The 72,089-nt window shown below is 46.9% G+C and overlaps 2 protein-coding genes and 3 long non-coding RNA genes across 6 annotated transcripts; 4 read left to right on the top strand and 1 right to left on the bottom strand.

Moving 5' to 3' along the window:
* Positions 1-23,784: 23,784 nt before the first annotated feature.
* Positions 23,785-24,647, bottom strand: LOC135395515 (uncharacterized). The gene is made up of 4 exons (XR_010423136.1): positions 24,397-24,647; positions 24,291-24,323; positions 24,195-24,225; positions 23,785-24,114 (listed from the first exon to the last, which is right to left on the bottom strand). It is a non-coding gene; the product is annotated as an uncharacterized LOC135395515 (long non-coding RNA).
* A 7,807-nt stretch (positions 24,648-32,454) lies between these two features.
* Positions 32,455-33,341, top strand: LOC135395514 (uncharacterized). Its single transcript, XR_010423135.1, has 3 exons — positions 32,455-32,643; positions 32,751-32,870; positions 33,197-33,341. It is a non-coding gene; the product is annotated as an uncharacterized LOC135395514 (long non-coding RNA).
* A 3,618-nt stretch (positions 33,342-36,959) lies between these two features.
* LOC135395713 (uncharacterized) lies at positions 36,960-37,436 on the top strand. Its single transcript, XM_064626806.1, has one exon. The coding sequence runs from the start codon at positions 36,960-36,962 to the stop codon at positions 37,434-37,436; it is 477 nt and encodes a 158-aa protein (XP_064482876.1).
* Positions 37,437-39,639: 2,203 nt separating this feature from the next.
* On the top strand, positions 39,640-40,569 carry LOC135395712 (uncharacterized protein K02A2.6-like). The gene has a single exon (XM_064626805.1). It carries the CDS (start codon positions 39,640-39,642, stop codon positions 40,567-40,569), a length of 930 nt encoding a protein of 309 aa, XP_064482875.1.
* A 21,698-nt stretch (positions 40,570-62,267) lies between these two features.
* On the top strand, positions 62,268-67,969 carry LOC135394353 (uncharacterized). Of its 2 annotated transcripts, XR_010422854.1 has the most exons (4): positions 62,268-62,397; positions 62,730-63,011; positions 63,421-63,631; positions 66,772-67,969. It is a non-coding gene; the product is annotated as an uncharacterized LOC135394353 (long non-coding RNA). The 2 variants fall into 2 exon arrangements; XR_010422853.1 differs by having other exon boundaries at positions 62,268-63,011.
* The last annotated feature ends 4,120 nt before the right edge of the window (positions 67,970-72,089 follow it).

Raw genomic sequence — 72,089 nt, 5'->3', positions numbered from 1 at the left:
GCGGAGGGAATCTCTGGGTTCCTGGTCTTCTCAACAGTGGGACATTTAGGGCAATTAGTCCACTGTTGTCACTGCGGTGGGAATCTCTGGGTTCCTGCTCCTCTCAACAGTGGGAAATTTAGGGCAATTAGTCCACTGTTGTCACTGCGGAGGGAATCTCTGGGTTCCTGCTCCTCTCAATAGTGGGAAATTTAGGGCAAATTAGTCCACTGTTGTCACTGCCGAGGGAATGTCTGGGTTCCTGGACTTCTCAACAGTGGGACATTTAGGGCAATTAGTCCACTGTTGTCACTGCGGTGGGAATCTCTGGGTTCCTGCTCCTCTCAACAGTGGGAAATTTAGGGCAATTAGTCCAGTGTTGTCACTGCGGAGGGAATCTCTGGGTTCCTGCTCCTCTCAACAGTGGGAAATCTAGGGCAAATTAGTCCACTGTTGTCACTGCGGAGGGAATCTCTGGGTTCCTGCTCCTCTCAACAGTGGGAATTTAGGGCAAATTAGTCCACTGTTGTTACTGCGGAGGGAATCTCTGGGTTCCTGCTCTTCTCAACAGTGGGATATTTAGGGCAAATTAGTCCACTGTTGTCACTGCGGAGGGAATCTCTGGGTTCCTGCTCCTCTCAACAGTAGGAAATTTAGGGCAAATTAGTCCACTGTTGTCACTGCGGAGGGAATCTCTGGGTTCCTGCTCCTCTCAACAATGGGAAAGCTAATGCAAATTAGTCCTCTGTTGTTACTGCGGAGGGAATCTCTGGGTTCCTGCTCCTCTCAACAGTGGGAAATTCGGGGCAAATTAGTCCACTGTTGTCACTGCGGAGGGAATCTCTGGGTTCCTGCTCCTCTCAACAATGGAAAAACTAGGGCAAATTAGTCCACTGTTGTCACTGCGGAGAGAATCTCTGGGTTCCTGCTCCTCTCAACAGTGGGAAATTTAGGGCAATTAGTCCACTGTTGCCACTGCAGAGATAATCTGAGGGTTCCTGCTCCTCTCAACACTGGGAAATCTAGGGCAAATTAGTCCACTGTTGTCACTGCGGAGGGAATCTCTGGGTTCCTGCTCCTCTCATCAGTGGGAAATTTAGGCAATTAGTCCACTGATGTCACTGCGGAGGGAATCTCTGGGTTCCTGCTCCTCTCAACAGTGGGAAATCTAGGGCAAATTAGTCCACTGTTGTCACTGCGGAGGGAATCTCTGGGTTCCTGGTCTTCTCAACAGTGGGACATTTAGGGCAATTAGTCCACTGTTGTCACTGCGATGGGAATCTCTGGGTTCCTGCTCCTCTCAACAGTGGGAAATTTAGGGCAATTAGTCCACTGTTGTCACTGCGGAGGGAATCTCTGGGTTCCTGCTCCTCTCAATAGTGGGAAATTTAGGGCAAATTAGTCCACTGTTGTCACTGCCGAGGGAATGTCTGGGTTCCTGGACTTCTCAACAGTGGGACATTTAGGGCAATTAGTCCACTGTTGTCACTGCGGAAGGAATCTCTGGGTTCCTGCTCCCCGCAACAGTGGGAAATTTAGGGCAATTAGTCCACTGTTGTCACTGCAGAGGGAATTTCTGGGTTCCTGCTCCTCTCAACAGTGGGAAATTTAGGGCAAAGTCCACTGTTACTGTGGAGGGAATCTCTTGGTTCCTGCTCCTCTCAACAATGGGAAATTTAGGGCAATTAGTCCACTGTTGCCACTGCAGAGGGAATCTCTGGGTTCCTGCTCCTCTCAACAGTGGGAAATTTAGGGCAAATTACTCCACTGTTGTCACTGCGGAGGGAATCTCTGGGTTCGTTCTCCTCTCAACAGTGGGAAATTTAGGGCAATTAGTCCACTGTTGTCACTGCGGAGGGAATCTCTGGGTTCCTGTTCCTCTCAACAGTAGGAAATTTAGGGCAATTAGTCCACGGTTGTCACTGCGGAGGGAATCTCTGGGTTCCTGCTCCTCTCAACAGTGGGAAATTTAGGGCAATTAGTCCACTGTTGTCATTTGTGAGGGAATCTCTCGGTTCCTGCTCCTCTCAACAGTGGGAAATCTAGGGCAAATTAGTCCACTGTTGTTACTGCGGAGGGAATCTCTGGGTTCCTGCTCCTCTCAACAGTGGGAAATTTAGGGCAATTAGTCCACTCTTGTCACTGCGGAGGGAATCTCTGGGTTCCTGCTCCTCTCAACAGTGGGAAATGTACGGCAAAGTCCACTGTTACTGTGGAGGGAATCTCTTGGTTCCTGCTCCTCTCAACAGTGGGAAATTTAGGGCAAGTTAATCCACTGTTGTCACTGCGGAGGGAATCTCTGGGTTCCTGCTCCTCTCAACAGTGGGAAATTTAGGGTAATTATTCAACTGTTGCCACTGCAGAGGGAATCTCTGGGTTACTGCTCCTCTCAACAGTGGGAAATTTATGGCAAATTAGTCCACTGTTGTCATGCGGAGGGAACCTCTGGGTTCCTGCTCCTCTCAACAGTGGGAAATCTAGGGCAAATTAGTCCACTGTTGTCACTGCGGAGGGAATCTCTGTGTTCCTGCTCCTCTCAACAGTGGGAAATTTAGGGCAATTAGTCCACTGTTGCCACTGCAGAGGGAATCTCTGGGTTCCTGCTCCTCTCAACCGTGGGAAATTTAGGTCAAGTTAATCCACTGTTGTCACTGCGGAGGGAATCTCTGGGTTCCTGCTCCTCTCAACAATGGGAAATCTAGGGCAAATTAGTCCACTGTTGTCACTGCGGAGGGAATCCCTGGGTTCCTGCTCCTCTCAACAGTGGGAAATTTAGGGCAATTATTCCACTGTTGCCACTGCAGAGGGAATCTCTGGGTTCCTGCTCCTCTCAACAGTGGGAAATTTAGGGCAATTAGTCCAGTGTTGTCACTGCGGAGGGAATCTCTGGGTTCCTGCTCCTCTCAACAGTGGGAAATCTAGGGCAAATTAGTCCACTGTTGTCACTGCGGAGGGAATCTCTGGGTTCCTGCTCCTCTCAACAGTGGGAATTTAGGGCAAATTAGTCCACTGTTGTTACTGCGGAGGGAATCTCTGGGTTCCTGCTCTTCTCAACAGTGGGAAATTTAGGGCAAATTAGTCCACTGTTGTCACTGCGGAGCGAATCTCTGGGTTCCTGCTCCTCTCAACAGTAGGAAATTTAGGGCAAATTAGTCCACTGTTGTCACTGCGGAGGGAATCTCTGGGTTCCTGCTCCTCTCAACAATGGGAAAGCTAATGCAAATTAGTCCTCTGTTGTTACTGCGGAGGGAATCTCTGGGTTCCTGCTCCCCTCAACAGTGGGAAATTCGGGGCAAATTAGTCCACTGTTGTCACTGCGGAGGGAATCTCTGGGTTCCTGCTCCTCTCAACAATGGAAAAACTAGGGCAAATTAGTCCACTGTTGTCACTGCAGAGGGAATTTCTGGGTTCCTGCTCCTCTCAACAGTGGGAAATTTAGGGCAAAGTCCACTGTTACTGTGGAGGGAATCTCTTGGTTCCTGCTCCTCTCAACAATGGGAAATTTAGGGCAATTAGTCCACTGTTGCCACTGCAGAGGGAATCTCTGGGTTCCTGCTCCTCTCAACAGTGGGAAATTTAGGGCAAATTAGTCCACTGTTGTCACTGCGGAGGGAATCTCTGGGTTCGTTCTCCTCTCAACAGTGGGAAATTTAGGGCAATTAGTCCACTGTTGTCACTGCGGAAGGAATCTCTGGGTTCCTGTTCCTCTCAACAGTAGGAAATTTAGGGCAATTAGTCCACGGTTGTCACTGCGGAGGGAATCTCTGGGTTCCTGCTCCTCTCAACAGTGGGAAATTTAGGGCAATTAGTCCACTGTTGTCATTTGTGAGGGAATCTCTCGGTTCCTGCTCCTCTCAACAGTGGGAAATCTAGGGCAAATTAGTCCACTGTTGTTACTGCGGAGGGAATCTCTGGGTTCCTGCTCCTCTCAACAGTGGGAAATTTAGGGCAATTAGTCCACTCTTGTCACTGCGGAGGGAATCTCTGGGTTCCTGCTCCTCTCAACAGTGGGAAATGTACGGCAAAGTCCACTGTTACTGTGGAGGGAATCTCTTGGTTCCTGCTCCTCTCAACAGTGGGAAATTTAGGGCAAGTTAATCCACTGTTGTCACTGCGGAGGGAATCTCTGGGTTCCTGCTCCTCTCAACAGTGGGAAATTTAGGGTAATTATTCAACTGTTGCCACTGCAGAGGGAATCTCTGGGTTACTGCTCCTCTCAACAGTGGGAAATTTATGGCAAATTAGTCCACTGTTGTCATGCGGAGGGAACCTCTGGGTTCCTGCTCCTCTCAACAGTGGGAAATCTAGGGCAAATTAGTCCACTGTTGTCACTGCGGAGGGAATCTCTGGGTTCCTGCTCCTCTCAACAGTGGGAAATTTAGGGCAATTAGTCCACTGTTGCCACTGCAGAGGGAATCTCTGGGTTCCTGCTCCTCTCAACCGTGGGAAATTTAGGTCAAGTTAATCCACTGTTGTCACTGCGGAGGGAATCTCTGGGTTCCTGCTCCTCTCAACAATGGGAAATCTAGGGCAAATTAGTCCACTGTTGTCACTGCGGAGGGAATCCCTGGGTTCCTGCTCCTCTCAACAGTGGGAAATTTAGGGCAATTATTCCACTGTTGCCACTGCAGAGGGAATCTCTGGGTTCCTGCTCCTCTCAACAGTGGGAAATTTAGGGCAATTAGTCCAGTGTTGTCACTGCGGAGGGAATCTCTGGGTTCCTGCTCCTCTCAACAGTGGGAAATCTAGGGCAAATTAGTCCACTGTTGTCACTGCGGAGGGAATCTCTGGGTTCCTGCTCCTCTCAACAGTGGGAATTTAGGGCAAATTAGTCCACTGTTGTTACTGCGGAGGGAATCTCTGGGTTCCTGCTCTTCTCAACAGTGGGAAATTTAGGGCAAATTAGTCCACTGTTGTCACTGCGGAGCGAATCTCTGGGTTCCTGCTCCTCTCAACAGTAGGAAATTTAGGGCAAATTAGTCCACTGTTGTCACTGCGGAGGGAATCTCTGGGTTCCTGCTCCTCTCAACAATGGGAAAGCTAATGCAAATTAGTCCTCTGTTGTTACTGCGGAGGGAATCTCTGGGTTCCTGCTCCCCTCAACAGTGGGAAATTCGGGGCAAATTAGTCCACTGTTGTCACTGCGGAGGGAATCTCTGGGTTCCTGCTCCTCTCAACAATGGAAAAACTAGGGCAAATTAGTCCACTGTTGTCACTGCGGAGAGAATCTCTGGGTTCCTGCTCCTCTCAACAGTGGGAAATTTAGGGCAATTAGTCCACTGTTGCCACTGCAGAGATAATCTGAGGGTTCCTGCTCCTCTCAACACTGGGAAATCTAGGGCAAATTAGTCCACTGTTGTCACTGCGGAGGGAATCTCTGGGTTCCTGCTCCTCTCATCAGTGGGAAATTTAGGCAATTAGTCCACTGATGTCACTGCGGAGGGAATCTCTGGGTTCCTGCTCCTCTCAACAGTGGGAAATCTAGGGCAAATTAGTCCACTGTTGTCACTGCGGAGGGAATCTCTGGGTTCCTGGTCTTCTCAACAGTGGGACATTTAGGGCAATTAGTCCACTGTTGTCACTGCGGTGGGAATCTCTGGGTTCCTGCTCCTCTGAACAGTGGGAAATTTAGGGCAATTAGTCCACTGTTGTCACTGCGGAGGGAATCTCTGGGTTCCTGCTCCTCTCAACAGTGGGAAATTTAGGGCAAATTAGTCCACTGTTGTCACTGCCGAGGGAATGTCTGGGTTCCTGCTCCTCTCAACAGTGGGAAATCTAGGGCAAAGTAGTTATGGAGATGTTAGTGGCAGACTGACATAGTAAGGACGTAGAGGATTACAGTAAGGACATGGAGACTTACAATGAGGACGTGGGGACTTACGATAAGGACATGCCGACTTACAATGAGGACATGGAGACTTACTGCCTTAAGAAAGGTCTTACAGCTACATGCCTCACAGCGGCATGCCTTACTGCCACACGTCTCACAGCTACATGCCTTACTGTATATGCCTTACCAGCTGCATGCCATACCGCTATGCTACTGCGCTCTTGCGACTGCGGAGGGAATCTCTGGGTTCCTGCTCCTCTCAACAATGGGAAATTTAGGGCAATTAGTCCACTGTTGTCACTGTGGAGGGAATCTCTGGGTTCCTGCTCCTCTCAACAGTGGGAAATCTAGGGCAAATTAGTCCACTGTTGTCACTGCGGAGGGAATCTCTGGGTTCCTGCTCCTCTCAACAGTGGGAAATTTAGGGCAATTAGTCCACTGTTGTCACTGCGGAGGGAATCTCTGAGTTCCTGGTCTTCTCAACAGTGGGACATTTAGGGCAATTAGTCCACTGTTGTCACTGCGGTGGGAATCTCTGGGTTCCTGCTCGTCTCAACAGTGGGAAATTTAGGGCAATTAGTCCACTGTTGTCACTGCGGAGGGAATCTCTGGGTTCCTGCTCCTCTCAACAGTGGGAAATCTAGGGCAAATTAGTCCACTGTTGTCACTGCGTAGGGAATCTCTGGGTTCCTGCTCCTCTCAACAGTGGGAAATTTTGGGCAATTAGTCCACTGTTGTCCCTGCGGAGGGAATCTCTGAGTTCCTGCTCCTCTCAACAGTGGGAAATCTAGGGCAAAGTAGTTATGGAGATGTTAGTGGCAGACTGGCATAGTAAGGACGTAGAGGATTACAGTAAGGACATGGAGACTTACAATGAGGACGTGGGGACTTACAATGAGGACATGCCGACTTACAGTGAGGACATGGAGACTTACTGCCTTCAGAAAGGTCTTACAGCTACATGCCTCACAGCGGCATTCCTTACTGCCACACGTCTCACCTCTACATGCCTTACTGTATATGCCTTACCAGCTGCATGCCATACCGCTATGCTACTGCGCTCTTGAGACTGCGGAGGGAATCTCTGGGTTCCTGCTCCTCTCAACACTGGGAAATTTAGGGCAATTAGTCCACTGCTGTCATGCGGAGGGAGTCTCTGGGTTGTGTTCCTGTCAAGACTTGGAAATGCAGATGGAATGAGTTATGACCTTCTGCTCCTCCATCTCCTGCAACAGTAGAACATTGAAGATGTTACATTAACAACGTACAGAAGTTTTCAACAAATCAGGGCAGCTCATCCAAGCAACTTACATCTAATAAAAATATAGGAACATGGCAGTCGTACAAAACCAACAGTCTAAGACTGGTGAACGTTAGAAACGGAAAGAGCATAAATATCGACATCAAATTGGATATCAAGGCACACAGAGCGAATTTCTGGAACAGAAATGCACAAAGCTGCAAACGGGATAAGCAGACAACTTTGGATGGCATGGCATGGCATGGCATATGGCCAGTACCTGTCGAAAAAGGCAAGTAGGATACCAGGCTGCATTGGCATCGAGGCGGCACCAAGCTCCAAGTGTACAATCCAAGGCTGCAAGCTGCAGGAATAAACAGAGGTATATTGGATCGCAAACGCTTATAAGCTCCTTTTTGTCTTTGGTGAAACGCTAGTTCTGCAATTCACCATAACGGAATGCGCTACTCGTCGAAACAAGTTGCACCATTGGATAGAGGCGGGACGTATTTTTAATTACTATTAGCCTCGGTCGTGATATGAACGTAATACTTCCATAAATTATATGAGTAGGAGAGTGGATACAGGGGAGGCGATCCCTCTAATAGCGAATATCATTGGGGGATAAATTTTGCCTGACGCTGGGTGGCGTTTACTTCGTCCATGGATAGCTCCCGTGGCTCAGTGCGTAGCGTGCTGGCCATGTCAGATCCAGACTGGGAGGTACCTGGGTTCGAATCCCGCTGCGCTGTCTGGTATTTTGCTTAGATGCTTTCAGAGATACGTCGCTACAGTTCCTTTAGGGGTCAGCCCAGGACGCACATTCTCGTGGGGCGTGAGTCGCGACGTTGCCCACCTCTGTGAGGCCGACAACGGTGACCACCCTTTCACCACCTCCACCACCACCAATAATGGATAGGTTCAAGATGTGACATGCGCTCGCGCGTAACCCGCGTGGTCTCTTATGTTTGTTTTGGCAACGTAGGATTATGACTGATCCATAGCGCATCGTTGTGGACGTACACTTTAAAGTTCAGCCATCATTAGTGCATCCACTTCTGTATTGATATATAGCAACCCTCAAACATATGATAAGCCCTTAGCTGAACAAGAAGTGATAATACGCAAATGTCAGCTGTACAACGACAAATGTCGACAATTTGACCTATGTACTCCATGGGAGAATAAGTAAAAAAATTGATAACACATTTGGTGAGGCAGAAATCGCCCTGCCTCGTGTGTGAATCAGAGAGTGAGAAGGAAAGATGTAGGAGAGAAAGGGAATGGCGCTGTTGGTTGTGCATGGGCTGTCCGTCCCACCTTTACCGGCAGAACCTGTTTTCCCTGAGTTGTTGTGTTTAGTAACGCCAATAAAATATCTGGAATACATATTAGTACAATACTACTGTACCCTACAATACAATATATCCATGCTGTTAAGAGGGCAGACCAGCTCTCCGTCCCAATGTATTTCCTATGGAACAGTTTTTATGCTTTTTCTCGGTAACCACCACGCAGATTTTGACGCAGGTGGTTTCATCATAAAAAGGAAGACGAGATGAAGAGAATTATGCTACTAGATTTCTCATACATGTCGTATGTATTTTACGGCGACGTCACGAATGCGAAAATAATACACAATTTTTCTCCTCCCTCTATGAACAGGTTTTATTAAACTTCTATAGCCATTTTAAAAAAAGCTTTCCATTTACTTTCTCTGGAAATATTTCAGGAATTGATAGACATCAAATTTATATGTCTACCACTTTCCATTTTTATAAGAAAGTATGAAATGTGAGTACGGATAAATACCGTCTCAAAGCCCCGTGAACCGCGTCATTCTGTGTCGCCCTCTAGCCGCAGCACAGGAAAAACCACGCGGAACATTTTGACCGTATCCATCCGCCGACCATGCGGCGCGCACGCGCACCGTAGTGCTCCCTCTCACCTCTTTACTTTCATGGACGGCTGACTTAGGGCATGGCCTTGTAGACCAGAACAAAAGCTTACTTAGCTGCTCGTAAAGGGAATATCGTCAACCAGCATTGTCGCGGCCGGTGTAGGAGACCACCCAGACCAATAAACCTCTTCTTTTTTCGGTGCGCTTATAGAGAACTGAGATGAGTTTATTAGCTTCACAAAAAAGGTCAATTTACTCAGTCAACTGTCTCATAAGGCTAAATAGAATCTCTCGTATTTACGGTTAGTGGAAGGCCGACTTCACAAACATTCCAGTAACGTTCAACAGGACTGCCCTTTAATGTTCGTAATGTTGAAACAGCCGGCAAGCGGATTACACACAGATAAATGTTTCTGAGGATAACGGCACTTAGAACTGCAGCTTTATTTGTTGTTTCTCTTTCTTTCTTTCATTGATCGATTTTTTTTTTATCTTTATTATTATTATTTTTCATGAACGCTCCACGTGAACCAATAAGAAACCAAGAACAATTATTTCGGCCCACGCAATGAGTAACAGTATTTTCCGGAACCCAAATTCACGTTCGCGAAGCAAGGAAAACCAACGACAGCGACGGGGGAGGGGGATATATTTATTAGACGAAAAGAAAAAAAACAGGCTAAAGGTCAGCCAAACGGGACGCCGGCTTGCTATTCCGGAAATACATAAATAAAATTAAGAAATAAGAGATAAATGAAACGGACGCGACGGAACAGCACTTTGGTTAGTTGATTATTACGTTAGTAAAAGTTCGGCGTTCGCATTTTCATGTTCAGGTTAGTCCTCAGACTTTGGGTCTGGGCTTTGGCAGTTTCCGCGCAGAAATGGCCAGATAACATTTATTTACAGTAGTTTATTTTTCAACGGGGACTTCGATCACGTTATTTTGAGATACGGCCAATTTTTCGATACCGGTTCCCTGGATTTTCCATCTTTCGACAATCCTTGGTAGTTGCACGTTGGATGACCCAAAACCTGTACCCGTCTGTCTTTGCACGGCGAACAAAGGGAGACCTTCTGAGGAAGGTAAGGAGAAGCTCCGGATCACTGGGGATTCTTCGCCGAACTAGCGTCTACGCTGAACGAAAAGTCTGGTGTAATGTGAAGTACCCTGTGAAAACCAAGGAGTGTTTAAAAATATAGTACTGAAGTTTCCGGGTAATAATCAGCGCAATTATGAGACGGAAATCGTCCTCCGAGACCTCGCCGCGCGTCAAGTTCCTTTCATTCTATCTTGTTCATTTATACATAAAGATGGAGTTAATGGAGTTATTCCGAAATCCTAAGCTGTTTAGAGAAGGCGTTTGATCGAAGACGGCTTGGTCGCTCGCAAGACGTTCGATCGAAAGCCGGATGATCGACGCTGTTTGTTCGAAAGACGTTTTTTCGAAGGGAGTTCGAAGCTCGCAGCCTGTCCTTAGCACCTCTCATTCTGTAACTTTTGACTCGAACATTTATGAGCATGAGGCAATCAGTGTCCTCTCGTTTTTGTTTGTTTGTTTCTTGCTTTTCAGCTAAAGAGGGGAGACCACTGGTTATTCGCAGACCTTTGTCATTCACGAACAGCACAGCCTTCTGGCTTTTTACTCTCTCCCATCCGAAAGGAAATAAAATTGAATTGAATTGAATAGAACAATGCGGAAGTATCCCGCGTAGCAGTAGGACACATACCGAAGAAAATGTCTTCAAGTTGGGAACAGCCAATAGTCTGTGCTTCTTCTAGGCACCCTTTTCATTGCTGGGATCCAAAATGGGATAGTGATACGTGCACGAAAGGCACTCGAAGTCTGAATGCTAAGAAGGAAATTTCGCCATAGTATAAAATACAGATATTGTATTAACAGCCATATAAAACTTTAGTTCAATCTTGTTTAGAGTATGCATCTGCTCCAAACGAAGCAATAAAAAAATCAATCAAACGACCGCTGCCGTTTCGATCAAACGGTGTTCGATCAAATGGCTTTCGACCAAATGTCCCGCGTTCGATCAAACGGCTTTCATTGTTGCGGAGACGATTTCTCTCGGGGACTTTTTTTCCTGGGGAAGGTTCTTCCTGGGGAAATTTTTTTTCGGGGAGGAAAATCCGGCATCTCGGGCGAGCTTTGATTATATGAAACGACTTCTCCGTGATCATTCCTTCAGTTGGCAACTAACGCTCATATTCATCTCTGGGAACCCCAATTTTGTAATTGCATCTGTTTTGCCCTTCAAGAATAGTGATTTTCCTAAAATACGCATAAATTTGGCTCACATGGTGTCCAGTTCTTCAGCTTTTCCACGACCGAATTTCACGTTTTCAAGTTTGGATTGAATTAACTGAGACATCAGCATCCAACACAACGAAATCTGAAGTAAAAATTTACACTTCAGAAGTTCTTCTAAAAAAAGAAAAGAAGGTCCTGTCCCACATAATAAGGAGGCCGAACTGCACTTTTTTGCAACACTCAAAGAAGAACCTGTTAGGTGACCATTGTTATCATTTTTCTCCTCTGTGTCCTTCTATTTTTTGTCGAATCGTTCCTCTTGTCGTCCAGGAAAAAAAAAAGACGCGAAGAATATCGCGACTCCCGCTGCGAGGCCTTGCCGCTCGACCTTTCCATATCGTCTTTGGTTGGTTTCCATGTGTCGACCCGAAGCCTTTATCGCCCTTCACCTGTTATGTACGATTTTGCAAACTGGCACACCAGAAGAAAGGGAGTCCCCTGTCACTGGGGTTGTCGACTGACATCATTTTTCTGAGCGGGTGTAATGTGAAAGAAAAAGAAGGAAGAACATGGGGGAAATGGGCATTTCAAATACGCTACTGAAGTTTCCGGGTAATAATAAGAAGTCTGTTCTACGAGGGAAATTTTGAAAAGTCTTGCACCAACGCCTTGTAAATGAATTCAGATATTTGATAATGCTTACTTACCAGAAATATACACATCAAAATGTCATTTTTGCATGAATAATAGAGTTATTATCAATGTAAACTGCATGTAAGCGAGTGCAGAAAAAAAGGAATACCGTTTCGAGCACTAGATTTTCCAGACTTCCATTGTAAGCGCTGTGTGTAGGCAATGTTTATAGCCTAATTTACAGCCTTGTACGTCGGCATACAGTAAGTATGCACTACTAAAACAATACGAAGAGCAACTAAAAATTCCATAATCAGTCAGTATAGGCGCCAGTGACTTGTGAAAACAATAATTGTAGGATAAATATATGACAACAAAATAAAAATAAAGTACTCATATAGCAATAGGAGACAAGCAAAAAGACGTGAATGTCTCGAATCGAACTGCGGACCTTTCATGACAAAGTTCGACACTTTACCTCTCGACAAACAGCGCTGAGGGCGCCGGCGGGGATTCTTTCGGTAGTCGGAGGCGAACGGCGTGATAAGGACGGCGAGTGTGGCTCCATCTAGAATCTGGAAAATCGTGAATCGGAGTTGCTCCCCGACTGGTATGGCCTCTTAACGGTAGTGGCGGGAAGGTTTCAGTTTCAGTTGTATATGTGACCTTGCTGCTGGTGGGTGGGAGGGAGAAGGGAGTTTGCAGTTCGCCGTTATGTTCAGGCTTTGGAGTCGGACATGAGAGAACTGATGTTCTGAGGATGGAACAACATAGAAGGGACAAATACATACAAGGCCTCAATTTGCCTAAGAAATTAACGATGAAATATGAAAGTCACTGAAAAGGTTAGCCAGCTGTAAGAGTCGAACCCACATCTTTTGGATTGCCGATCCAGGGCTCTACCAATTGAGCTAAGCTAACACGCCTTCTGAGCCACTTCCAGGGTGGGGTCTCGGTCGTTTGGGCGGAGCTACACTTGGATGAATAACAAGGAGCAGGGGAGGTGGGCTGACCTTGGCGCGCTCGCGCTCTTAGTTTTGCGTCGCCTCAGAGCAGGTGTGGTGTTGTGGGGATGGCTCCAGCATTAAGAGCGGCGGGCTGCTATATCTGATGTGTCATGTGTGGGAGCGGAAGGGCTTGCCGTTCAGCGTTGTATTTAGAGTTGGGGACTCTGTGGTGCTGCACTTGGATGTCATCCGTAAGGGACAGAAAATGAGGGTTGACCTTGGCGTTCTCGCGTTGTTTGGTTTGCATCGCTTCAGAGCAGGTGCGTTGTGGAGGTTGGTTCCAGATCATAAAGAAGTGGCGCGTTCGGGCTTATAAATCGGTTATGAAAATCAGTCTCTTGGCACTCCTTCCTTTTCTTTTTATTACTGCTGGCAATGAAACATTCCTGGTGTCAGGGCGAATGAGCGGGTACATGGAAAAATGGGACGGATATTGTGCAGTATGAACTCGGGGAAAGTCACTGTCACGTGAACAAAATGACAGCATCAATTGCCCGACATCGTTTTGGGCAACCAGAGCATACCACGCTTCCGCCTTATGATTTCTTTTCGCAATTTTTTGCAAAGGCAGAATGCAAGCATAAATGAAAAATTGTCCAGGGGAATGTGGCATGGAACTGGGTTGCATAATTTTGGCGCGTACTCTGCACACGTACAGCCGACAACACAGTATATTATGCTAAGCAGCTTCAGGACGCAGCCCCAATGTTCCATTGCACACAATTTTGTTTTTGTGGTTTCGTTATCCGAACTTGTCTCTTGTTTCTGAGTACGACGGTCAAAATAGTTTTCTGTCAGGAACAGACTAACAGGTTTAGTACAGAATAGGAAGCAAAGTAACGACTGTGATGGTCCGCAGGTATGGTCGGTGACTGTATTCGACACGTCAATGAAGTCACTGCAAGAGAGACGACTCACATAACAGAAAATGCCTGTAGAACGATTCGGCCTCACGTACTGTGCTTTCACGCCTGGACATTTATACACTTCGTGGCAATGGAATCGGTATATAGACACTTCGAACTGCCGAAACCGTTGTCCGGCCTGACCTTCGAGCGCCGTCGAGTTTTTGACACACTCCGGTTCTGGAATAGGATCACAGATCACTACGACGATCCCAAAGGAACTGCGCATGGGTGCGCGCGTTTCTTCCAGGTTTAGCGTAGAGCGTGACTCACATGATATTCACGGTGTTCGGCCCACGTCGTATAGACGATATCAAACCAAACCAACGATGCTTCAAGCCGAGAAAGCCCTTTGGTATCAGAGCTCAGAGGGAAAGCAGGCCAGCGTACCGCCGAACTAGCGGATGCACGAAACATGCCGCCAAAGAGGGTTCGCGCCGGTTGAAGCAGGCTGTGAGCGGTTGAATGCAGAACCCAGTGCAGTGCTGCATGGATGGGAAGCGGACTGGAGAGGCGTGTCGGCCGTTTCAGCAATCACGGCTGCCCACTGGCGTTCCCAGGATTTTTTTCCAGGGGGAGGGAAAGTGCCAGGGGAGGCAAGCGTGCTATCGCCTACGACCTCTTTTTCTGGAGGCGGACGTCGTGGACTGTGCGGGTGCTCAGAGGTTCTTATTATGACATCTGAAAATAATCATTACGACTTATGTCTAAAGTAGAAAGTAAAAAGTGGCCACGTATGTGCACTGGTGCGACCAGTTGTTCCAGGACGCTTGACGTGTGAAAGCACGATTAAAAGATTATTTCAGCACGTGTGTCCTTGAGGTAGTTCGCCAGTGCACACAGCGCAGCGAAAATCCACAAGACAAGGCCTATTCCATTACCTGTTGCAAAAGGATGTCACCGTGTTCACACATTCAGCTGGGAGATTCAGTGATACATGAACAGCGACCCATCGATAATCAATAAAGGAGTGCTCATAAATATGCACTAAAAACTCTGCAGAAGTATGCATGCAACTATGCACCTCAAAATATGCATTAAAAATTGTTAATGTAAGTATTGTTTTTCGTCGTTTTTTGTGTGAAGTTATACAACAAAGAAGGCATGCACCACAGACATCGTCTGCTTTTTGCACCGTGCCACAGTGCATATTGAATAATAATATAACTGGGAGTAAATTTACGCGCATCGTAAGTTAGCCCATTTGTGTGAAGAGATGCTGCACGTACAGCATGGTAGGGCTACTGATAATTTCGACCACCCAGGGTACTTTAGACGTGCCAAAGCTATCTTTAACACACGGGTGCTGGAAGCAATGTTTATCGCTCCCACATTGCTACCATTCTCGGCCAGGATTGAACCCGCGATCATAAGCTCAGCAAGTGAACACGTTACCAACAGAGCAACTGAGGCCGGCAATGCAGATTGAAATGCGAACGCCGTAATTTTCCTAACTGTATACGGAAAGCGAAGAAGCAGAGTACGGCCCACCAGACTCAGACGCCATGCTGCTTACACCAGTGCATCTAGAAATACAGCAAGACATACACACACGCACGCACACGCACGCACACACATCCACACACACACACGCGCGCGCACACACAAAGGCAATTGGAGCAGATGGCAATATCCCAAAATACGCGCTGTGCGAGTATCTCCCGTATATGCCGTAACGTACGAAACATTCATTTATACGCACTATAGAATCCACTAATCGGCCCCAAACCATGACCAAACGTGCTTCTATCGTAGAGATACGACACTATATCGAGAGAGAGAGAGTAAGAAAACAAAGATGCATTTGCCTGAAAATCCGTCGTTTCACCGCTAGATATTTGCAATGCACCTCCCAGTTTAAAAGCCCCAGTTGAAACAGCAGCACGTCGAAACCTCTCGACTTGAAAAAAAAAAGGAAATCTCAACGCACGCAGAAAAACAGGGGCGAAGTCACGATACTCCCCTGCACCCTCTATTGGCACATGCCTCCTTTCCATCATGAGATCCCGGTGCAGCGTAACCGACTACCGAACACCGCCGAGCAGTTTCATCACCCCACCCGCCTCTCTCCAGACAACCGCCACCTTCCACATACGTAGCAGAAGACGGAAATATGCCAGCTCTATGAGGGCAGCCGTGCAGCGCCAAGAAACTTGATACCATCAAGCCAACGGATGCCAAGGCCAATACCTGCCTTGCCTTTTCTAATGTAACAATATCAGCAGTCGATCGGCGCATTGCGCAACAACCCGCAAACAAGGAGGACAGCCGCATACCAGCTCCCACGCCACTCGCTAGTCCTCACCCTACGCACCTGGTATTTGCATTCACGCTTTCAGTACAGCCCTATCGCCACCCCGCCCCGTCAGGGCTCACTCTGGGAAGTGGGCGGGCGCCCCGCCAAGCCCCGCCCACCATTGCGACAGCACAAACACAACACCTGTTTAATTTACGAACGTCACTGTAAACGGCCGCCAGCCAGAAGATGACATCTGCCCAGGAGCCGGGACGCACGGTCACCGAAACCCCGAAGCCAAGTCGTCGCCGAAGCGCAAGCATGCGCAGTATGCAAGGCCCTGAGTCTCATAACCGGTCCCTGCAGTTCAGAATCAAAGTCCATCATACTGCATACACAACGAAGCTGAACCCAGAAAGAGTTCTGAAGTTGAATTCTGACCTATGATATGATGGGCTGTGATGTCGAATAATGAGTAATGATGTTAGGGGCTATGATGTCAAATGATAAGTAGTGATGTGATGGGCTGTGATGTCGAATGATGGGTAATGATGTGATGGGCTGTGATGTTGAATGATAGGCTATGATGTGATGGGCTGTGATGTTGAATGATGGGTAATGATGTGATGAGCTGTGATGTTTATGTTGAATGATGGGTAATGATGTGATGAGCGGTGATGTTGATGTTGAATGATGAGTTATGATGTGATGAGCTGTGATGGTGATGTCGAGTGATGGGTTATGATGTGATGGGCTGTGATGGTGATCTGATGTTATGGGCTGTGGGCTAGGCCGGACATGATGTGATGTTGAATGAATATTTCGAAAAATGCCTACCTATGGTGGAGCGTCCAACTCATGTACCCGGAAGCGAAAGTTCACTGGTAGACATTTCATTTCCCACTTCGCTGGCACTGCATGGGGCATGATCAGGCATCGCTCCTATCGATTCATGGGGCATTGGTTCGGGGCACCATTCTCAACAGCCTACCGGTCTTACGCGGCATCTCAAGAACTTCGGTGTATGTTGGCCAGAAGCTTGAGGATTTGCCTCGGTGTACCCCACGCCGCTGAAACGCGCATGGTGGTGGCAGAGGCCGGAGAGCTGCCAGTAGATGTCTTACGTCTCAGAGAAACTGTGCGAAATTATCTGCACTTCGTCGCGGAACACCGCCGTCACCCGTTGGTTTCGAAGCTCAAAAGGCGGAGGCACACTCTTAATTTTTTTACACCCTTCAGGGTGTAATAAGGGTGTAATCCCAAAGTGCGATAACTCACTCCCTTTAGGGTGTAATATCACACCCTTTTCCACCGGATACAACCTCAAAAAAGGGTGTAATTTGCTACTTCAAAAACACCCTTTAGGGTGTAATCCAAAAGTGCTATAACTCACTCCCTTTAGGGTGTAATTTAACACCCCTGGTAATATTACACCCTTCAAAAATGTGTTGTTTATCTGTCAAGTAATACATGTACTACTTGAGAGATAGATGCTATAGTTCTCACAAATGCCAGCAGCCAGAAACAGTGAATCTATGCACATGTACGCAGTCCAATAAATGAGGAGTTGAATTACTCATACATAATTCAGGGGAGTGCCTCTCTGCTAATTACTGTGGACACAAGAAATTTCCACGAGCACCAAATGCACAGCCACTGCAGCATTTGGGAAATGCACCTGAAAAGAAAAGTCCAGACGTATAGGTTAAGTATACAGGTTCTTTATTTCATAGTGCTTGAGGTCCAATTGCTACCGCAGTTACAATCCTTTGTATTGCTAATGAGGCCAAACCAGACAAACACCACATATCAATACTAGAACCGTAATTACCACCGAAGCTATATATGGCATGAAACTCTTGCTTGCCAAGATGCAAAGCACCTGCTTTGTGCATTGCATAACAAAGCTCGGTCTCTCTTAGTTCTGGGGTCTTAAAAGAAACATTCAACAAGAATGATGTGAAGTCCTGCTGGGCAACACTGCTTTAAAACTCCTGACGCCAGTATATCAAAGTGTGCCAAAGCTTAATGTGCCCTCAAGGAGCAGCGAAAGAGCGAGCAAGGAGCAGCGGCTTTTTCGCTTCACAGGTTTTCTTGAATGCCCTGAAAAAAAAAGTCATATTGAGCTGGACATGTACTGCTGGCGACATACTGTCTGTCATTTGGGTGGTTTCGCTGCTTTGTGCGGCATGCTGCAGGTAGTGAGTAATAAACAGGCACAGCAGATTTTTCCCGACCTGCCTGCTGCTTACTACTTGCAACGAGTCATCACAGAGGCTGCAGAATGTTGTGAAAGCCCGAAACCCAAACTTCAGACAAGTACATCTCAAATAGGTACAATGTACATTCTAAACCCATTGACGGATAGGTGCCGCCTGATCAACTGGCACATTTCTCAAAAAGTGCACCAGATGACTTCAAGCAGAAGCCTGCGAAAGCTGTAGGTGCCCTGTGCCCCGTGAAACAACTGGTACGACATCGCTGCTGACGCCAGGAGCCACAGTGTACCGGAGGTAATGAATGAATACTTGTACCAACTAATACGCGAGACACATTGTGCCTCTCGAGTTCTCTAACAGAAAATGATCTCCAGGCTTCGCAAAAAAAAGAAAAAGAAAAAAGAAGAAGAAGAAAATAGGGAAAAAAATGCACCAAGGACATTGAACTTGAAACACCAAATTTTATTGGCGTGCACATACCTTTAAATTTCATCCAGTACATCATCGTTGGCCGAATGGAAAGCATACACGGTTCACTAATCCCAACACACACATATGGAGCACACGTTGCATGGACACAACCCCTCCGATGCACCAGGCTGGCACTGCAACGTTCAACCAAGATCATCCTTAGTGACGAACACGACAGATATCCCACATTGGACACGCTCAGATCTAACCCTGGGAACGAGGCTTAGACGGAAGTGAGCACGGTCTCGAACAACTGCGGGGGGAGATACCCCCCCCCCCCTCCGCGCGTGTCATATGTACTGACCTAACCTAACCTAACCTCACTAAGGAATTTGCAAATTACAGCGCAATAGGTGAATGTAGAGTTTCGAAATCTGCAGGCAACCCTGTGCTCCACCGCTTCCGGTTCGAAATTCTCACCGCCGCGGCATGGCTATGGCTGCAGGAAGGTGAGTAATCTTTAAAAAAAGAATAATGAAGAAAAGAACGATGTTTAAATGGCGCACGGGACAGTCAACAGCGGAAATTTATAACTGCTCCCAGTAAAAGTGGCAGCACCGCAGCTTTTTTGGGCACAGCACTGCAGTCGTGAACGGCTGTGTGTGCTTGGGCGTAGCGTGAACGCAGTTATTTGACTGATGTATGTGTGTATAAGCGATCAAGAGGGACATGACTAGTTCGTTTGCAGTGATATAATAGCCACTCAGCCATGTTTGCACATTCAATGCGGTTGAGCTCGGCTGAGAGCGTCCCGATGCGCACATCGGTGTTTTGTGTAACAGTTGGTTCAAGTTTACCGCTTTTCTGCGCAGCTTTTTGCAAGTGGTGAAGTACAAGGAGTTATCCTACACAGACTGTGCAGACCTGTGGCCACGGATAACATACGACGACATTAATGAATATTTGATTAATAAGCTTGGCCACGATAAGAGGAAGATGGAGGCCTATAAGTCAATGGAAGCGTACCACTATGTTAAAAGCGGCGAGTGCTACTTCTTAGCGTTTCCAGGTTTCTGGGAAGAGTGGATATTAATAAGGTTGCTAACCAACAGGTAAAGTACACAACATCACCATAGCCACTGCCAACAACAAAGTAGTGTTGAGAGGGGTTGTCAGCCCCTCACAACGATCGGGCATGGTGTACACATGCTGGGTTGCTGCAGAACATGATGGGGAGATTGTGGATGCATCTTGCTCTTGTATGGCTGGGTAAGCTGGTGCAACACAGTATAGCAAGCGTTTCTTTATTAATCATGTTGTTACATAAAATATCCTGTATACTTTCAGGTTGGGTGAAGTGTGCAGCCACTGCGCTGCGATATGCTTCACTGTTAAGGCAACACACAGAGACAACTCGCAGCTGCCAGCACCTGCAGATCTCCCATGCCAGTGGCTGGCACCACGCCTGAAACAGGTATTGACATTAACTTAAACAGGTTGCACATCCTACAGTGATTTTTACTCAACTAGATACCACCTCAGCAAGCGCGACAGCTAGACTATAGGCGACCTCGATGGTGGTCAGCAAAACGAAATCGTAATGCTACTGAAGATTCCACCATAGAATTTCCAGACGATAAGTTCGAAGCTTTTGTGTCACAAATACGAACAATAAGTGACCAAATTCCTGAGCCAACCCTATTTTTGGTCTAACTCAACTGCCTCAACACGACTGCCTCAACATAACTGCCTCAACGTTTAGCACGGCTGTTCACACTCATTGATATCAACCAAGCAGCCGCTACGCAACCAAGCACGCAGACTCAGGCCAGTGGCTATTTCATCATTTCGCCTACAAGTCCCTTGAGCTCACTCAACATATGCGTCGAGCTAGACAATATTAAAATATCAAGAAGAGATGCGCAAGAAATAGAAAAACTCACGAGACTACAGCGGAAGAGTCCAGCCTGGTTTGCACACAGAAAAGGCAGGATAACAGCATCAATATTCAAGGACGTATGTGCATCCAAACAGGTCAAAGTGTCATCGCTGCTGCAAAAAATTTTTTGTTCCCAAAACATTACAAGTCCTGCCATTTATTATGGTATTGAAAACGAAGCAAGGGCAAAAGACTCCCTATTTGCTCTGTTGTCACAGCATCATGCCAATGGAAGGATAGAAGATTGTGGGCTCATGATCAGCCCGAGGTACCCTTATTTGGGATGCAGCCCAGACGGAGTATACTACTGCGACTGCCACGAACCAGCACAGGTTGAAGTAAAGTGCCTATACACAATGAAAGACGCTGACCCAACAACACTCGCTGAAAATGGACAGAACCAAAAGGATTTTTGCCTAACAAGGGATGGAACCCTAAAGCAAAGTCACAGATACTACTACCAGGTACAAGCCCAACTGCACTTGAACCTTGTGGACAGCAAGCGTTGCTACTTTTTCCTTTTTGTGGAACGTGGTGGACTCCTTGTGGAGGTTGAGCGCGACCAAGAGTTTATGATGTGCCATGAAAGCAGTGTGAGAGCTTTCTTCACCGACATTGTGCTCCCACGACTAGTTAGTGGGTTTTAAGTCATAGTAAAACGTTGTACAGCCAAATAATTTCACTGCTAATCATTTACTTGCAAGATCTTACCTGTAACTTGCCTGCTTATTTGCTTACCTGCATTCTTGATCCACACAGAGATGGCCACCTGTAACGACAACCTAATTTGCTCTTATCAGTGGCCGTGTGAGGTTGGTTAACCCTGCCACAACAGTAAGGATACTGTCGAAATATGGAACAAGTGTGTGTGGGACATGGCCTGTCATGATACGCCACTTCTTCAAATTTCCAATAGCTCGTTCCACAATAATCCTACAGGAGGATATCCTTCTGGATGTTGTGACCTCGTGATGTGGTAACTGCTCTTTGTTCCTTGTTGATGCAGGTGTGATTAGGCGAGCTCCTCTTTGAAAAAATGCCTCGTGGAGCTGGAAGCCCCTGTCAGCAAGGACTTGATCGCCCTCTCTGATTACATCAAGTAGTCCTGTAAAAAGTAGAACCATTGTTTACCAGAGTAAAACCCACCGTGGGTGTCACAGTGACATCAAGCCTATATCAGGGAGAAATTGTTTACCACTGTCTAGAGTTAGCTGCCTGTCTGATATCCGTCCCCCGTAAACTTTGGAAATGAGTGTTACTGCTCCGCGAGGGTCGACGCACACTAGAAATTTCAGTGTGCTGGTCTGTTTATAATTACTCCAGACCTCTTGTTGAGTTTTCATATTTAGTGGCCTACAAAGAAAGCCAACCATCACAGAGTTTATCAACATTACTTCGCATGATGCCCAATAATATCAGCTCCAATAACACAACTATACACCAAAATTGTGTAAACAAATTTTTAGAAATTGGTAAAGAATGATACCCTGTTCACTCACCTGGAAACAGGAATCTCTGAGCAGCCAATTATAGCTCTTAGGTTTGGAAAATGTTCACGTTCCTTTTCTGTCAACCAGCTCTGTGCAACACGTGGCTCAGGGAAAACAATGAGCCGTTGACAGAGGGAAGCCACTGTTCTGAGCCAACATTTAAACATACTGCTAGCAGTGTGCTCGGATACTCCAAAGCTGAACGCGAGGTCTTTGAATGTCGTCCCTATACGGAGCTTTATAAGAAATAAAAGAAGCTGCTGAGAGTGCGTCAGGCATTTTGAGCTGTCACGAATTACAGGTGAGACGGTGGTAAGTACAGCAAAGAAGACCGGTTTCGATAGACCTGAAAAGTTGCAGAGGGATTTCTTTTTACTGTGCTACACCTGTCTTGCATAAGTGGTACGTACCTGTGTAGAACAATGCTTGATCATCATTCATGTGCTCTACATCAAACTGTGCATTCAATTTCCTAGTTAGAGTTGCAACTCTCTCCTGTAGAGTACTGACTGTCCCCCGCAGTACCTCGTTCTCTTCTTGCAAGCAGGAACAACTTGCACACAAGGCGAGTGCGTCTGTCTGGACAGCTGATGACAAAAAAAAAGAGAAAAAAACTGTCGCGATCAAACAGGTGGAAACTTCGCTGTCGTTAAACAGGTTGAAGGCCCAAACCTTTAGCCTGAGTCCATGCGATGTCGCCCATGTTATCGTCGGTACATGCAGTATTGCCATAATCAGTGCCCAGAATCCTTACTTCGGCTTCCCCATCGAGCCTGGGATGCTGCTGAGCAGCTGCAGCTTCTCGCTTATGCATTATGCGCATGTGGCGTTCATAACTGTACAACAAGACATGACACTTCATAAAGTGGACTACACAGAACAGATGAAAAAGTTACCATTAAGCTTACCGCTTAGCTTTTCGTTCAGCCCGGGTCTCGGACTCTATATCGTGTCGGAACACTGATGGCACGTAATCCACATGCGACGGATCATCGCTTCGCATCCCTGCATAATAACGGAAGATTTCACGCTTTACTTGCGTGCATCACACCCAATGCGCTCCGATTTAAAGTGCTTCAAAAATTGAGAAAAACCTACTTGTCACGAAGTGCATCTCACAGATACGCGCGCCTACACCAGGCATCCACAGACGGCCGCCGGCTTTTTTTCGGTTTATGGCTACAGCCCAGCGCATTCGTCTTGCTTTCTCCCATGGAACCCGAAACATTTTATGTCCCTTGACAGACGAGTTAGAGCACCTGTATGCAGAACATCCGACCATAGTGAGACAAGGGAACGAGATGAACACAGGCGCGATACATGCGTATTGCCAAATCTCGAACCGGAAGTACTGAGTCACGTGGGATGAACTGGCTCGCTACGTCACTGCCGGCGAAAACGACATCCACCTATTTATTACAGGTCCCCCAAGGTCGCCATTTTCCCATGTATTTGCTCCTATCCCGATGCGTGCAATGCCGGAGGCCGCCCTTAGATACCCCATTGTTACCAGACGTTGGCTTGCGTTTGATTGGAGCGCGCTAAAGATCCAGTTGAAGCACAATCCAAGCCAGGCCAAGTCACCGAAGGAGAAATGGACGACTGCGCCTGCGGCGCCTGGTACGACAGGTACGCTATGTGATGCACGCAGCCGTGCACTAGATCCTTCCGATCGCCCATTTAACAACGCATTTAAAAACGCGACCAAAAAGTGAAACACGACACAGAACATCGTAATACGCGTTTTATTTGGACATATAAAGACTAGATTCATTCGTAGAGACAGCAAAAACATTTTGCCGCTAAACTTAGCGCGCTGAAGTGATCCGGAACGGCAACAGTGGCGTACCTAGTGGCGGCCTTCTTCGTTGCACGCTTTTCCGAGGTGAGTTTGGGGGACCTGATTTATTACTAGCGTACGCGCGACTTCCGGTTAGCCTTGTTCCCAGGAGGAGTGTCCGATATGGGAATTTTGCAATTTGGGGCACGAGACCCCTCTTCGATGTGAGAAGCAGTAGTAGTTTTGCACGCATATGCGTGTCCGTTGAGACAGGACACTACCTGTAAAGAAACCGAAGTGAACATCACGCTGGTATTGTTCAAACGTTAATGTTAGGATATTACAACTTTTTGTAACTCACGTCCTTGCAGTCGATACAGTCCCACGTTCATCTATAACGAAAGAATACAATTAGCCTCGCTTGTAATATAAATCGTCGCTTCACCGATGCTCCTACCACTCCTGCCGCCATTTGCAATGTGTCCATCGTCTGCAACAGAACGATTGTTAAACACAAGTAAAACGCAGGCGTCGTACGTTGCATCACAGCCAGGTTGACTTACCTTAAGCAAACATTAAACTTGTAATTAAAAAGCAAGGTTGTCGTCCTTTCAAAGGCGAGGTTGCAGCGCACATAACAGTCACGAACGCAGCGACGAATGCACTGCGGTAGAATACGCGGTGCCACGTCACTCCTCACGGGCGGAGCGCGGAACAACGTAGTACGCTCCAGCGAAGGCACACATATTCAGCCGGCACACGGATTATTCGACAAGCACACGAGTTTACGGCTCAAGAGGCACACATATTATTCAGCGGGGCAGACCATTCCCAGCTTTCGTGGACAGCGACGCCTTGCGCCCTCTCGCGACCGTTGAGTGAAACTTGCCGCCAAGACAATAGAAAAGTGCTGTAGCAGCTGTTCTATACAAGGTATCGTAATATTCCCGAGGATACACGTTCAGACATCTATTCTAAGCTTATACAAACGAAACATATCGTTATACATGAAATACCTTTGGTTCCCCAGACATCCCGCTTTTCGGACCGTGAATACATGGGAGACATGGGGATTTTCACGCGGGAAACGATTTCATCGCTTAATATCTCTGATAATGTATGATGCACTGTAATATTCCCGTGGATATGGGTTGTAGGGTACCACTAGATTCACCATTTAGAAGAACTGCCAGAGTCACTCAATCGTCTGCGGTTCCCTTGTACGGCAAACTTGGCCCAGATGCCAAAATTTGGAAACAGTCAAAGTGACTTCTCCGCGTTGCAGCGGTGTGTAGCAGGGAAGTTACCTTTACGCGTCAGTTTAACTTTTCTCTGCTTATTTAGATTTAGTAACTGCTTTTGACCTCATTTCTTGAGTTAGATATAATTTTGAGAGCATGATTGGTACATTATGCGCCTGCGGGTGGAACGCAAATTTTGAAGCGTTGTCTCTTGTCATATAAATATTAAGATGTCGCTGTTCGATGAATTCGTTTGTGTTAACGTATTTGAGAAAATTTTAGCAGTATACCTTTTGTTTATCGCCAATTGCCGTTCGGTTTGAAGAACATCTGACAACACAACAGTGCATGTTCACGTAATTATACTGCACACACTGATAATAACTTCCAAAAGCATTCCCAGAAGTCCGGGACACAGCTTCTTAAAGTTGGCTTGACCGGCATACTCGCTGCCCTCCATTGAAGCAATGCATCCCATCTGGTTTTGTTAGAATATCTGTTGAGCCTGAGCTTTCGAAAGAAATGCCCACACATGGGTGTTGTTGTGAGAGGTCCTTCGATGGCGTACAAGTGGAATGGAAGCGCAAGAACGTCACAGTTTTGTTCCTGGAGGACTTATTTTCGCCGTGTTGGCTTCGTGGCAGAATGCATTGGTGTGCTACTTTTCTCGTACTTGGCCAAAACAATGGGTTCTGCAGAAAATGCCCATGTCAGACATGAAAGGTGAAGTTGTCTCTTACGCTTTGCAACTTAGTGCGCAACTATGGGCCGCTCCAATGTTGTTCCCACGACAAAAGAAGTGTTGACAAGCTCAGTGTGGCCTGCGAAGGGTCTGTGTTCATTCCTGAAGGTGACAGCAACGGGCGGTGTTGGCCCACTGGTGACGATTTTGGTTATAGCTTTCGAGCGCCGTGGTTCGATCCGCGGCCTGCTTAGTGTTTTTTATTATTATTATTATAATTATATTCATGTATTGTCTATTTTTTATTTTTTTGTAGAGGGAGTTATGAGAGTAACGGCAGGGCGAGAGCGTCAGAGTTTTGGCTTAATAATGCCGTACTAGCTCTATGTCATACTGCATGCTGTTCGGTTTGATTAAGTTGCGGTAATACTCTCCGATCGCCTGTGCACTTAATATGTGAATAGCAGATGACTTTCCATTGCACTCCGCCTTACTTCACCGTTACAGGAATCTCCGTTTTGCACAGTAACGCGGGTGTTTGTTATAATGTAGATGATTGTCAATCCTCTAACATAAATTTTAAACTTGTGGCTTAAACGTCCTTTGTTCTCTGTGAACGCGCAACTCATGAAAGTTTCATTCATCCCATTGCACTCCGACTTACTTCACCGTTACAGGAATCTCCGTTTTGCAGAGTAACGCGGGTGTTTGTTATAATGTAGATGATTGTCAATCCTCTAACATAAATTTCAAACTTGTGGCTTAAACGTCCTTTGTTCTCTGTGAACGCGCAACTTATGAAAGTTTCATTCATCCCATTGCACTCCGACTTACTTCACCGTTACAGGAATCTCCGTTTTGCACAGTAACGCGGGTGTTTGTTATAATGTAGATGATTGTCAATCCTCCAACATAAATTTCAAACTTGTGGCTTAAACGTCCTTTGTTCTCTGTGAACGCGCAACTCATGAAAGTTTCATTCGAGATCGATGTGACGACGGAACCAATTATGCGGGTCAACTTTGACGCGCTCTAATGGTAAAGAGAATTAAGATGAGCAAACTACAACGCGTGTTTCCTGCAGTGTAAATACATGTCAATCATTTAGCATAAATTTCGGACATGTGGCTTAAACTTGCCTTATTCCACAACTCGCCAAAACGTTCGTTCTCAGCATTGTGCAAGGCCGTAATCTCCTTACAGGTTAGCTCGTTCTAGGTACCAAAATAATGAATATGTTAAAAATACCATGCGTGCTTATTGTCATATGTACAGGGTACGTGACGTAAGACCGACTAAATTTTATTAAATCCGCGATTGACTTTTTTTTTCCCCTCCAAAGTCGTTGAATATAGCTATTCCCGACGAGGTCTACTCAATGGTGGTGGTGTACCAGTAAATAGCGCAGCCGTCAATTAACTTTCGTAATTAATCTTTGTAATTAATGAAAATACGTTGACTGCGTAATTGCAAAGATGTAGAGTACAACCCTGGAGGGTCTACCCCACAAGAACCGACATGACAGCCCCTTTTTGTGCTCTATTAAAAAATGTACGAAAATACAAAATAATTGAGCACTGTGCGGGTTTTGCGGCCAATTTCTCCTCTCCCTGTCTCGATATCACCCCTTGTCAACTGACATCAGGTTGTTCCTGAAATCATGGAACAGCCCGCTTTGTCCCCAGAAGTAACCGTGAGGGGAATAAGTGATGCCGTTTCTCAGTCTACGTTATCATAAAACATGTCGTCTTTGATCTTCTTTCCGTCATTATCTCGTTTGATCTGCTCAACACCTTCCAAGGCAGTTCGCGATTTGATGTGACAACTGTCACGCCATAAAACTATCAATGTATTACTTCGGAGAAAACAAAAATAAAATCACCGATTCTGCTGCTCGATAAGTGTGTACGTTCTACCAGAAAAGAAAAACGACGATATCGACCAGGACGCTGGGAAGCGGGGGTGCCCCATGTTTTGAGGAACAGCGTGATGTCAGTGTTGTCAAACGTTGACAGTGAGAGAACGACAGGAAAAAGCGGCCGTCGAACTCGCCCAACGCTCGACGATAGGGCATTTTCGCATATTCTTTAAAGGCACAGAAAAGTACTACTGTTTCGATTCTTGCTGCCCCCCCCCCCCCCCCCCGCTTTGCAGAATGCCAAGGTGTCAACATTGCAGAACAACAGCAAACTGAGCATCTTTAACCGCCATCTTGATGATGATGATGATGATTGGGAGTTTAATGGCGCATTGACAACAAAGATCATAATGCGCCATAAACTGAGGTATGATTGAGACAGTGGTGATGTTATGGTTATTTAAGAGTAAACACGATGACTAATAAAAGATGAGTGTATACGTGTAAGACTACAGAAGGCTAATAACGCCAACGTCTCTCAGGAAATCAAAGGCGCTTCTAAAAGGGACGAGAGCCTCGTCACCAAGCAATAGGGCTGGGTGAAGAGGTAAGAAGTATTTATAAAATACATTGAAGTGATGTTTGCGATGGATTTCATGATGTGTGCATGTGATGAGTATGTGTACAACAGACAGGAGCTGACCACAGTGCGCACACTCAAGTGGCTCCTCTCCCCGAAGTAAGAACCCGTGTGTAAGGTAAGTATGACCTATACGCAACCTCGCTCGTAAAGTGCACAACAGGCGGTTTTCCAGACGGTCTCCTGTATCCTGAATTTGAGGTTTAATTAAGTGGAGCTTGTTATTTGTTTGTGTATTCCAAAATGCTTGCCACATTCTGTGCAGTGATTTCTTGAGTGTCAATCTCATGTCTTGCACGGACATATCAAAGGGTGTGATGTCATTTTGGAGAGCAGCTGCAGCTGCTTTATCTGCTAACTCATTGCCTTTGATGCCTACGTGGCTGGGCACCCAGCACAAGATAAGGGAGTACCCCTTTGTCCTTACCAAACTGGCTAAAGATCTTGCTCGCTGCACAAGAAAGTTCTTTGTTGAGTGCTGACTACAAATTGCGTTAATGGAACTCAAGGAGTCTGTATATATAACAGAGGACTTTATGGAATCTTGAAGGATGTAGTTGAGAGCCAAGATAATGGCGTAAACCTCGGCAGTAAAAATTGATGCAAATGTTTTTATACGATGAGACCTTGTGTGCGCGCCACAAATCATGGCACAAGTCACTCCTGCACTAGACTTGGACCCATCTGTGTAAATCTCAGTATGGGTATCAAAGCTGTCTTTCAAGTGTGCAAACTCTTGTTGAAGTACTGATGAGGCACTGTCTTGTTTCTTGTATTTTGACAAAGAGGTGTCAGACCTTGGAGGTGGTTCCCAGGGTGGGAGCTTTCTGCTACACTCTACAACTTGTAGGTCACAGGACGTGAAACCGTGGCAATCAAACTCTGATGCAATTCGCAAGGAGAATGGAGGGACCACAGAGGGCTTGTTAATAAACAGCTGTTTAAAGCGTGTGTGCTTGACGCAAGTCGAGGCTGGATTTTGGGGTTGACTATGTATTCTAAGTGCGTACGACGTACCGAGGTAAGAACGCCGTCTTTTCAAGGAGCATTCCTTTGATTCAACGTATAGACTCTGTACTGGAGACGTTCGGAAGGCGCCAAGCACGAGCCTGAGCCCCTGGTGATGGACAAGATCCAGGGCTTTCAACACCGACTCGCGAGCAGAGCCGTAGACAAAGGACCCATAATCAAGTTTCGAGCGAATACATGCAGTATACACTTTGTGCAGTGTCTCCTGGTCTGCACCCCAAGATCTGTGAGAAATTATTTTTAGAATGTTTAATGATTTGACACACTTTATCTTTAGGTTTTGGACATGAGCCTTGAAGGTCAGCTTCGAGTCGAAAGTGATGCCAAGAAATTTGGCTTCTGGTTGAACAAGGATATCTCGTCGGTTAAGCTGCAGCGTAGGTGGTGAAAAGAGTCCTCTAATCCTAAAGAAATGGACACACACAGTTTTCTCAGCTGAAAATTTAAATCCATTTGATGAAGACCACTTGGCCATATTATTGATGGCTACCTGCATCTGTCGTTCGCATATTGACAGGTTCGCCGAGCAACAAGATATTTGAATGTCATCCACGTACAAGGAGAAAGATATGGAGCGTGGGATGACATTGGTCACAGGGTTGATTTTCACAATAAATAAGACAACACTGAGAACGGATCCCTGCGGGACACCATTCTCTTGTACGAAGGGGCGGGATAGAGTGGTTCCCAATCGCACTCTAAAGGATCTGTGCTGGAGGAAGTTTGAAATGCATCTAAGGAGTCTGCCCTCCACGCCAAAGGAGTAAAGATCCTGCAGAATACCGTGTCGCCACGCAGTGTCATACGCTTTCTCTAAATCAAAGAAAACGGATAGGCAATGTTGTCTTCTGACGAAGGCTTCACGGATTGTGGTTTCTAGCCGAACAAGGTGATCCATAGTGGAGCACCCCGTTCGAAAACCACATTGAAATTCAGAAAGGCAATTATTTTCTTCCAAATGATGAACCAGCCGGTTATTGATCATTCGCTCAAATGTCTTCCCAATACAACTCGTAAGGGCGATAGGTCTGTAACTGGCTGGGTTCGATGCTTCCTTTCTTGGCTTAAGAAGGGGAATGACAGTCGCAGTCTTCCATAATAATGGTAATGTTCCCTCTGCCCAAACGCGGTTAAAGAAAAGGAGCAACAATTTTTTTTTGAGTCATCGGACAAGTGGCACAGCATAGCGTAGGTTACTCTGTCTGGGCCCGGGGCAGTGGCTTTAGCAGCGAATAGGGATCGCTGAAGCTCCACCATCGTGAACCGCTGATTGTACACGTACTTATCACCACCACTCATTTCGTTTCGTTCACCAATTTTTCGTTTCTCAGTGTTTCTTTTTACTCTAAGAAATTCGGGACTGTAATGGGATGAATCAGAGATGCGTTCAAAATGTTGTCCGAGCGCATCCGCCTGTTCTTGTAGGCTTCCGCACACCTGCCCGTTGACTTCTAAAAGAGGGATTGTATAACTGCGGTGTTCTCCTCTGATTTTGCGAAGTCTGTCCCACACTACTTTGGAGGGGGCACTGTGAGATAGAGAAGACACGAAGTTGTGCCAAGATGACCGCTTTGCTTGTTTCCGTGTCTATCTGGCCTTGGCTCTCGCCTTTTTAAACAAAAGAAGATTTTGTGATGTGGGGTACCTCCGAAATGTACCCCACGCACGATTTTGAAGTTTACGAGTTTCCTTGCACTCGCTGTTCCACCATGGCTTCGGTCGTTTCGGTAGACGACCGGAAGTCTGGGGAATGGATTGTGTTGCTGCATCGAGGATGACGTTGGTAATTACATGGTTGGCCTCTTCAATCGTCATCCTCTCCACAGGGATTAACGACAGGTCACATTTTTTAGAGAAAGCATTCCAGTCAGCATGTTGGAGCTTCCATCTAGGACGGCATGCTGTCAGACTATTGACTGCACACATATACTTCAGGACCACTGGAAAGTGATCACTCCCAAGTGGGTTTTCTTCCACGCTCCATTCTATATCTTGATATAGAGATGGACTGCAAAGCGATAAATCTAAGACCGAAAAAGACTGACTTGAACAGTGGACGTACGTAGGTGCTCCTGTATTCAAAAGACAGATGGAGGTTGATAACAAGACCCTTTCCAACATTTTCCCTCTGCCGTCGGTTCTTGCACTGCCCCAAAGCGGATTGTGGGCGTTAAAGTCGCCTACGAGTATAAATGGAGTTGGAAGTTGGCTGATTAAGTGTTCTATATCCCTCTGTGCAAAACTTCCTGATGGTGGCAAATAGACCGAGCAGATAGTGACAATTCTGTCCAGACACATCTGCACGGCTACGGCTTCCAAGTCTGTAACTAAGTGGACTTCTTTGGACGGAACAGTTCCTTGTGTGACGACAGCCACGCCACCAGATGCGCGAGTGGCGTCTGTTCGATCTCTTCGAAATACATTGTGTCTACGAATTGGATTTGGTGTGTGTGTGTTTAAGTATGTTTCTTGGAGGCAGAAACATGCTGCATTGTACTTGTCGAAGAGATCGTTAATGTCGTCTAAGTTAGAAAGTAAACCACGGCAGTTCCACTGGAGGAAGTGGTTCATAACGGTCACACTAAAAAGGAGGAAAAGAAAGCGCAGCACTTGGTGACAACGACTAGAAAGGACTTGTACCATTTAGGGGAGTTGGACCCTTCGCGGGGGTTGTTTCTGTTGCTCATTCCCTTTGAAACCCCTTCCTCGTCCTTTTTCTCGTTTTTCCTTCCGTTGTGAAGGAATGCTGGGGAGGCTCGACGATGACTTCTGCGACATGCAGTCATCATCATCGACCTCCATACTTTGGGTGCCTCTTTGGGAAGGGGTTTTTACGACCCAGTCCCAAACTGATTGTGTGCCATCGACCTTAGAAGAGGCCATGGCTGTTTCTTTGTGGCCAGTTGAACGGCTGGCCTCCGTAACTGCAGGAGTCACCTGAGTGTCTCCAGCCTCCTGTTGGGGAGTGTAGGGTGGGAACTCAGAGACGTGCGAGCAGGTTTGAGTTTCCACAGATTTCCTTGGTGGTGCCACTCCCCTGCGCACCACTTCGGAGAAAGCTCCTTTCATTTGAAATTCGTATTGTGTCTTTGCAGCTCTGTAAGGAATGTTTTGCATGGTTTTGATCTTTATGATTTCTTTTTCTTCTTTCCAACGTGGACACGGTCGAGAGTACACCGGGTGGTTGCCCTGGCAGTTGGCACAACGGTACTCATTGCTGCAAGTCTCTGGCGAATGGTCTTTGCCAGAGCACTTTGGGCAGGTGGAGTGTCCGCGGCAGACAAGCGAACTGTGCCCAAAATGCTGGCACTTGAAACAACGTCTTGGGTTTGGAATGTATGGTCTGACATTGCAACTGAGGTAACCAGCTTTTATATTAGAAGGTAACGCATGTAGTTGAAAAGAAAGAATAATGTGCTTGGTTGGGATTTCCTTACCATCCCTCCTCATAATGATCCGTTTTGCAGAGACCACGCCCTGCTCACTCAGTCCATCTTCAATCTCAGATTCTGTGCATTCCAGGAGTTCATCTTCTGATATTACACCTTTGGTTATGTTCAGTGTGCGGTGTACGTTAACACTTACAGGTATGTTCCCGATGTTTGACAGTGTCTGTAGTGCCGTGCTTTGATGTTTGTTCTGTACTTCGACCTGGATATCCCCAGCATTCAGTTTTCTTGCATTATAAGATTTACCGATTACTTTTTCGAGTTCCTTCGCCACAATAAAAGGAGAAATTTTCGCAAGTGGCTTTCCCTCTTCCTTAGACTGAATTATTAGGAACTTCGGAAACCAAGGGTCTGGAGACAGATCAAGCAGATTCGGTTCAGGTCTCTCGGTGCGGCTCCGTTTTAGGCGCCGATCTGTTTTTTTAGAGTGGTGGTTATCCATATAAGAAGATATTATTGTTCAGTGCAGCAGGCGTGTCGCCCACCATGGAGCCCAACTTAGGGAACGTGCCCCGCACGCTAACACCTACCTCTGCACTATACCCTAGTGCAGCTTCTGGAGAGTGAAAAGACTGCCCAAGGTTGACCCTTGCCGCCAAAGAAGGTGAAGGGAGGAAAAGGAAGACAGTGAAGGAGTACAGAAAGAAAAAGTAATGAAAGGGGAGATGGCGACTAGCTGAATAATCCTGGCCGGGCCTTCCAGGACCACCCGTCTATGGGAAGCAGGGGCCAAAGCGGTGTGTTGCTTTCCCGGAGGGGCCCCGAAGGGTCCTAAACAACCTCCGGGTCCACTCAACCGCCAGGATCCCCCTTTCCCCAGACACGGGAAAGCCACGCACAGCTATAGGTGGGGGTCTCCCTCCTGCGGCGACCCAACCGTGAATGCAGGAGGGGGCTACTGCGGCTGCTGCCGGGCGATGGGGGCGCCAAGTTCCCGACGCCGGGTTTAACCGCCATCGTTAAAACAGCATGGCGCGTGGGGTGGAAATTCTTGTTTCTCTTTTTAAATTTGATTTGTTCATCCTTAACAATGTGCTCTCGTTCGCACTCACAAGGCTTCCCATGCATTTTAATCAAACTGTCATGTCAAGTCATGCACGTCCCACGGAGACTGCGGATTAAGCATTACAGTGCTTCCGACGGGTGAGAAAACTTCTACTTGCATCCGCGTTTTTCTTTACCGCTTCTCGCATATTATAAAGTGTCTTCACATGGGACTACGATAACTGTCGTTGCTTGCTAGTCAAAGTCCCTTATTTCAGGTTATCAACAGCAAGCGCATAAAAGCAGTTTTAGCAGACCGTTTGTAAGGTTATCATGCTTGTCAGAGCCAATTTCCAGTTATGTAAGACTCAGAATCTTATCCACTGGCAAGCCACGTTATGAACGGTTTGCTAAAATTTTCTACCATGTTCACCCTGTTCCACAATAAAGCGAATTAGACGCCCGCAAAAATTCCAGAAGAATAGCGATTATCTGCGGGAAACATCACGGACGTTTGCGCGACTCTACTCTTGGTGCAGTGAAAGGAAACTTTGATATGACGTCCGTTGCTCCCTACCATCTTATCACCACAGTTTGCGATTGCACCTTTCTTCCCTTTTCTCGGTTTCTCGGACTTATTTGAGCAGAGTTTACCCAACACCTCCAAGATAAGGAGAAGGCCCGCGCCCTACGTCACACGGGAAGACCCGCTGTTACTATTGTGGATGCTGCTATGAAGTAAATGAAAGAGCGAACGAGAAGAAAGCTCGAAGCAGATCGCAAAGTAGAAGGAAAGGCCTCTATAGGTGACGTAAGCGCGCAGGCCCCCCGCTATCTAGGAGGTGTTGGTTTACCAATCACTTTTTGTGTCGAACGTGACTCTGCTGCCACCTATAGATGTTCTGAAAATAAGCACTCTTCCGCTTGTTTGTTTGTTTATTTTCATTTTTTTAGGGGAGGGTGTTGGTAACCGACAAACCTTCTTGATGGTTGCTGGAAGAGACTGTAACACGCAAAATTTGGAATTAAGCATTGAAATGTCCTCGTGATAAGGCCAAGAACAAACTGAAGTGCATGATACAGTGATAACGGAGTAACAAGGTACAAGTAACAAAGTGAGGTGCAGTTACGGAATTCGTCATCGTAGCCTATAGAGTATAATTTTTTTTATCACAATGTAGGGTAATTTCTGAGGTTTTCCTCCGACGCTGTCACACATACACCGGCACAGTCCCTTCAGAAGTCGCCCCAGGACACACATGTCTCATCGTCGACGGCATCCCTATTTCCCACAGAGAGAACAAAAATGGATATTGACCAGCCTTACGAGAGCCGGTCATCCCGTTCCACACGCTATACGAGTCGCAGCCCAGAATTATGAGCCGCAGTACAGCAAAGAAAGGCTTGGCAAAAGTTATCAGAGCTGATTATCACGTTTTCATTCTGCGTTAGGCAATTGCTGCTGATAGCCAGGCTCCGCGCGCGATATCTTATGTTCCCTTTCTCGTCTGACCACGCCTCTTTCCATCTTCCTTCTTCCTCACCTGATACTTTTCTTTCAAGTTGGCTTTCCTACATGTTCTTCTGCTATCAGGCAGAACCTGCATCAAAGGAGGTGTCCCTGAATTCTGGTCATGCATATTTGGCGATAGGGATCGTTGAGCTTGCTATTTGATAGCTGTTACGGCTGCTTCCAGACGGTTACGGCTGTGTACCGGCTGTACTTTCTGAGGGAACTTTTTTAACCGGCACATGTTCGTCACAGGATTTAGAGTGTAGACTCAAAACTGAGGTGCCCTATTGTATGCATCTGTAGGTAACATGAAGCATATCATTGTGCTTTCAAAAGAAATACAGTTCATGTAAAAGCTCTATGCCCGCTACATCCATTTTACGCCTCTTTTACACCCGAGCTCAGTGGACGTTGTAAATAAGGTGTTACGTTATTATTACACCCATTTAACACCCCTCATCCCAGGATGTTTCTTCGAGCCGGTGTAATTTGCGAGTAAAAATTAGTTTACACCCCAGTTACACCCGGATTACACCCTAAAGGGTGTTTTAAATTTAAGAGTGCAGAGCAACATTTCTCGCTGCATTGCTGCTGTAAAGCCGTTACTATCGGTCTTTGATGGCAGATCAATCGTCCCCAGGTCCCCCCCCCCCGTGGGTCTTTTCGATACGTTCAATCTCTACTACCATTCCTGGGTTCAAGAACAAGGAGGATCACGTTGCAGCACCCGCGTTGAAACAACATGCGCTAGACATGATGCAGTGCCGTTACCCTTCGCACACTGCAGTATTCACAGATGGGTCGACCAACTTACACTGCTCCACTGCTGCCTTTACAATTCCTACTGTGTCGTCGTGCCACGCCAGTGGATGAGGTGCGGTGCGAGTGACGGTATGTCTCTCGCACCGCACCTCATCCACGTCTGCAGAGTTGCATGCCATCTTGCTCTCCCCCAAACACATTCCATCCGCCGCTATCAGCAGCTGGGTGATATACTGCGACTCCAAGGCAGCTCTTCAGTGTATAGCGAACATGGGTATTCGTGGATCACTTGCGCCAGTGGTTGTGGAAATACTGGAGGAACTAAACCGTCTAGAGATGAGCAGGCACTCTATCTACTTCCAGTGGGTCCTCCACACATAGCGTCAAAAGAAACCCCGACTTCATGGGTTATTTTCTTTGACTCAAAATCTGGCCTCAAAGCAATGCAAGGATCGACGGCATCCTCACTTCCGCCGGTCGTCTACAGTGTTATCGCAGGAACTCGGCTGAAACAAAGGGGCACAACATCATCATCCAGTGGATCCCAGGGCACTGCGGTATCAGTGGAAATGAGAAGGCGGACCAGGCTGCTCGAATTCCTCACCATAAAAGAACTGCTCTACTTCACGTAATCCGATGCGAAGTACTTGCTGGCCTCCTTACGTAATCGCCTCCCGCCATTTTCGGTCTCCGACCCGCAGCTATGGTTCGCCCAGGTTGAAGTTCTTTTCGCCGGCCGTCGCATCACTTCGCAGCTCTCCAAGTTCGGGTACATTCTCGCCCACCTGCCGCCCGAGGCCGCGGCAGAGGTCCGTGATCTCATCATTCGGCCTCACGCTGAGCACCCATACGATACCCTACGCGACGAGCTCATTTGACGCACGGCTTTGTCCTCGGAAAACCGCATTCGGCAGCTCCTTACATCAGAAGAGCTTGGCGACCGCCGCCCCGCTCAGCTCTTACGCCGGATGCGTAAGCTCGCTGGTAACCCCACCGCTGAAGACACCCTCCTCCGCGAGCTTTTCCTGCAGCGACTGCCTCACAACATTCGAATGATCCTCGCCTCGACCGAGCATGCCTCCCTCGACGACCAAGCGAAGATGGCAGATCGCATTTTGGACCTCGCAGGTCACCCAGTACCGGGCGCTGTTGCGAATCTTTGCCCGACCACCGCCGCATCTTCTGCCGATCCCACTATCGCTATGCTAACGGCCTCTCTCCACCAACTCCAGAGCACTGTTGCCGTTTTGGCGGAACGTGTGGCCGCCGTCCAACCTCCCCGAGGTCCCCGCCGCAACGGTTTTCGTCGGCGCCGTACCACAACCCGGAGACGCCCCCGCTCGCCTTCGCCAGCATTCTGCTGGTATCATCACACCTTCGGTGACTCGGCTCGCAACTATCAGCCCCCTTGTTCCTGGTCGGGAAACGACATCTCCACCCAGTAGCGGCTGGCACGGCTGGGGGAACTAGCAGCCGCCTCTTTTCCGTCACCGACCGCACCTCCGGTTGTCGATTCCTGGTCGGCACTGGAGCCGCAGTCAGCATCCTTCCCCCACCCCCGCTGAGAAGAGGCACCGCAGAGCCGACTATACCCTTCAGGCGGTCAACAAGTCCCAGATTGCCACGTACGCCCATAGATCTGCCACGTTGGACCTTGGGTTGCGTCGCGCCTTCCGATGGATTTTCGCATTGGCGGAGCTTCCTTACGCAATCCTAGGGGCCGACTTTCTTACGCACTTCGACCTGATGGTGGACATGCGTCGCTCACGTTTGATAGATAATACCACTTCCCTACACGTCTGCGGTATTCCATCATCCGTCGCCGCCATTTCGCCCACCCTCAGACTACCCGATTCCCCCGTGTACGCCAACCTGCTCCGGGAGTTTGAACCAATCACGAGGCCGACTCATTCCGACCCAAGCATGCCGTCACTCACCACATCGTGACCCGCAGCCCTCCCGTGAACGCTCGCCCTCGACGCCTTGCTCCTGAACGCCTCCGCATCGCAAAGCACGAATTTGACCATATGCTGCAGCTCGGTAACATCCGCCCCTCATCAATCCTTGGGCGTCTGCTCTCCATATGGTCCCGAAGTCTACAACCGGTGATTGGCGCCCCTGTGGCGATTATAGGGCCTTAAACCTCGCCACCTTACCCGACCGTAACCCCCTGCCTCATATTCAGGATTTTACAGCCCATCTTCACGGTGCTCGTTTCTTCTCGAAGGTCGACTTGGTGAAAGCGTATCACCAGATACCGGTCCATCCGCCAGATATCCTGAAGACGGCCATTACGACGCCATTTGGCCTTTTCGAATACGTCCGTATGCCGTTCGGTCTCCGCAACGCCGCGCAGACGTTTCAACGGTTCATCGACCAAGTTCTGCGAGGCCTGGACTTCGCTTTCGCCTACCTAGACGACATTCTAGTCGCCAGCAACACCGAGGCCGAACATCACGAGCACCTCCGGCAATTATTCGCCCGGTTGCAGGAGTACGGCGTGGTCATTAACCCCAACATGTGCAAGTTTGGAGTTTCTTCCACCACTTTCCTCGGGCATACCATCACGCCCGACGGCATCCACCCGCTTCCCGGCAAAGTGCAGGCTATCACCGACTACCCTTTGCCGGACACCCAACGAGGCCTGCGGAAGTTCCTGGGGCTTGTCAACTTCTTCCGCCGTTTTGTGCCCCATTGCGCCACCCTATTGGCCCCGCTCCACGCACTCCTCTCGCCCACCCACCAGAAGAGATCGCTTGTTTTACCTCTCGAGTGGACCCCAGCAGCTCGGGAAGCGTTCGAATCTGTCAAGACTCATCTCGCGAACACCGCCCTCCTCCACCACCCTCAACCCCACGCTGAAACGGCCCTGCTCGTTGACGCCTCCAGCCAAGCTCTCGGCGCCGTGTTGCAGCAGCGGCAAGGCGGTGTTTGGAAGCCTCTCGGTTTCTTTTCTCGCAAGCTGTCACCCGCTGAGCGCCGCTACAGTACCTCCAGCCGTGAGCTCCTCGCCGCGTACGCCGCCGTGCGGCACTATCAACATTTCCTAGAGGGCCGCTCATTCTCACTATATACGGACCACAAGCCCCTCACGTTTGCGATACGCGCTCCTACGGCCAACCACTCTCCCCGTGAAGCTCGCCATATGGCTTTCATCTTGGAGTTCACGGATGACGTGAGGCATATTTCCTGCCACCACAACGTTGCGGCTGACGCTCTCTCGCGGCCGTTCGTCGCGCCTCCCCAGCATTCACAGTCGACTTCGAGGCTCTCGCCGCTGCCAAGGCCACCGACAGCACCTTGCGCACCCTCAGAACCGATACTGCCAGCAACCTCCGATGGGAGCCTGTTGAATTTCCATCATCTGCTACTCCCATTTGGTGCGACATGTCAACCGGTTCTGCGCGACCCTACGTTCCTCCATCCCTGCGCCGCGCAGTTTTTCTTGCCCTGCACGGTCTGGCGCACCCTGGGATCCGTGCGTCGCGCAAGCTCGTGCAAGCCCGGTACATCTGGCCCTCAATGAACCGCGACGTTGCGACCTGGGTCCGTTCCTGTCTGTCCTGCCAGCGCGCTAAAGTCCACCGCCACACATCCACTCCACCTGCCAGTTTCCTCGTTCCAGACGCCAGATTTGACCACGTCCACATGGATATCGTGGGCCACTTGCCGCAAGTCCGTGGCCACCGCTACCTCTTGACCTGTATAGACAGGTTCACGCGGTGGCCTGAAGCCATTCCCATACCTGAGATAACAGCAGAGACTGTCGCCGCCGCTTTCGTCGCCGGCTGGGTGTCCCGTTTCGGCGTACCGTCCACCGTAACAACCGACCGCGGCAGACAATTTGAATCTCATCTCTTCCGTGAGCTCTGCTGTCTCCTCGGGACCCGACACTGCCGTACCACCGCCTACCATCCGACAGCGAATGGCCTGGTCGAGCGCTTCCACCGGCAACTCAAGACCGCCCTGTGCGCCACTGGCAGCCCGCTTTCCTTGCCTGATCGTCTCCCGCTGGTTCTTTTGGGCCTGCGTTCGGCCGTTAAACAGGATCTGCGATGCTGCCCTGCCGAGTTGGCCCTTGGCACCACGCTGCACTTGCCCGGTTCCTTTTTTACCCCAGTCCCCGCTGACGCTGTACCAGACTATTCGTCCTACATCGCACGCCTGCGGTCCACCTTCCAAGACCTCCAGGCCACTCCGACCCGGACCCAATCTTCACGCCTGACTTTTAGACCACCCGGCCTTGACACTGCTACGCACATGTTTCTGCGCCTGGACGCCGTGCGACCGCCGCTCCAGCCTCCTTACAGCGGGCAGCACGAGGTCCTGTCGCGGTCGCCGAAGCACTTCCGCCTGCTCCTTCCCCGAGGTCCGGACTCAGTTGCGGTCGACCTCCTCAAACCAGCCTACCTGGACCCTTGCCCGTCTCCTTCGGTAGGAGTCTGTTCAGCCGACACCGTTTCAGCACCCCAGTCTCCCAGCCCGACGAGACCCCTCCGCCACGTACGCTGGTCTCCTGTCCTCGTCCAGCAAGCGTCGCGCCATTCTCCTCCCCCGGGGTGGGGGGGAGCCATGTAGCGATCTCCGGATCTTCAGCACACGAGTCATCACCATCAATACCTCCTGCGCACCTGCCCCGCGGCGCGAGGTTTCGTTTTCGACTGCATCGCCGTTCCCTGTCATTAAACCATCATACATCGTAGAGCTCACTCGTCTCTTTCATAGCCTCTACAGCCTCTCTAAAACCATGTGGACAGGCGACGTCATGAATCACTCGTTCCTCGCGCGAATCGACCACAACGGCACCTACTGCCTCCCATCGAAGATGCCTAGGCCGTTAGAGTCCGTCATCTATCGCCTGCGGCTCAACATCCCGTTCGCAGCAGCATTCCTTCATAAGATAGGAATTTTTCATTTTGACGTCTTTCTTGGATGTAAATGTTCTTGTTAATTGTGGCTGTATTCTTGAAACTCCAGCGGGCTCAATTACATTGCACTGAACCAAGCAGAACGCACCTGTTGTGAAGACTTCCGTTCGATGTGCACCTGGCGAACGTACCCCGTCAAGTAAGAAGTGTACTAAATTCATGATTTTAATGCTAAAATCACGGTAACAAAGTCAGCCGAATTATTCATTTTGACGTCCACGATTTCTTAGATGTGTTCTTGTTAATTGTGGCTGTATTGTTGAAACTCGAGCGGGCTCGTTACACTGAACCAAGCAGAACGCACCTGTTGTGAAGACTTCCGTTCGATGTGCACCTGGCGAGCGTACCCCGTTAAGTAAGAGGTGTAATAAATTCATTATTTTAATGCTAAAATCACGGTAACAAAGTGAACCGAATTTTTCATTTTGACGTCCACGATTTCTTGGATGTAAGTGTTCTTGTTAATTGTGGCTGTATTCTTGAAACTCGAGCGGGCTCGTTACACTGAACCAAGCAGAACGCACCTGTTGTGAAGATTTCCGTTCGATCTGCACCTGGCGAACCTACCCCGTTAAGTAAGAAGTGTAATAAATTCATGATTTTAATGCTAAAATAACGGTACCAAAGTCAGACAAATTTTTCATTTTGTCGTCCACGATTTCTTGGATGTAAATGTTCTTGTTAATTGTGGCTGTATTGTTGAAACTCGAGCGGGGGCGGGAATATAGGTTTATTGCAAAAGAAAAACAAAGAAAGAGTGGAAAGGTTAGCCTGGCTCCAGAAGCCGACTTGCTATTCCCTCTTACAAAAAAGGAAAAAATAAAAAGAAGAAAAAGAAAGAAAAAACGAAAAGAGCGAAAGAAAAGCAAAGAGGCGCAGTCACAGGCTCAGCGCGAGCCCTGTGTCAGTAGGGAAGCGTAAGAGTTCCCTTCCGACGCGCCACTGAATGGGGCGTTGCAGAGGGCCCAGTAGCGTTGCCAGCGAGACCTCCCTCAGCCCTAGGGCAGCTAGCCGCTCCATCAGAGTGGCACGGGGAGCGGCGAACAGGCGACAGTGGAGGAGTAGGTGGGAAGTGTTGCCCTCGGTAGAGCGGGCTGCACATGTAGGGGTGTCAAGCGTTCTGAGCTGGAAGAGCCGTGTTGGCGTTCCAGCCACGCTTAAAGGTCAGCTATGCCGATATCCCAAATAGTCGAAACGGTTGTGATATTCTGAAAGCCCACATCCAGCTCTCCCCAAAATACACCTTCATTCTCTCAGTTCGGTACAGTACCATGTCAAAAAAATAGGTAATTCATTCCGAAACACACATGGGCGCAGCCATTTTTATGACGTAGATGCACCCGAACGGGCATTGTGACGTGTACGCGCCTTCGTACTTGTCAGTGGATTTCAGCTACGGCTTCTCGCGGCTTCACGTATCTGTGCTTGAAGATGGCGGACAGCCGGGTTCCACCGTTCCACCGTTCCGCGATAAGTAAACAGTGCAGCAGCTGCGAACTCATTCGCGAACCAACCTCTGTGCGATGTTGTGACTGGAATTCGTCGTTTGTGTTTTGTGAGCACGTACAATTTGTATCAAGTCGCGTCTGCGTTAGCCCCTTTACAGCACTTGCCCATTGTAGAGACTGACGTTTCGACAGCCGTGTCAGCAAGAAAATGCCGACAGCGTTTTATTACTGCAGGAAAATTGTGCTATGTATTTGAGAAACCGCATACTGCTATGGGACAAGTTTTACGTACGATTTATCAATGTGCAACAGCGTCGACGATGGTATGTAACGACGAAAGACGTAAAACGAAATACAAATCACATTTTAAACTTTTTGTGGGATTCTGTGCATTTTCCAGAAGCTTTCTTTGAATCACACACTCCCATGTCACGCTGCGTTGTGTGGCACGCTACAAACTACTGCATTTTATGTCTAACATCTGGATATTGTTTGTAATGAACACCGTCGCACAAAAACATGCACACGAAAGCTCCAGTAGCCATGTGGTTGCACACTATGCAGACGCAAAAGAAGTACAAGAGCACATATTGCCACTTAGAAATGTGGTGTCTGAAGAGTTAGGGCATAGCATAGATCCTAGAAATCAGGTGCACCTTATCCTTCTGTAGAGTGTTCTTTCAATTCACAACTCAGCCCATGGGGTGTAAAAGTGTTAAAGGCAATTATGTGACTTGTCGTCCTGGGTGACATCACTGGCCAGCCTCGGGATTAATTCCGTGCTCAGGGATTATTGTACAAATCACTTTGCATGTAGGACGTGATAAGCAATATGTAAGTTGCAACCTTATCTGCAGCATTCTCGATTGCCTCTTACCTTTACAGTTCGAGACACGTTAACAAACCATTTGCAAAGGGCACTCTTACAGGGGCCGTGTAACTTGAGTTTTTAGTTTATAAAATTTATAAAAGTATAAGTATACAATATGTAATATGAAATTTATATAAAATAAAAAATAACATTTATAAAAGGAATTTATAAAAAATAAATAAAAAGGCTTCATGGAAGCAATCCGTTAGCATACCCATTGCACATGAAGCACAATTATATATGATTGGACATCATCTAATTAATCTTCTGAACCATATGTGTGGCTGCATACGAAATTTTCTATGCGCATCCTCTACCTTCCTATTCCTACATGTGCACACGAATAACAGTGCATATATGAGAAGTGGCAAAAAGCAACGCTAGACTCTACCATCATTGTGCCCCTTTAACTTTTCCACATTGATGTCTGGTGAACAGAGAATATCTCACTAGAAAAGAAGACATTTGTGCATTGTTTGGCAAGCAAATAAATATATTTATTTACATTTTCCATAAATCAACAATGTTCTGAACTGATGCAAATATTAATGTCAACAAGTGAAGTACTTACAAATTATTCCTATGTGCTCAAATACAGATATGACAATTCTGTTTTTGTACCTCAGCACAGTACAGTTTCAAAATTAACAAACTGCACAGCATCAGCAATCTTAAAGTATCTGAAGAGGGGAATCACATAAAGCTCCAATAATAGACTGTGAAAACAAAGCTAAAAAAAAAAAACAAAGTACTTCAAGAAAAATCTGAATAATCGGTTGCCGTTGTGATATGTACTATGTACTATGCACAGTTCATGAATGGAACATGTTACCTCATTGCATTGCCTCCATGTGAGCACTAGAACAGGCAGCTTTTTAGGTCGCTCTTTCCGTGTTTTTCTATTGTCTTTTTTTGTTTTCTGTTTTTGCAATAGCAAGCATGGCCATAGTGAATCACAAGCGACCAAGGACAGGATGAGACATCTACAATGTGACTGCTAGCTCTAAACTGATATATTTATTAGCAGACTCTGGAATATACACACATATGCTGCTAAGAAAATGACAATTTAACCAATAGAATAACAGACAAGAAAAAGGGTTATATATCTTCCCCTCTCCTCATTCTATTTCACAAGCAGCCCTAGTATCATTCTGAGTGTGTCCGTGCGTTCCCTTTGAGATAACGTATCTCTGACAGAAGCAAATCCAACGGCGGACTGCTTACGTATGCAACTACCTTGGATTTCTCTAACCACTTGTTATTTAACCGCTGCCTTGAGCTGTGTGTTCTGGAAAATTAGGCAGCATCCAGAGTCCCTGCAATGTGTTGCCATGTTTCTCGAGGGCCTGTGTTTCACTATGGCTCTCAGATACAAACTACCCCATTTCAACACAGAAAACACAGATTCGTAAATAGCATCTGTTGATTGCACTGTACATACCCCCCACATAAAGGATCATAGTGGATACTACATCTCGTGCGATAATGTCAGGAACACAAAAAAGCTAATTTGAAACCACCCTTACGTCGTAGTAGTAGTATTTGTGTGAAGCTGCGCCATTCCTGTCCTGCAAATAATTTAAACCATATGTTTCATCTGCCAGCGTGATGATCCCCTGAAAAGCAATTCACACTTGGCGAGAACTACCGGTTCTGAAACCTATCCCTGACATGTGTAGCCATCAGGGAGGAAACCCAAGGGCTGCGGTGGAAAAGACAAACACACACGGGCTATGTTCTCTCTGTGTATCAGCTACCCTGGCTACTAAGAAGAACATGTTCCAAATTAATATAACATGGCTTGACATGATACGCCAGCGAAAGCTAACCAATAAAATTAGTAGTTAAATGTACAATACGTAAACACTTGCCATAGCATGACAGTTTCTTTCCTGCATTCATGCGCTACCATTCAACCCACACAAACAGTGTACTGAATTTTTTTATAGCATTACAGGTTGTTTGACAGAACTTGAACAAGATTATATAGCACACGATAAAAGTAGAGTGAACATAATGTGCAGAAAAAAATGGCTGCAAGCAAGTGAGCAGGTGAAGATGATGCATATGTAAAACCCCCGAGACTAGGGAACACAAAGGGACATGTTTGTGTCTGTCTCTTTGTGTTCCCTAGTCTTGGGGTTTTACATCATCGATAAATAATGTGCAGGTTTCTATTCACGCTTAATGGCCGTAGCAGTAATGCATGAAGACCACTGCTAAGTTGTGTTGAGAAACACCACTTTATGTTTGCCATGTCTAAATGAAACGTACCTGACCTGATCCAAATTAACCGTTCTGAGTCTGGAACACACAAAGAGAAAAACGCAACACACGCCACAACATTAACAGATAGCAAATGAGCTGTAGCGAGCTCCACCTTGGGACAAAGTCAACAAGTAATTCACCAAAAGTCAATGAGCGCCTGAAATGTAACATCTCTGACTGGTAGCAGGACGGTCCACGTTCAATTCCTGGTGCTAGCACTGACTGGCTTTTTCATGAATTATTTGTTGGAAGTTTCGATGTGCTTGAGAACCATTCGTCAACCATTGTATCCTCATGAGGTGATGAGGGTTTGTCATCCCAAAGAGACTCCCTTTCTGGCATGTGTCCTTATGGATGCTCATCACTGCAGAAAAAAAGAAAGGAAAAGCATTTAATGACAAGAAATGGATAGTCGCGTTTACTGTATAATGATTGTGCACAACAGAAAGAATACTTTTTCACAGAAGGCTGTACTTTTTGATGTCTAACATCAAGTTACAAAATTCCAGAATATATGACATGTTGTAAGGTAGAGAATAAGTAGAGTTATTGAGTTGTCGAGTTGAGTTGAGGGGGGAGTTGTACCCCCTTTTTATTTTATTATATATGATTATATAATTATTTTTATGTCTGTACCACCCCTCGCTCTCTACATTACAACATGTTTTATATATTCTGGGATTTTGTAACTTCATGTTAGACATTAACAAGAGCAGCCTTGTGCACGAAAGCCTCGTCTCATTAAAATTTAGATGCTCTCAACAGTCTTCTTTCTGTTGTGAATCTCTATCGCAGCATACCTGCACATTGCTGTTCTACGTACTGTGACTTTGCAGTAAGAGTATGGACTTTGGGTAAAAAGACTACACAGCACTGCTCAGGTATTTTTGCCTATCGAACAGTATGTATGTATGTATGCACACAGTATTTGTGCACCGGACCCACTAAAAATGTAGTGAATGTGGCATTGCCCACGGTAATGTACCAAGTTGAACACAATTATTGTAGAGTCCAGTACCCGTATTCACCAGTCGACTTAAACCATTGGTTTAGTGATGTCGGGTTTAAATCGATCACGTGATCTCTCCGGCTATGAAGTGCCATCCAAAGGGTTGACCACAACGCATGCGCATTATTCACATTGTCACGCGACGGTTGAGGGGAGGGAGAAAATAGCAGACGACAGAAGTGCGAAGGAGGGAGGCTCCTGTTTTTTTATTTTTTTATTATGAGGTTGTTACGGAAGAAAAGTTGAGATGGCGCTGCTGCAGGTGGTTGCGGATCAGGGTATCGGTAATCGGTGGTTAGATCTATCTCTGTATCTGTTAATGACAAGCTCCTCGAGATATGGTTGTTATGGTCGCTAAAAAGGTGTACATAGTCAGCGTTTGCAATGTTTGAAAAACAGAAGTAGGTACGCGGAGGTGATCGTTGTGCTATTGTCAGTGTTTGGTCGTCGATTGTGGTTGCGTGTAATAATTTCATCCGCATCGACCATCGCTTATTTATCGCCTGTTGTGCGATATGTGTGGTGAACTGCAACGATCAGGATTGCCTCTCGATTGCGGGGCATTCCAGCAGCGTCCTTTATACGCTTTCGAGCCTGGTGTCATGAGCGCAACGTGTGTGCAAGTGTTTGATCACTGTGGGCTATGTAAACAGAAAGAAAGTTGATGCAAGGATGTCCTTATGCGATATGGGACTCCCACACGCGCAACTTTTACGGTGTTATCGTTTTAAGAAATCGACGTGATACTTTCAACGTGTCACAAACCTGCAACGCGTTAGGGTATCTGTTTGCTGGCTGTGTTTCTTTGGAGCGCGACTGATACGGAAGACGTACTCAGGGTGCTGTCTTGTTTGCGTCGTCGTCCTGTGTGTGTGTGTGTGTGTCTGTGTATTTCGTTTGTTTGTTTAGCTCTGTTTTCGTCATGTCACCCAGGGCGTCCTTGCTTGTGAGCGTGGAAGTGTCGTGACCCCCTGTCAGTGACCTCTTTTATTTCTGCATTTCAGCATATCAGATTATTGTAGAAATCACTAAGCACTAAATTGATTGTTCTGTTCAGCCCACAAAGATTCATCGTTACGTTGTGACTGTCTCTTGCTCTGATGAAATTTCACGAAATATGGAACATACCTAATGTATATATTTGTCATTACAGTTACTGAGCATATTTGTCATTTGATATGATGCATTCGACATTGTTAAAATAAATGGCCATACTTTAGTGCCAGCACACTACGTCTGTACCATTCAGGATTTGTAGTTTAATGAGACCATGTACACAAAATACAGATGTTAAAATGAACCAAATGTATCATAAAGAAGGAGGTGTTATACCAGTTTCACAAGTGGTGTTCAAAGGATAGAGCAAACATGAATGGACCAAAGAAAACACATACAACAGCTGCAACATCAGCTACAAATAAGCCTGTGCTGTTATTTTGTTCAATAATTGCATTGTGCTTATTTCTTCAACTTCATATATTATTGAGGGAACACTTTTATGCAACTGGTTCGGGACTTACACATTTTCCATGCTCATTCTTTACAAGCTTCTCTTTCAACTTCATACTGGCATTGTAAATTTCACTAGCATTATCATCGCACCATTACATGCCAAACCATCACGACCACCAATGCTTAAAAACTCCCCACAGCTCATGCCATGCCATGCTAAAATACGGCTGCCAACAGCACATCATGCACTAAACAAGTGTAGCAAGGCAGGGTAGGTCGTACGAATTATGGTGTGTAGACAGCCAAAAGACGCAGACAGAAGAACAATGACACGGACGACTGCATCATGCACTACGCTCTGTGAAACTGGGCATTCGAGGATTACATGTTTGTGACCTGCCTCGACTAATTCTCGTTCTTTACACCGATGATAAAGCTCTGAAAAATTATTGTGCAGGCTGCATTTCTGCACTGTGTGGTTATGCAGTTTGACTGTACAGCTTTGTATTGAGAGATTGTGCTATTTCTTAAGAAACAACACAGTGGGATATCAAAGCAAGGCACAACTAGAGGTGCTCATTCCAGCATGAAATCTCTGTAGTAGCACTGAGCATTGTCTGCTTGCTTTCTGTATTGATCTTAGCAGGCAGTTCACAATGGACAAATATGCACAATGCAAATAAGCTCACACAAAGAAACAAATGCAACTTGAAATCACATGCATCTTAGCTACAATGTGCTGTATTACTTTTATTAAAATTTACATGTTTGTATATCTTTCTTCCACAATTTCACTCTTTTTTTGAACCACTTTGGTAGTTGTCACTTTGTGGAGGCGGACATATTCATCCAGTTGTGTCAACACAAATCTATGCAACTGAACAGTTTAATGTAGTGAGCATGGTGTACTGCGTCATGAAGGACAAAGTTTGGGAGCAGATGTATGGGACATAACACTGAATATGTAGTAAAATAATACAGATGCCTCTGCATGACTAACCACCTAACTTCAGTAACGAGTGATGAACATGCAGTCTTCAGGCAACTTCAGGAAATTAATACATGATGTATGGGGAAATGGTTCAGAAGATTTACCAGCACCCAAAGCAACAGTTTCACAAATTCCGGCCAAATGCATTATGTTGGCGCACCCAAGATAAGCGTGTAATTATTTCGTTCCACTTTACTGAACTTTATGCACCCCTAAGAAAATGAAAATGTGGGAGGAGAGGGGGGGGTTCTGAAAAGAAACAGAAGTAGTGTGAATTTCCCATTAAAAAGAAATGAAACATTCCACACACATAACCACAAGATTTATGAACTATGGTGAAGCAAGCTCTTACACAGACATGTTTTTCGTGTGTTACATGAAGGTCAGTTGTGTTGGGGATGGCGTGGTATGTGATAAGCCTAAGCTAATGCCAGCCACATATTTGTATAGCAGTAAATTTTCTTCACATGTGACTTTGAAGAACTGCTTACTTGAAACAAAATAAATAACCAGGTGTGACACATATACAATCTAATGTCACAGGCATTTGGTGCCAGTCATTCAGTGAAAGTAGTTTGCACGAGATGCCACATATTCTCCTGGTGACGATGAGGGGGAAGGAAGCTTTCCAGCGATAAATGTATGTCATAGTGCATGTATTGCAACAGCATTCAGGCACTGTTCCGAGTGACAGATCCATAGATGTTAAAACCATTTGTCATGACGCTGATGACACATTCTTAGCTACATCCGAACTTTGTTACCGTAGTATTCCAATATTCTGTATACCCTCCACTCACTGCTTTAGGAGTGGAGTGTGAGTCAAAGCAGAGGAGAGCTGGTGTGAAATGGGAGTACCCATTCTGCGTAGTTATTGTACAGGACATGTCGTACGGGAAAAACTGTGGACCGTTAGCATGCACCTGAGCTGGTGTAAGGGGAACAAGTTGTAACATAGTTGAATGTACAGTAAGGTATTACACATATGCATATTAGAAGTGGATATTGGTTTGGTTCACTATTTTTGAACTCAGCTATTCAGAACACGTTGAAGACAGGCACAACACCAAATTAGAGGCATTGTGGCATTTGCAATAAATAGAAGCATGATAGCAATGTGCATGCGGGAGTATATTATAAATCATGTAGCATGATTCCATAGGAATGTGTTTTCCCATTCTTAAGATGTACCTCTACAGGATATGAGACTACACAACAAGAGTGCACTGATCACACTAGTGTAAAGCTGCAGTGTCGTCGAGCAATTTTTAACAGTCCTGCTCACAGAAATGATGCAGAACAGCATGCATACATTTTAGCTTGAAAGAAAAGCCTTGAGCTTCAGGAGACACAAAAGGGACTCTGTTTTTCTGTTTAGTACTATATCACTCAACACCTGAGTACATGGATAAACTCTGTGGCCATATGACAGCTATCAACAACATAAAAGGAGATGCATAATGTAAAAACCCCGAGACTAGGGAACACAAAGGGACAGACACAACAGACTTCGTGTTGTGTCTGTCTCTTCGTGTTCCCTAGTCTCGGGGGTTTTACATTATGCATCATCTCACCAGCTCGCTTGCTTCCTAGCCATTCTTTCATTATAAAAGGAGAGATAGTGTAACATGGGTGCATGTTTACCCTGCTTTACTACTGTCATCAATATCCACACTGAACACGTGCACACAGAAATTAACTATGCAGCCATACGGCAGCTGTCTATAACATAAAAGAACGATAGCTACTGTTAACAGGGGACCGTGCTCTTTCACGTTCTCGTGTGCTCAGTGCATATACAAACAGCTGCACTGGCAGGACAAATCTGTACCCATGCTAACAGAAGCTAACTTTCTTTTAAGTAGTTGACAACAGTCACGTGGCCATGTACAATATTTCCATGCACTCATGCTACAGTTATGACAGAACCACATTTCCATTTTGATGCTGCGTGTACCAGCTGGCTACTATTATAATTGTCAATGCCATCTACTGATAAGTCTGTACCCTATGTTTTGTTAAATCTATCTGGAAGGTGTTATATGCAGTAATTGCAGTTTTCAACTTTTCAACTTCAAGTGCAATGCAATAATGAGCAAAAGAGCTTAAAGTTTCTGTACACATTGCCATTGATTCCTATGCAATTCAGCTCTTTTGCAGTAAACCTCAGACATATTAGTGGAGTCAGCATGTGGAATCTAGCAAGGAGTTTTTTCCTTGTGCACCGCTGCTTACTTATGCTTTCACGTGACCTCATCATCTAATTGAGCAGGGTATCGAGAGTGCATGCCTCTATGAAAAAAGTCATCCTTGTGGAACTACGTAATAGCCTTTATTGTCTCAATATAAACAAAAATCTCATGAATACAAAGTTGTTGTGACGAATGAGTCCACAACAGACCTTTTTTAAGAAATGATCTCCAGAATATCTGTGCTTATACAATGCACAAAAACTGTCATTGATTGGTTATGGTTATGTACCTGCAATAGTTAACCTAAAAAAAGTAATGATGCATCCAAAAGGTCTCCAGCCTCCTTTAGCACACTGCTGTGTAGTGTCTTTTGCAGGAACAGCCCTACAAAAGCAGATCTACTGTTACCATACAATAAATCAAAATAGAAGTAAGCAGCTGTCTTTTTGAATGTTTTCCAATGTAGCAGTAGTAACACAATACCTGAAGAACTTTTTTTCATTAGTCTCCTCTGCTGTGGCATGCTGAAATAAGTAAAACACACATTTCAGTTTAATCTATGTGAAGTACAAATCTATTACATGTGAATCCAGGGAAAATGGGGACCTCGTTCGGTTTTGCTCCAGTATTTTCATAACCTGGGAAAGCAAAATCTGCTCAAATTCCGTGTTCAGTGTAGTGCAACAACATGCATATTTCCATGCCTAGATAGTATCCACACAACAGCCGCAAGACGCTAATGCACTTTATGATCAGTCCTATTGCACAGTTAAAGGTCTCTGGAGATAAGACACGCTGCAAAGAGATGACAGATACTGGGACGGTTTATAAACATGCGAGTGGATAACGCCCCTCAATTTCTCCATCGGGGCTCGCAACAACCATCTAGCACGTTATTGCTCTTACTGTACAATGAGAGGGGTGCTTACAGTGTGTATCACAGGAGATGACACTCATAATAAGCGCCAGCACAGACAGCACTACGCCTTGTTTTTGAAGATGCACATTGAAGTTCGGCCATCCGCACGCTCTGTCGGTCCATTGGATTGGTATCTGGATTTTGTCCAGTGGCACATGTCGATGTCACTCTCTTTGACCACACTTCGACGGTGCTTTTACGTTTACCATGCAAGAGCTTGCAATAGCGCCTTCGAAAAACTGCTGCATTTCGTGATCCCGGTCAAGCGTTACGCCACTTTGCTTTACTAACCGCGCATTTAAGCCGATTCTGCTTAATTTTTACCAGTTAGACTTCGAATTAGTGAAACACCACCTACCACAACCACTATACGATAGTTTTTTCAGCACACGTTCACAGTTACAACGTACTTAGGCCGACGTTAAACTAGCCCCTCCCCTAGTTTAAAACACGTCCCATTCAAATACATGGGTCTTAAACCACCGGTTTAAGTAGCTTGGGTGGATGATCGAAATGGAATATTTGAAGGGAATATTCGTCCCATTGCGATAAAATCCATCTCCTGGGCGCTTCTAGCAACTATATCAATCAAAACTTACCCAAGATTTGATGAAAAATTCTTCGTGAACCGGGGATTAGGCCTACCGGCCACAACCGCTTCTGGCAGACTCTGGCGAAATGCGCATGCGCCGTGCAGGAAGCTCGCTATGTACGGTGCCATTGGCTTCACAGCAGCAGGTTGTAGGGCATGGGGTGGTGATCCAGGATTGGCGAACGAAAGTCTCACGTGATCGATTTAAACTCGACGTCACTAAACCAATGGTTTAAGTGAGTTGGTGAATACGGGTACAGGTATTTTAGCTTACATGTCAAGGCAGTACCACACCAGTATCCAGTGTGAAGTTGTGACAAATAAATAGTTTCCATTTTTCTTAGCTCTCAGAAAACAGACAGTGAATTAATAAAAGTAGACAATGTTAACATGAATTCTGGGCTATTCTTCAGTTAAAGATTCACAGATAGTAAAGGCACCTTCCTCAATGGACGTTGATGACACTGAAAATTCTAAAACGTTATCAGAGGCGACATCAGCTTCGATGTGTCAAAGGATTGTATGTCCAACAGTAATCCAGCTAACAGTAACAAAAATGTGCAAAAGACAAATGAACTGCACTAATGTAACGTACCTTCTATATCAGACAGTGAAGCTTGTAACACCCCATCCACAGGAACCAGTGTCCAGACACAAAAGTGCTTGAACTGGGAGATAGCAGCTAATCGGAATGGCGAGCTTTGTTTTCCACCCTGAAAGCATAGGTTGTAACTTTGAGGGCAGATTTAAAAGTGGTGTCAAGATGTCTGCATGCGAGTGCACATGAAAAGTTGAACATAGATGAATACTCAAATTATAACATCACATTGTCATACCTGTTGGTGGAGGTGGACTGCAACTAACGTGTCAGCAATTTCTTCATGACCAGATGCAAGCCAGATCATGCTTCATTTCCGCCTTCAGCGTGTACCTGTGGTAATTCAGAAGCTAGATTATCAATAGTACTATTGTGTTGTTAATCGTTGTTATATCAGAGTAAGCGCAGTAGGACAGCTGCACAATCGATTCATTAAGCTTGCTATTTTTTATATCTGAACCTCGACTTACCTTTTTTTGCTCTCGTTTTTTGCCTTGATCATCCGTGGCACGTTCAAAATGTTATGCGTCGGGCACCTCAGATTTTCATCAGACGATTTCGTGCCGAGATTCCAAATTGCCTCTGGAGTCGCGCGTAACCTATGATAACATTCGTGGACGAAATCCTTGCAATGGAAATTAGCAGGCACCACTGTCAGCCAAGAGCCTCGCACTGCTTGGTCTTTTGGCAGCTTATAATAGGTAACACTTGAATGCCCCGATGAATTGTTCTAACAGCGTAGCACCGTCGCATCTTCGACAACTTCGCCGTGGCATATTCACGAATCATATCGCTCCAGCCCATAAAAGGCAAGGTCAGAACAAGGAAGTGCACTTTCTAAACGACGCTGTGCCAAAAAAAACATTCACATGCTTTGTTTCCGGCTTAGCAACAACATAACAGCTGTTCGCGTATGTACGATGCACAGAGGAGGAAACGAAAGAAGCCAAGCAGCCAAGCCAAGAGTCCATGCCAAGCCAAAGACAGATAAACCGAGAGCAGTGACGTCGGTGCGCCCGTGCGCAGGGTTTACCGACGGTCTGACGGCCAGGCGTGGGAACTAAAAAAACTGTTTTCTAAAAAACTACGAACAGTTGGAGCAAGATATTTCGCACACATATTCAGTGTTCGGTAATGAACACACAGCGCGAGTATCGCTCAGTTCTGCGGCACTTCAAAATCGGCATATCTGACCTTTAACCGCAGATGGTGGATAACAGACGCCTCCCTCCTCGTGATGTTTGGGGGAGGGACGTTTTGCATTTTTGGGTCCATGGAGTGCAGAAATGTATTGGTCGAGATGGCACGTTCTATGAAATCTTGGACACAGCGAGAGCGTAAGCGACGTATTTGGAGCAGGCAGGCTGACGTTGACAGCGGGATGCTGAGACTGAAGGCAGCCGTGGTATGGGCACGTTTCGCAGCAATGACGGCACGAGTATTTCCGGGCAGCCCGACGTGACTGGGTACCCACTGGAGCCGTACGCTGTGGCCGGAAGCCAGGACCTCGTTGTATCTGGCGACTACAAGCGTGCGGAGATCGCCAATAGCACAAATAGCACTGCACCGGTACGACGCCAAGGTCTCCAATGCTGACTTGCTGTCCGTGAAGATGGACCACGAGTCGCCCTGTGAACCGGATATGGCGTTGAGCGCTTCATAGATGGCTGTCAGTTCCGCTTCAGTGGATGAAGTTTCATGCGGCAGCTTGAAAGCCTGCGCAGTGTCGCTGTGAGGGATGTAGAAAGCTGCAGACGACGCGCCGTACACAACCGAGCTATCCGTGAAAATTGCTTTACGCTGACCGTGGACCGAGTTCAAATGGTCAAGAGCAAACTGGCGCGCAGCGAGGACAGGAGTGTCGTTTTTGCGGGACATGTGGGGAATATGCAGGTCCGTCGGAGGCAGCACGAGGGTCCACAAAGGTGGGACGTATATCAGGCGCGACGGAGGGGGCGGAAAAGACTGTGCCAGTCTGCAAACAGCAGCCCCGAAAGCTGAGTTTTCATACAGTAGGTGAATGTCCCGTAGGTAGTGGGCAGCATGTCGTGTGCGGTACCGCCCACAAGAGCGCAGGGTCTCCATGTCGCGTAGGACGTGGGCTAGCGTCTCCTTCGCCTCAGCCAAGACCAGGAAGGTGTCGGTCGTTTTGGGGACACCAAGGCACACTCGAAGGCTTCGCGCCTGGGTGTTCAAAAGTTCGCGCTCGGTTGTTGAACATAGACCATGCAATACCGGTAAGCTGTAACGCAGGAGCCCTAGGACGAGTGAGGTATGCACCTGGCAAAGGTCAGGGTATGATGGGCCCCAGTACGAACCAGAGATGCGGCGGAGGACGTTCACGATGGTAGTCGCCGCGGTATAGACAGGGCCTTGACGTGCTTGCACCAATTCAGCTCCCTGTCAGTGGTTATGCCCAGCTATTTGTGATGACGTACGAAGGCGAGCTGTTGACCGTCAACGCGGAGGGGGAATTTGCGGAAGGATCGGCGGGTGAATGCCATGGCAACAGTCTTGCTGGGTGAGAAAGACCACGGTCGGAGAGGTAAAATACGATAGTGTCCAGAGCACCTTGCAAGCGACGCTGGATTACATCCCGACGGGTGGAGGAGGCCCAGATGCAGAGGTCGTCTGCGTATATTGTGATGTTGACATGTTCACTTAATTGGGCAGGTAAAGCGGGCCATGATGACGTTGAACAGCAGTGAGCTCAGCACACTCCCTTGCGGGACACCTCGCAGAACTCTGTAGTGTGCGGTGTCCCTTTCAGAGGTGCGCATAAACAAGGTGCGATTCAACGAGGAAGTCCCGAATCCATGCGAGTGGGCGGCCCCCAATACCAGCCTCTTGGAGCGTCGCAATGACAGTGCTGTGCACCACGCTGTCATATGCTTCGTCAAGGCAGGTCGGGGATAGACAACGTCATCGACATTGTCTCTAGTGTACAACAAGCGCGATCGGAAGGGAAGCTCACAGCAGCGGTCTTCCTCGACGTAAAAAACGTCGAGGAAGACCGCTGCTGTGAGCTTCCCTTCCGATCGCGCTTGTTGTACACTAGAGACAATGTCGATGACGTTGTCTATCCCCGACCTGCCTTGACGGAAGCCGGCCATGACTTCAGGGAAGAAGTTCGAGGCTTCGAAAAACCAGTTCAGGCGAGATTGGACCATCCGCTCCATGACTTTCTCTGCGCAGCTTGTAAGTGCGATTGGCCGAAAAGAGTCGATATTGTGAGGGGACTGGCCAGGTTTAAGGATAGGCACGATCATCGCGGCCTTCCAGTGTGGCGGAATGGAGATGGCCTGCCAAGTTTCGTTGAACAGGCCCAGAAGGAGCTGGCGGCCACAGAGCGGGAGATACCGCACTGCTTTAGGTGACTCCGTCAGGACCCGGCGACGTGTGCACAGGCGAGAGCCCTATAGCAGATTCGAGCTCCGTAAGCGAAAATGGGACATCCAATGACGGATCTGTGGAGGACTCAAGGGCTACCGGGATGTCAAGGGAAGACGAGAGAGGAGCGGCAGGTGTCGATGTCAGGCGGGCACAGTACTGCTCTGCAACCTCGACTTCAGAGCACCCAGTGGCAAGCGATAGTGAGCGGAAAGGATGCCTTTGGAAAACGGGGGTGGCGAGCCCTTTGAGCACCGACCAAATTCGAGACATGGGTGTTCTTGGAGATAGTTATGTCGCGACGCTTCTCCAGCGGTCGCGTGTCAGCTTGCACAGATGCCTATGAATCACCTTCTGTAGTCGCCTCGCTTCACTTTTGTCGACTGGGAGATGCGTGCGGCGGGCGCGTCGCTCGGCGCGGCGGCGGATAGCGCGCAGCCTCTCACACTCCGCGTCGACGGACTTGAACTTGGGGGGTATGCGGTGCACCTGGGTCGCAGCGCGTGCCGCATTAACAACCACGTCGCAGAAGTCAGGGGCATTTTGGGGCCTCCAGTTTAATAGAGAAGATTCGAGTATGCATCTGTAGGACTGCCAATCCGTTCTTTTTGCGGTGTGGGAGTGGGCTTGTGCTCGCGCACCTTGCATGCTGATCAGGACAGGAAGATGATCACTTCCAAGGGTATCAGCGCCCACCAGCCATCTGAAGCGATGTACAATAGGAGCTGACACAACAGAGAGGTCCAAGCAGGAAGAATGGTACGTTGTCTTCAGGAACGTAGGGGAGCCATCATTGAAGATTAAAAGGTTTCGCTCCTCGAACAGGGCTGCCAGTCGCTCCCCTCTCGTGTCCGAGCGCGCGCTGCCCCAGATGACATTGTGGGCGTTGAAGTCACCACAAAGAAGATACGGAGGCGGGACGTTGTCCAGTACTGCGGCCAGGTCACCAGTATCGTAAGCGACCGCCGGAGGAAGGTAAAGTGACACCACAGTAATGACAAGGTCGGCTATGCGCACTATATGCAACATACGTATTCGCCCTGTCCGCCCGTAATAATATCCTTCTTGATGACTGGAATGTCGGACCGAACAAACAACGCGGAGCGGCATCGCCCGCCACGGGGACTGGAGGTGAATGTCACGTAGTTCGATAAACGAAACTACCGGAATTCCGCATTCCGATATACACATAAGAGGAAACTTGTGTCGCCAGGTGAACTGACGGAAGTCGGACACTTTGGACAGGAGGCTTCCCGCATTACATTGGAAGACTGTTGTCTCTTGGAAGTGCGTTGTCATTCAGATGTTATGTTCTGATCGGTGAGGCCGAGGCTGGATGAGCTCAGTTCCTGCTCGGATCCGCCAGGAGAATGGGGACGATGAGGTTTTCAAGGCCTAGGATCGATTGAACATCCGGGAGAACGGTACAGTTAGGGCACGCAGTAACTATGGCCTTAAGTGCCGCGAACAGCAGTTTTAATATGACCGATGCGACGTCATCGCCGCGTGTTCGGTCTAGGGCGGCACGGGATCAGGGGGACCGGGATTAGGTGTTGCTTGGCATGGCAGGTGCAGGATGCTTAACCGCTGTGCGCTTTGAAGCGGCCGCTCGAGGATCGCGCGGCGGGAGCGGAGGGTAGTCGCTGCCCGCCCACGCGGGATGCTTCTCGGGGGCAGGGCTGTTGGTAGGCGGATGGCGTGAACCCGTTATACTTGGCGGGGTAGGCGCACGCTTCTTTTTTGGCTTCGTCTTGCGTTCAGCCTTCCTGACTACTACCAGGGCTTCTTTGTAGCTGCTCGTAGAGCGGGAGCGCACCCGGGCTACGCGTCTTTGTTCCCTGAGTTTCGGACAGTCTGACGACGTGGCAACATGACTCCCCTTGCAGTTAATGCAGAGCGGTTCTCCATTGGGGCACTCAGCGTTGTCGTGAGACGTCCCGCACGTTGCGCATGTCCTCTTTCGGGTGCAGCACGCAGCCACATGGCCATATCTCAGGCAATTGTTGCACTGTACTGCATGGGGTAGGTAGCTTTGGACCTGCATCGTGAGGAGGTGAAGGCTGATTTGTTTTGGCGCCTTCGAACTAGGGAAAGTGAGCCGCACAACTCCCCCATCCTTTCTGATTCGTCGAGCCGCGAGGACCGGAGGTTCAGATGCGATGGCGCCCAGTATTTGCTCGTCCGTAAGCGAGGGGTCAATCCCTAGGAGCACACCGTAGCACGAGTTCGATGGCTGTGGTTCATAAGCGCGCACAGGGATGGAGCAGATTTGCCCCAGTTGTAGGAGTGATGGCTTTGCGGACGGTGAAACAGCGTCCACTGCGATTATGTTCTTCGAGTAATTGGGGCGGATCTCTCTTATTCGCCCTGGAAACCCGGAGGTGAGGAACTCGGAGATCTTTATGTGGTTAAGACGAGCGAGGTTGGAGTTGCGGTCAGTAGGAGCAAACAATACTGTTGTGCCCTCCAGAGCGCAAGCTCGTGCGGTGTTGCGGCAGGCAGCTTTGTGGGGACGCTTTGTGACCTCCTGGAAGGGCGGCTCATCGTCCGAAGATGGGAGACCGGGACCATCGCTCGAAGGAGGAAGACTTCTCTTCCCAAGGAGCACGGTTCCGCAGCTTGCGGATGAGTCGCTATCAATGTTACTTCCCTCTTCTGTGGAGGATTTGTAGTTGGGGTGCTCAACCCCTTCCATGCTCGGAAGGGGGGAGCCGCGTCGCGAATCCCGGTTCGCAGGATTCAGCAAGCCGCTGGTGGAGGTGACAACGGCTGGCTTGAGGCTTAAAATTTTCAGCGGGTACCGGCGAAACAGAAGCGGAGCAGAAGAGCCGTGCGTGCGCACAGTTCAGTGTCGTCGTCGTCGTGCGGGCTCGTTAGACTGAACCAAGCAGAACGCATCTGTTGTGAGGACTTCCGTTCGATGTGCACCTGGCGAACGTACCCCGTCAAGTAAGAAGTGTAATAAATTCATGATTTTAATGCTAAAATCACGGTAATCGAATGAGCCGAATTTTTCATTTTGACGTCCACGATTTCTTGGATGTAAGTGTTCGTGTTAATTGTGGCTGTATTGTTGAAACTCGAGCGGGCTCGTTACACTGAACCAAGCAGAACGCACCTGTTGTGAGGACTTCCGTTCGATGTGCACCTGGCGAACGTACCCCGTCAAGTAAGAAGTGTAATAAATTCATGATTTTAATGCTAAAATCACGGTAATCGAATGAGCCGAATTTTTCATTTTGACGTCCACGATTTCTTGGATGTAAGTGTTCGTGTTAATTGTGGCTGTATTGTTGAAACTCGTGCGGGCTCGTTACACTGAACCAAGCAGAACGCGCCTGTTGTGAAGACTTCCGTTCGATGTGCACCTGGCGAACGTACCCCGTTAAGTAAGCAGTGTAATAAATTCATGATTTTAATGCTAAAATCACGGTAATAAAGTGAGCCGAATTTTCCATTTTGACGTACACGATTTCTTGGATGTAAATGTTCTTGTTAATTGTGGCTGTATTGTTGAAACTCGAGCGGGCTCGTTGCACTGAACCAAGCAGAACGCACCTGTTGTGAAGACTTCCGTTCGATGTGCACCTGGCGAACATACCCCGTCAAGTAAGAAGTGTAATAAATTCATGATTTAATGCTAAAATCACGGTAATAAAGTGAGCCGAATTTTCCATTTTGACGTACACGATTTCTTGGATGTAAATGTTCTTGTTAATTGTGGCTGTATTGTTGAAACTCGAGCGGGCTCGTTGCACTGAACCAAGCAGAACGCACCTGTTGTGAAGACCAGGGATTTCCCTACACCCCCCGCATTTTTGCATCAACCCCCCCCCCCTTGAAATTTCTCAGGTGACCCGCCCACCCAGCTCGGCCACCAACACGTTCTGGTAGAGAGTCCGGCGCAGCGAATTACATCCTGTACTGTCAAACTTGGGCTGTAGGACGACAGTCATGCAGTAGAGTCACTAATTAGGTGTGTTTAGTGACTCTATTTAGTGACTCTATCATAGGTCGTGTAGTAGTAGTGGTATATATAAGATCTTATAACAATGGGCGCTCAGGTTACATGCGACACGCACACGCACGATAAGATATATCAGAAAACAATGGAAATCATGTATCGATAGTGTGAACAATGGGTTCCCAGGTTTCAATAACATGCGCCGCCAGGATAAGGTAACGGTTAACTCAGGTAAACAATGGGAACTGACGTGTCGATAGTGTTTGATGGGCACCTGGATGCACGTTTAATGACATTTAATAACACGCAATGACATGTAATAACGCACAATGACATGTAATAACACGCAAATGACATGTAATAACACACAAATGACATTTAATAACAGGCAATAACATCTGATGACATTTAATAGTATTTTTCCGATCGGGTTGACGTCAGTCCGTCACCTAGTTTGGTTGCCGCGTCAGAGCGCCAGGTAGTTTCGGTTCCCACCAAGCGCCCTCTAGTTTTCAAGCTTTGGCCGTCTGTAGTTTCGGTTTCGGTTTTAAATGAATGGACGCCAAGCTTGGTTGCTCCACGTGTAGTTCTGGTTTCAGTTTCGAATTCCTAGGTGTTGCCAGATGCCCTCTGGTTTCAAGCTATTGACCGACTGTAATTTCGGTTTCAAACCGCAGCACGCTAGTTTCGCTGTGACAACGTCAACGCAGGTTTTTGAATGGTTGCCAGATGTCCCTCTAGTTTCAAGCTTTTGACCGTCTGTACTTTCGGTTTCATTTGACAAAAAAATAAATGCCGCGTCACAGCATGATTTTTTCCCCCATGCTACTTTGATAAGTACACTCAAATAATGATGTATATCAGAGACCAAACAACACTGTATATATTCCTTTTTTATTTCAGCACATTATTTTACTACTCTTTTATTCAACTAACGAAAGATATGTTACAAATTACCAGAGTCTTGCTTGACTTCATCCTTGTACAGAAGCAATCTGCAAAAAACAAAGGGAAAACGAAACATCCTGTGAATGCTCTTCTCAATCAGGACAAAGTCTAGGATGACTCAAATCTCGATCAGGTGCCATGCAACAACAACAAGCAGCATTATCAAAGAATCGGTTAACGTTTTCCACTTTTCCGATATGTCTCTGATACTGTGTCATGCATTTGCATTGGAGTACGACGTTTGGAAGTAAATAACCCAGTGACAACAATCACTATAAAATAGAGGTGTTCTATACACACGCATTTCCAAACTTGTGTTGCGCATTGCGACAACAGCATACAACGAATCGAGAAGCATTGCATGACTACGTATTGCGGTTACCAGCTGTGATGGTTTCGAAATAAAAATAACAAAAATAAAATGGCATAAAGACAAGAGGTATACTCACATCCTTTCAAAGTTGCGTCGTCGATGAAGGTCTGATCGGTCTCGGTCGTCGACAGCTAGCTTATAAGACCCTTCATTTTTGTTTTATTTCAAGAGAAGGAAGGATCACGTGAATGCATCGTGGACAGCTTCTCCTTTCGCAGGAGCAGCATGTGAAATGTGATACCTCTTGCCGACGCGCTCTTTTTTCTTCTTCTTTTGGTATGATAACACAACCGCGAAACACCCGTCTGGCTTTTTCAAACGCTCTTTGGGAACACCAGCCACACACACACAAAAAAGAAAACGTTATCGCCCTCGCAAGATGCATTTTTGACCAGTGGTATACGCTGTCTGCCACGTACGAGCTTCCAGCAGTGAGTGTGCCACGTAAGAGCCAAGTGATGTGAGTATTTCAAACCATTCTTGTGTTACAGTGTATCTTATAGCTAAATGAAATGCGGGCATGTATTTGTTTTAAATTCTTTTTATTGTTTCGCTCAGATGAGACAGCAGAGACATGGTAGCCTATTTCGAAAGAGTGATACCGTAACCGCTGTGCTTTCCATTCCCAATGAGTCTTGCAATATTGTACATATTGCCGGGACATCGTTCTATTACTTGCCTGGGTTCGAAGCTTATTTCACATAGCTTCGAGCACTCGAAGTTATAATAATTGTGCGCGACATTTGCTTCTTTCAAGCAATGCCATAGTTGACGTGTATCATTTTGCGACAGATTTACTCCGTATCTCGTCGGATGACCATTGCTGAGCCAAAGGCGTACGGCAGTTACTGCAGCTGGACATCGGTGGACGTAGATGTTATGGTCAATCTGAGTCACGGTAGTGCATTTTCCCTGTTTCAGTGTTGGTTTTGTAAATTCTGTTGTAGCTACGAAAACGAACAGGGAAACAGCACTCAGAAAGGACAAGGTGTAGCAGAACATCTCCGGGCATCTATTTACCATGACGACCTACAGTAAAATGAGACAACTCGTCATGGATTTCAATATTTATTGGTAAGCGTCTTTGGGTGACAACCTATTTTGCAACAGGTCAATTGTCATGTCGTTTATGTACACAACCAGGTAATGGTAGCCAGTCTCCATTGCGTAGTACATGATACATAGACTTTCGGCCACCAGTTGCATTACGTCGACGTCACGATCACCGTAATAGCTGAATATGGAGCTCATCTGTTTTCCCCATTCGGAGACCAGGTCGAACGGGTGGTCGGATAGGTGTTCACACTTCCTGTGCACCCTGGCATACATTGTTTTTGAAGACTCCCACACAGTCTTTTTCGCGGGAAGGTTCAGAGGCAGGGACTGGAACAGGAAAATGTCTCTGGTTATCTTAAATGCTGCGACGAGCACTGTGTCGTCCGTTGACTTCGATGAACCGCATTCTAACACGTCATTCCAACAGGTATGAGGGCGGCGACATTTTCCTTGGATTTGATGATCCTGGGTAACGTCCCGCATGCCGCACACATCATCACCCGATTGGGACCAGGAATCGCCAGCGTTGGCTGGCTGTTCGACATCGGACCAGTGATCGCCAGTCATCTCGTCGTCGGTGGTGGCAGGTAGTTCTCCGGAACCCAAGTCCTTCTACGACTTCCAGAAGGTTGCAACAGGTACTGCACCTTTCCGTTCCGAACGCGTCTTTTTATAATGCGGTGGCCCTTTCCAGGCTGCACACGTGTTAATTCGCTTGCATAAAATTGACCTTCAATAGGTTCTTCCTGCTGGTCACGTAAGAGATAGGTATTCGGGTAACCAATCTTGACTGCTCTCACCACAAAAATCTCACGCGTAAACGAACCAAGATAACTTTTGACTAACTGGTGTCTAGACTTTGCTATTCTGACAAGGTCGCCAACGCGAAAACGTGGCTTCTCTGGGGGTTTGCTCGGAGTAGGATAGAGCTTTTGTCTAAATAAATGTTCATTTTCTTTGTTGACATCCACAGGTCGTGCCGACAGAGTTCTATGAACACGATGATTATATGCTTTGACCAGAGGCTGTAAAATTTTCAAGTACGATTTATGTCCCTGATATTCAAAAGCACGATAAAGTGGCGTCATAAGACTTCGAATAGATCGTTCTGCAATACTTGCTTTCGTATTTGAATTAGAGTGGAAGAGAGATATCCCTTTTGATTTTAAAAATGCTCCGACTGACTTATTGGTGAACTCTGTACCTCTGTCTGAATGAATCAGTCTCGGAGTCCCAATACGTCTAAAAGCGAGTCTCAGTCCACGTATAATTTCCGCTGCTCGTTTATTCTGCACAGGCACTACAGCAAGCATACGAGAAAATGCGTCGATACAAAACAAAAGATAGCGAAAACCCTTGTTGTATCTCGACAGTTTCTGAAGGTCTTTCAAATCTATTTGGAATATATCCTTCACACCCAAAACGATGGTCTTCCGGAACTGACGTGGTCGCTTAAGTTCTCTGAAGAGAGAGTACACATCACTGGTTTCCAGGAACTTGGCAACCTTCGCCGGCTTTTCACCGATCGCTCGTGCGAGTCGTTGAACACCACCTAGAGCACCAGGATGGTATACGTCCACGTAAGCAGCCATTAGCACAATTTTCTTCCACGAACACGAAGTCCGTCGAATGACAAGTAGGCATTTATAACGGCTGCCACGTCACCTTTGTACCAAGAGGGCGATCGATTGTGCAGTTCGTATTTTATAAGCTCGATGACGGAACTACTTGGAACAACGCGAGAATGACAGATAATCCTTCCCTCTTCATCTATCGCAAATACGGTCTTTAGCATCTGCAGAATGGCGAGGGCCTTCTTCCTGTGTCGTGCGGGAAAATGCGCCAGAATGTTTTCGTCCCGAAGGTAACCACAGTGTTCCTGTTGCGTTTCCAACGTGCTCAATACTGGTTCCATTCTCGAAGTCTCTTAGCCGCTCTTGTGATAACCGGAGAAATGCGTCGACGAGGTGTCTCAGGTGTGAACGTAGGACTACTGGCTGATGGCTCTGCAGTCTCCTTTTCAAGTCGAGATGGATGTACGATAAGTGTCGGTATATTTAGCTTGACCAATAGTGGTAGGATCCTCTCGAGATACGCGGGTCGCCACACATTTCGCGCTCTTGTGACCAAATAATAAACAAGGTCTATAACGTTGGTATTTGGTATTTGTTCACCGTTGACAATGAGCTCAAACGTTTTACTATTCCAGCCGAGCACGGGTTTTAGTAAACGCAGTAATTGGCTTGCTCTCATCTTGTAGCCGCTGCTCATAAAATTAACGATGGCATCTTCCTCCTCGTCCGCTTGAATCTGTGTCTGCTCTCTTGTCGATGCCACATGATTTGTCTCCTCACCTGCTGCACTAGGCTGTCTTAATGTGTTCGCGGGAGGATGCAATAGCTTGTGCAAGTACTGGATGATCTCCTTGGCCTTGATATCATCAGGCTCCTGTTTATTCAATATCGACGGAATAGTGCTTTCCCGATAGGGAACAAGCTCGTATTTCTGCATTATTTAAATGCCGATTGCTTTTGCGATGCTTTTGCCCGCTAAACTTGAAACGAGACCTAACAAGGGGGGCAACAAAAATTGCAAAAACCCGCCGGACTGATGAAGAATCCGTTTAACTTTCTTCACATCTGCACGGTCTTGCCTGGAAGCCAGTGTCCTAATGGGTGTTGCAAAAGGCTGCAATTGCTTTTTAACTTTCGGCGGTACGTCGATGTTTCCTTTGCAGAGGTTCATACAAATCTCCCTGATTGTTCGTAGCTGTTCCCTGCTGGCATGTTGAATCAGGTTGTAACGATCTTCCCCTGTCTTTGCTTCAGCGATCATACGAAGGAAACGAATGTGTTTGTTAAGCCTTTTCATGACCTGTATACGATCTGTCTGTGATCATCCGGGAAAATGTTGGTCCACACCTTATAGTGATCGTTGCTCTGTTGAGACAAGTCGATAACTAAGTATGAGTATGGTTTCTGACAGGCATCTTTATATATCGTGGGCAACAAATCATTTCGCCCGAAAATCTGCCTGGACAGCATACGCAGCTGGTCTGTAGTGCGTGGTGAACGAAATAAAACGAGAGCCGTGCTATTGAATTGTATTGTGCGATACAAAGGGTCGTTGACGAACAGGTATTGCGAGATGAACACAGCCGTGATTGACAGGTGGTGACACCCAGCGATATAAAATTTGCAGATTTCTTTGAGTCTTTGCCGGTCGGCTAAACAGTCGTCAAATATAAATAATGAGTGGCTATAATTCTCCGGATCTGCAGGGATGTCTTGACTGAAATTTACTTCAGGAAGAGTATCGAATACCGGCTGCTTATAAAGATAGATATACCATATTTGCTTGAACGGTTTGTCAAAGAGGACAGCTCTGTGTTTAATTAGTCGTGCCACGAAGGTGGATTTCCCACTTTGACTAGCCCCTGAAATTGACACCGAGGCAGGCGTCACGAACCTAAAAGGTGCTATCACTGTCATTTCGTGCAAGGGAATGAAGTCTGGTCAAGATACGTTTCGTTAGATAAACAAGTCCGTGCTTGCAAACTGCAGGGAAAAAAAAGCAAACTGCAAAGGTAGGTTCGACTGCAGAGTTGACGATGTAAAAAAAAAAGAAGACTCCTCAAGGTTGCCATGCTGGCAACTTCTTATATAAGAACTGTCTGACGCTCAGCTCCTTCACTCTCGAACCTCCTTCTGAGGAGGTATGGTGTTCAGAATGATGAAATATTTTGCAGTGTTCTAACATGTGCTCCTTTTGTTTTCAGCCGGTCCAACGTGTCCGAAGGATCATCGTCGTCATCATTGCATCAGTGTACAAGTAAGCATCATGTCTTCGTCGATCTTGCATAAACTTGACAAGTTAAAGAAATGTGGAGAGTTTAAAAAAATGGCGACAATTCCTAAAAACATCAAGTATGATGTGGTTGATGTTAACAAAATTGAAACGAGGTATGGCGAGGCGGTCTACGTAGAAATTATGAAGGATCACGAGCACGTAAAGGTGTTCCTTCCAGCTCGGTTTCATAAACTAAGCACTCAAGACATCGAAGACATGAGGAACACGAGCGGACTCTGGATGGAGAAGAAAGAGCGAGTTGGAAAAGACGGGAAACGTCTTCTTTCGCCAGACATCGTGTTCGGTCAATCCGAGTAAAAAAATAAAAAGAAATGGTGACATGCCACCTTTGTCCCCCGGCCGATCGGCAGCACTACACAACAGCGCTGGGACTTCAAGTTCATCTGGCTAACGTTCATAACCTTGCAACACCCTGTATCCCATTTTGTGAGACACTCTGTACGCTCCGCAACTATACCAACCGCTATGAGCTTCATCTACATGACAGAGACGACGACGGGCAGGATGTCAGCACATTCTTTCATGAAAACGGACGCTACCTTGCCGGTGTACTTCGACATTTCGGATTTCCGTTACGCTTTTATGTTTTGCTGAAGGCGGAACTCGGTCGACATACGCCTGAGGATGAGATCATATTTGTCACTCAATTTATTCCTTCGAGTGTGCATACGCTGTGGTCGGAACGAGACGTAGAACGTGCTGTCATTGAAGTAGGCACTGAAGTCACCAACAATTTAGAAAAGCTTGAAATGCAAGGGTCGGAATTTTTCTTATTTCGAATTCACGCCTGCATTCTTCATGTCGGTCGTCTCGCACCACAGCTCATTGGTTGTACCGACTTTGAATTGCCAAACGAATTGAAAAAAAAGTGTCGGTGTCTTCTGAGTGTCGACCTTCACGAGGATAGTGAACAGAACATGTGTTTCGCATTTTGCGTACTTGCCGGTCTACATCCTGCAAAGGGTTCTTACAGACGCAGAGCTTCATCCTACAGGTCATACCTGTCTCAATATGTATTTCCAGAGACGTTTCCTGTAGTGTTCCCGAAAGATGTAGAAATGTTTGAGAAGCAGAACGATGTGAGCATTAACGTGTACGGTTATGACAAAGATAAAAATATGTTTACCCGATTAAGGTTGTCGACGACCAGTGCAAGAAGCATGTCGATCTACTGCTGATTGACTTCCATTTTGTACTCATTACTAATTTCAATGCTTTGTTCATACCACCTGGTTATTTTCACTGCAAACGGTGTACGATGGGTTTCACCACCCCGGGTGTACTCGCCGATCATCTACTAATGTGTAAACAACAAAAAGTGTCCAAGACTATTTTTCCAAAGAAGGGTGAGACACTGTCGTTTGCCGGAGAGCATTTGATGTCGGAAGTTCCCTTCTACTGTGTATACGACTTTGAGAGTGTACTATCACCGTGTTCGGGAGGCGGGAATGTCTACGAGGAACACATCCCTTCATCCTTCTGTCTCCTCGTCATACGCTCGTGCGATTCGTATGTCTTGAAGAAACATATTTACCGTGGTGCAGACTGCGTTTCCGTTTTCATGGAACTATTGCGTAATTTGCATGATGAGCTGTATGCGATGTTGCACGAGACTGTGCCCTTGCAAATGACCCCAGGAGACGAACTCGAACATTCTGAAGCCACTCACTGTAACATCTGTAAAGAACCATTCACTAAGAAGCAGAAAGTGCGAGACCATGATCACGTAAGTGGAGAATTTCGCCAATCATTGTGTCAGGGATGTAATCTGAAACTGCAGATACCATGGAAAATGCCCATCATTGCACATAATGCCAATTATGACCTCGGATTCATAGTAGCTCATCTGCACCTGCTTCGGAAGACAGACATCAGAGTGATAGCCTCCAGTTGTCAAAAGTTTAAGGCTATAGACATTGGTGTGTTCCGCTTCATAGACTCGTTAAGCTTCCTCAATGCTAGTCTCGACACATTGACGAAAAATCTATGTGACAAAGGTGAATCTAACTTCAGGTGTCTGCGTCAGTTTTTCGCAGAGGAGGACTACTTCAGGTTGGTTGTACGTAAAGGGGTTTTCTGTTATAACTACGTTACCTCTTTTGAACGTTACGACGAGCCCTGTTTGCCATCACGTGACCAGTTCTTTAACCAACTGAACGGATCAGAAGTGAGCGAGGAAGATTACTGCCATGCGCAAAATGTGTTTGAAAAATTTCAACTGAAGAGCCTGGGCGAGTACTCGGATTTGTACCTTCTGACGGACGCATTGCTTCTGGCAGACGTGTATCAAAACTTCCGAATATGGGCGTTGGAGACGCACAAAATTGAACCACTTCATTTCGTGTCACTCCCGGGACTAAGCATGTCTTGCGCACTAAAAATGAGCCGGATTAATCTGGATTTAATCCACGATCCCGATGCCTATCTGTTAATTGAACGGGGCCTGCGTGGTGGTATGACCCAGTGTTCAACGCGAATGGCCACTGCAAATGTCCCAGGGACAGATCAGTACGTTCCCGAAAAACCAAAGACCATAATTCATTACATGGACATAAATGGACTCTATGGCACAGTGGTGCGTGAACCACTCCCATTCGGAGACTTTGAATGGCTGTCACCCGAAGAGGTTGCAGGTTTAGATGTAACCCTTGTTGCAGATTATGCAGACGTTGGTTATTTTTTAGAGGTAGACCTGGCCTACGTACAAGAGCTCCACGAACGACATAAAGATTTAGAGATAAAGATAAAGACGCCCGAAAAAATGAGCGTCCCGTATGAGTTGCTTTCGGATTATCAGAAAGACCTGATGAAAAAATTTAACCTCCCACAGCATGATATAGAACCGAAATTACTCCTTACATTGCTTGACAAGAAGAAGTCTTTTCTTCATTATCGCAGTCTAAAGTTGTACCTACAGTTGGGTCTTCGGCTCGAGAAAATTCACCGGGTGCTCAGGTTCAAACAAAAACCATTCCTGCGATCCTATGTTGACTTCCATCATGAACTACGCAAGCAGGCAACCAATACCTTCGAACGTAACCTGTACAAGTGTTTAATTAACTCCGTATATGGAAAAACATGTATGAATGTACGAAAGTTCGTCGACTGTCGCTTAGCAACTTCCGAGGAGCAAGTGTTGAGATTCTTGCGTAAACCGAACCTCAAACAATTCAGGGCTCTAAGCTCTAACGTAGTCTTGTTTCAGTTCGCTCAATCGATAGTCCGTATGCGACAGCCTCTGTACCTGGGGTTCACTATTCTCGAGCTGTCTAAAGTCATGATGTATGACTTTTATTATAACAACTTGCTTCGGGTAGCCCCGGACACAAGGCTCTTGTATATGGACACAGATTCTTATATCGTGATGCTGAGCGATGAGAAGGCCCTTGCGGAGCTCGCCGATACCCACCTTGATACATCTGGTCATTCTTGTGATGACTCGATGTATTCTACGAAAAACAAGATGGTGCTAGGAAAATTTAAGAACGAAATGCCCCACGACCACATCCTAGGGTTCTGTTGCCTGAAACCAAAGCTCTATGCACTAGACCTCCATAGTAAAAGACGATAGAATCGTGCTAAGGGGGTGAAACAATGTGAAGCCCAGAAGTTGCATTATTCAATGTACATAGACTCTCTTAAGCTTGGTGAAGTGTACAAAGTTTGTCAGAACCTCATTGTGCGCAAGGAAAATATAAATAAAAGTGTATGTGTTACGAAAGTAGCTTTAAATCCCCTAGACACAAAGCGTTTCATTTGTGAGGATGGTATCCACACGTTACCCTTTGGGTACGCATCCAATGGAAAGATGTAGACAGTTTTTATGCATATGTTGCCCTGCCTGGCTGTTGTTGTTGTAATGCTGTTTTATATATATATATATATATATAAGATTGTGCCTGTAACGACATGGAAATAAATACAATTTTATTGTGTCAAAGTACACTGCAACATGACATGTTGTCTGTCTTTCTTGGGAATTGCTTCCGTACAAGGACGGGTACCAGCTTGTCGTTCAGTGTGAAGTTCGTTGACGAAAATCTCTGAGTGCACTCTCGGAGCGAGAATCCACAAGCGAGCATGCTGCCTACATACAGGCAGTAGAGGCCACATGTAGCTGATCCATAGCCCTGAAGTCTTTTCTTGTTATAGTAAAATGACCTGGTAGGATGAATGAATTGGTAGAATTCTTTGTAGACGGGCTGAATGCCGTAACTATCAAAATACGTAACCACATTGTCACCGGAAACATAAGTCATGGTCCAGTGTTCACCGTTACTGCTCCTTGGAGCTGTGTTAATCACATAAATCCCGGGTATGGCTTCCTGTCTTGCGATTTCATTGCATGCAAAGGTTCCCCGAAACAGTTCTCTGGTGCAGTAGTGTCTACTGAATGCTGCATAGAACTGCCACTCCTCCATGTTTATTTTTCAGACAAATTTCACTCGTCTGTCTTTGTTGATTTCTAGCACACGTGGTGTTTCGGATACAAACAACACCGTAACTGCTTCTGTTAGATTGGCAGCAAACGTTAGGGTCAGACGAACGTTGGCTTGAACAACAGGACAAAGAGCATTCACTTCTGCATCTGGAGTCAGATGGTAATAAAGCATAAATGTCTCTTTTGCATACGCAGCTGGAGCTATTGGTATATCCTTGCATTTTAGTTTGTGAAGCAGGTGTATATAGGCTTTGGAATAGATGTCTCGTTGGAAGTCGAACTCATCCGTGTACTGTTGTCCACCAACGTCCAGTAGTGCTCGTTTTAGTTTGAAGTTCTCAAGCTTGAATGGGTTTCGTGGTCTGCTACCTTGGTAGGCATCGCTCCTGACCATCAATACTGTTAACTTGGAGGGAACTCGCTCGCTGTACAAGTCGTCAAATATCACCTGAGGTTGGTTAGGGGCGATGGTTCTGTACTTAATTTCCAGTCCTCGGAGAAGGTATACTGCAGGTGTTGTTTGAAGTCTTCGTTCTATACCAACAAGTATACTCGGCGATAACTGAACACGTCGGAGATAGAGCACGATACGTGAAAATTCCACAGTGTGCTTTTCTGTTGCACCATCAGCTTGCAAGAGACGAAAATCGTCCGACGCTTGACGTAGCACAACTCTTATGTCGGTTCCGTTAAGAATGAGCTTCTGTTGTTGACATGTCGCTGAAGATTGGGCTGTACATGTCACACAGTGCCGATCCTTTGGTTCGCTTGTAACGAGCGAAAAC

The sequence above is a fragment of the Ornithodoros turicata genome, chromosome 5, assembly GCF_037126465.1.
Source record: "Ornithodoros turicata isolate Travis chromosome 5, ASM3712646v1, whole genome shotgun sequence".
Classification (NCBI taxonomy): Eukaryota; Metazoa; Arthropoda; class Arachnida; order Ixodida; family Argasidae; genus Ornithodoros; species Ornithodoros turicata.
The sequence above is the reverse complement of the archived record's forward strand: the minus strand, read 5'-3'. Positions and strand labels throughout refer to the sequence as shown.

Excerpts from the sequence above, each read along its gene's own strand:
- LOC135395712 (XM_064626805.1), top strand. The coding sequence starts at position 39,640 with ATGGATATCGTGGGCCACTTGCCGCAAGTCCGTGGCCACCGCTACCTC.
- LOC135395713 (XM_064626806.1), top strand. The coding sequence starts at position 36,960 with ATGCGTAAGCTCGCTGGTAACCCCACCGCTGAAGACACCCTCCTCCGC.